The following is a 72,089-nucleotide window of genomic DNA, read 5'->3' as shown; positions in this document are numbered from 1 at the left end:
AATAGTATTCATTGGTGAGTTATGAAAATTATTATTGTGGGAGTTACATTGCATTTTGAATGGAGTTATAATTGTGAGTTACTTTTTTGAATAAGAGTTACAAAAGAATTATTTGGTCAAATGTATTATTGTGGGAGTTACAAAATAATTATTTGAATAAGTCTGTATAACCCATTCAAATGTGAATTAATTCTTTAGGTTACAAATCCTACCAATTAACTACCTTTTAATATGAAAAACCGTTACACATTGGTTTTTCTTTTACTTAAGATTTTGTAGCCTATAAATAGTGGACTTCTCAAAAGGATTTGACACACTTCTTCTCACAACAAAAAACCACTCTAAAATACTATCCTCCTCACATTCATTTCTTTCTCCTTCATTCTGTTTTCTTTGGGCAAAGAAAGATATTGGGAAGCTTCTGCTTATCTTGGTTGTGCAGATCAAAGAGAAGTAACAACTATAGAGTTTGGCTGTTGTAACCTGGAGGCGGCGCGTTAGACCTTCTGTATCGGTTTGAAAAGTGCCGTAGGGGCGCGTATCGTCTTAAAGAGACCGTTCTACGCGCCTCAGCGCTACCGAACTTCTTAGTAGCTGTCAATTCCAAGGTGGTTATTTTTGAAGATCGGAGATTGTTCGTGTACTCTCCTCCAACAGCACCACAAATCATAAGTTGTTTCCCAAGTTTTTGTTAAGCGAAACTGCAATCAGGAGTCTTATTCTTAAAAAATAAGAGGGTTGGCAGGGATGGTTTTATGGCTATGAAATTAGATATGTCAAAGGCTTATGATAGAGTAGAATGGAAATTCCTGGCTAAAATGATGATGAAGATGGGTTTCTGTCCAAAATGGATTCATGGGTGCTGGAGTGTGTTTCTAGTGTTACCTACTCTATAAATTTTAATGGGGAGAAAAGAGGGTACATTAAGCCAATAAGAGGGTTGAGACAGGGAGATCCTCTATCTCCCTACTTGTTTTTGATCTGTGCTGAGGGGTTTTCCTCTTTGCTAAACCAAGCAAAGGTTCGTGGAAGGTTGACTGGCTTGAGGATTGCTCAGGGGGCTCCTAGCCTATCTCATTTGTTTTTTGCAGACGATTCCCTGATCTTCTGTAAAGCAAATGTTGATGAAGCTAGTCAGATTTTGAGGATTCTAGAAGTGTATAAGCAAGCTTCTGGTCAGTTGGTGAATATAGAGAAATCTTCATTGTTTTTTAGCAGGAATGTAGGCAGTAGAATGAAGGAGGGGGTCTTGAGGAACTTGAGGAAGTTGCAGGGAATGAGACTTGCTCAGCACAGCAAATATTTGGGGTTACCTCTACCCATTGGACGATCCAAAAGGAAGGCATTTGAGTTCATTAGGAGCAGAGCTATGGAGAGGCTGCATGGATGGAAGGAGCAGTTGTTGAGTCAGGCTGGGAAGGAGGTTCTGCTTAAATCTGTTATCATGGCCCTGCCTACATATGTAATGTCCTGTTGTTTGCTGCCAAAGGATCTGTGTAAGAAAATTTGCTCAGAGATGGCTAAGTTTTGGTGGGGTCAAAAACGTGATGAGCAGAAGATTCATTGGCTCAGTTGGGGGAAACTGTTTGAAGTGAAAGCTAAAGGTGGGCTTGGTTTCAGGGATCTTCATGAGTATAATCTGGCCTTGTTGGCAAAGCAGCTATGGAGGATTTTAAGTAGGCCAAACCTGTTAATGAGTAAGGTTATTAAAGCTAGGTATTTCAAGGGGGTCTCTCTATGGACAATGGAAAGGAATGGTACTGACTCTTGGTGCTGGAAAAGCCTACTGAGGGCAAGGGGGATTTTAGAAGCAGGGCTCAGGAAGAGGGTGGGTGATGGACAATCTATCAGTATATGGGATGATAGGCGGCTTCCGGGTTCAGAAGATGGGAGAGTTAAAACTAAAAGAAGGGAGGAGGTGGGTGTTGTCAGAGTTAGTGATCTTATACAAGAAGGGAAATGGAATAAGGAGTTGATTGGCCAAGTGTTTGAGAAGCAAGAAGGAAAGGAAATTCTAAGAATTCCTGTGAGTGTGCTTGAGAGGAAGGACACTGTATACTGGAGTAAGTCTAGCACTAGGGAGTTCACAGTAAAATCAGGATATAGGTTAGCTAAAAGTCTTCAAGGGAAGGGGGATCATGGGAGGAGGGGAGCGGAATCAAGCTGTAGAGGGAAGGGTACGCCTCAAGGCTGGAGTTTTCTTTGGGGACTAAAGGTAAAGCATAAGCTGAAGCACTTCATCTGGAAGTGCTTGCAGGGAGTGTTGCCTGTAAACGTTGCTATCAAAGAAAGATGCTCAAAAGGGGATCCTGTTTGCAAATGCTGTGGGGAGTTTCCGGAAATTATTGAACTTCTGCTCTTTTTCTGTGATAATGCTAAGGTTGTGGGAGGAGCTGAGGGTTGTTAGGGTGTTGGGAAGTGGTCAGGAAAGAATTGAGTTGACTGTGAATGTTCTATGGCAGATATGGAAATCAAGGAATAGGAGGCAGTTTGAGGATAAAAGGATGGATCCAATAGCAGTAGTGCAGAAGGCAACTAGGGAGTGGAGAGAGTTCCAGGAAGTTCAAAATGTGGAAGGGGGGTCGGGTAGTGTTAGAACTAAGGGAATGGAGGGATTGGGGGGCTGGAAGGAACCTGAGGGGGGATGGGTTAAGGTTAACTCTGATGAAATTGTGCAACAGAAGACAGATAGAGCTGGATGGGGGATTATTGCCAGGGACTGTCTTGGAAGTGCCTTGGGTGCCTGGGCTGTGCCAAACACAAGTTGCTCTAGTACTAAACAGGAGGAAGCTTTGGCCCTAAGATCTACTATACCGATCGCAAAACAGCAGGGCTGGAGAAGAGTGGTGTTTGAATCAGATTGCAAGCAACTCATTGATAGCATAAATGGGGGGATGGGGATTCTGTTATAGCAACTATTTTGTTAGATATTGCTAGCTTGAAATCCAATTTTTACGAATGTTGTTTTTCCTTCACAAGGAGGATGAACAACTCTATTAGTCACTCTTTGGCAAAATTAACTTTAAGCTTGGATGGTCCTGCTGAATGGAAGTTTGTCTTCCCGGCTTGGTTGCTTGAATTACTTCAAGCAGAATGTAGGGGCAGTTGCTCCAATAGTTTGTAACCTGTTCTGGTATATATCAAAGTGTTGCCGTTTTGGAAAAAAAAAAAAAAGAAACTGCAAATCCTTTATTGATATAAGCAAAAAGGTTTCTATAAAGAAAACGAAATCTCAATTATATGCCAAAGAGTATGATATACTTGAAAATGAAGACGGCAAAAGACAATCCCCACTGTAAGCTAGCAATTGGTTTTCATGATTTCTAGACATAATTATTGAACTCGGCCAGACAAGGAATCCAGTGCTGAGTGGTTGAACATATGTGTTATTAATAAAATATTTCTTAAAGTTAAACATAGTATTCATTACTTTTAATACAAGATACATGGTACATATATAAATATAGTATTCATTACTTTTAATACAAGATATATGGTACATATATTTAATAAAGTTCATTAGAAAATTAATTACATTATGAATTAGAAAATATAAATTTAAAATCACTAAACCAATCAATTTTCATGTGTAAAATTTCATTTTTAATTACTTTGATCTTTCAAGTGTAAAATTTTATTGAAAATAACTTTTGTCATAAGAACAAGTTCTAGTAATATGTCATTTTACTAATTCATTTCTTTATAAAGAATATAGAGTATAAGGAGTAATAAATTTCAGCTAAAGCATTTAATCAAAAGGATTTCAGCACAAATACAGTTTTATTGAAAGAATTTAAGTTTTGTTGTTGTTTAGTATTTGAAGAGAGTGCTTATAAAATGCATTTTAGGGGCAGAAATAAGAAACATTTAGAAATTCGAGGAAGTCATCAAAATAATTAAAAGCCATTAAATAGTGCTAAGAAGTCATCTAGCGGTGGGAACTTGGGAAAATATGCAAGAGATCATGTGTTCTTTTTTTTTTTTCCAGCTACAATAACATTCATATTATCTTTTTTATTCTACATGAAAGGGAAGTCTAAAGAGACTGTATAAGGGATTAGAATGTATACAAATCCGATTAAAACAAAGAGGTGCAAGAGATCAAGTATTTGATTGTGGTCAAGAGCGCATTTGCTCTATTAAGGGATGAAATTTTTAAGTTTTCCATTGTACATACTCGTATGATTCCATACATTCTTATGTTTCATTGTTAGTGTAAATGGCATTTATGTGGATGAGGAGAAGGTGAGGAAAAGGTGAAAAGGTGAAGGCAATATATGAGTGGCCTACTCCACACACTGTCGCTGATGTTAAGTGTTCCCATGGTTTCGCTACCTTCTATCGGCATTTTATTCACAATTTCAGTGTTATTGTTGCTCTATTGGCATATTGGTTGAAGAAGGGAAAGTTTCAATAGGTACTGAGCAAAAGTAGGAACTTTGCTTTAAATAAGGAGAAGTTAAATACTGGTTCTTTATAGTGTTGACAAACTCTTTGTCATGGAGCGTGCTGCTTATGGGATGGGCATTGGACAGTGGCGGGGCCACATAGAAGTGAAAGTGGGCAATTTCCTTCCCTCCCATCAAATTTGATAAAATTATATAATGGCCTTAAGATATTTTTAAAATTTTTAAGTTTAAACCGCCGCCTTGTTTAGAAGTCAAGTTTTTTGCCAAGTTTGTTTGCTACAAATTTTTTAAAAATTTTAACTGCAGTAACATCAAAAAACCTTTTAAAGTTTTTAAACTATACACTTCAAAATATTAAAAAAAAAACACACTTCAAAATTTTTTTAAAAATTTCTACAGTAAAGTTTTAGACAAACACCCAAAAAACTCACCTTCCAAACGGGCTTTATTTGCACCCCTTGAATTTTATAAAATTCTCTTATTTAGTTGCATTGCCCCCTTTAGATTTAAGAAAATTCCTTTCTATACATAGATTATCCTCTTATCTATACATTTCCTCCTCATTCTATGTTGAGCACCTTTATTGATTACCTCCTTTAACAAAAATTTTGAACTTATTTCAAATTAAATATTGACGACACATTAATGAAAAAAGGAATTTGACCTTTTCAATCGAAGTACGTAGTATATTTCTTTTATATATTTATACTGAACTTGACCGTTGCATTTCCTCACCATAAGGTCCTAGCTCTGCCACAAGCATTGGGGCTTTCTTATCTCTAGAAGATAAACTGGCGGCTTTCTTCGGCAAGAAGTTGAGTGAAGCTTGTCAGTAACATTCACGAGGAAGAGGTTTGCATTGTGGTTCTTGCCACAAGGTATTGGGACCGTTATTTTATTCAAAATTAGTTTTCAATCTATACTGATCACCGGTACTTCTAGTACATCAACAATCAAAAGCACATGGGCAATAGGTATGCACGTTGAAGTGCTTATCTTCAGCACTTGCTTTCTATCTTGAAGCAAAAATCTGGGTAGTAGAATAAAGAAGCGGATAACTCGAGTCAATGTGTGACTTTACTGGTGACTTTGAGCCATGATGTTATCGGATTTGAGTTGTTGCCAGATTTGGACGTTGATAATAATGGTCTCAAGGGGAAACGTGGCTTGACACAGGATAATTTCCACTTCCTTTGGTTACCTTTTCAATGGTAGTCATCTTTACATCTGTGTTTCGTTACATGAAAATCTAATTGGTCATTTACATAGGAAAGGTCTTAGTGGTTACTTGGGAATCGATAAGATTACTAACGAGGTTTTACTTCGTTTCAAATATTGAAAACCTAAATATTCCATTTTCTACAAGTATACAAATTGTTTATTAAGAATAGGAGATATTGTGTGTCGATCCAACAGAAAAAATTGTCAATTATCAGTATGATTCGAACTCCTCTATTATTTAAATTACCACAAATTAAGCAAGTAAATCTATACTACTATTATGCAACAAAAGTAATAAAAATGATAAGAAAAATATTTCTAGGGTTATGGAATTTCTAAATACTCTTGTGAGTGAGAATTATCGGTTCAATGAGTTTATTTACCTTAGCTAACTATGCCTACTTTCTTAAAATACGTAATACCCATTTTTTACCAATGTACCAACCATATCTATAACTATCCCTCACTTATGTTTCATGATGACGAAACTAGCTATAAACATATTAAAATCTATGAAATTACTTGGTTAAAATTACAAAGGTATTTCCCTACTTTCATGAGAATGCTCATTGGATTTAATAGGTGAATTGGAATGGAAAGAATATTTTCCAGCTTGGCTTAACATTTTAGCCATAAAGGATGTAGGGATAGTTGCTCTAGATGTATAGACCGTTTATGAGTTTTCAATAAAATTCTGTTATCACTTGAGAAAAATAAAAAGATTAAGGGATTTAATGTACAACAGATCTTCTGTTCCACTTCCTGTACCACTCTGTTCCACTTTTTAATATATTACAATTTCTCTTTCATAAACATTATATTTTAATTCTATTTGTTTCCTTAAAATTCAACAATTATTAATTGAGTAATACACAAAATTTAACAAACTCAAAAAATCAAAATACACAAAGAAATGAGATTTTTTATGAACATTTTGCTATATTTTTTAATTTTCTATTATATATTGCTTATTGAAACTGTTGTATTTATTTTTTTATTCAATTAAAAGTTGTTGGATTTTAAGAAAACAAAAAGGAATTAAAAGACAATGTTTATGAAAGAGAAATAGCAATATAATAAAAAATAAAATAGAATGTGGCACAAAAAATGGGACAGAAGATTCGTTGCAGATTTAACGCCATTTTTAAAATAAAATGGGGTCAAACTATGTGGTCAATTAAGTTTTCTTCCCCTAAGAAGAAAAAATTTACGAAAAAATAAATCTTCTTCATCCTTCTCCCCTTCCTTCTCCACCACCACCACCCCATCCATCACCATTCGTACCATCCTCCCCCTTCTCCCCACTTCTTTCTCCTCCTCCTTCTTCCTCCCCAATACCAAACCTCTCCCTCGTCTTCCGTTTTTTCTTCTCTCCGTCTCCCCCTTTCTCGCCTCCCTCTTCCCCTAACCTTCCCCCTCCTTTCACCAATGACTAAATCTAGTAACGAGGGATCAAATTTGCTCATGACCTAATCGCGAGATAGTACTAGTATTCTTTTTCATGCTTGATTAGATTGCGTGCTTTATCTAACTGAAATTCTACGACAAATTTTGGAAGCTATCCTTGCCATTAGGGGTGCAGACCATCTAGTAGCCAACCCCTTTGGCCCTTTTAGCAAAAAATCTTGAATCGGTCATATGAATCGACGATGTTTGACCCATTGTTGGTGATTGCCAGAGAAATTGAGCTGCTAAGAGATAGGCTAGAGAACTAGCAACAAGGTTGAAGAAAGCACGAAAAAAATTGAATATGTGGAGTTTGAAGGAGATTATCATGCCTTTTTCAATACTGACCCATACTCTGAATTGGAAAAACTCTAATCCAAATTTCAGGTTGAATAATAGAGTTTTACAGGAGATAAATAATGCTAGATGTCCAAATTTCAGGTTGAATAATTTGTTGCATATTGCTTTTTCTTCATTGTTTTCTCACATTATTTATGGTTTGTTACCAGATATAGTTGCTTTTCTTATTGCAGAAATTTGCGATAAAATGCTATCCAAGTAGTAATTCTCAAATGAGTTGTTCTCAATTTGAAAGTCCAAGTTGATTTTGAAAACATGGTTGTGTTTCAATTTGAGTTTCCATATGGTCGTTTCTATTTTTTCCATAAGACCGGGTACTTCAAGGAAGATATTAGTTCCCATTTACCTAAACTTTTGAATGGTTTTAGTTAACTTAGGAGTTGAGTTAAGTTCAAGTCATCAGCAGAAAGAGGGGGACAGTTGAGGAAAGAGGAAGACAAAAAATAGTGGGATGTAGAAAGGGGGAAGGGGGATGGTTGGAGTTGGGGAGGAAGGAAAAGGAAAAGAAAGAAGAAGGGCAAGGGGAAGGGTGGTGTGAGTGGTGTTGGTGGTTAGGGTGGAGAGGATAATGGTGTGAGGTGGTAGTGGGGAAAGGAGGGGAGGAAGAAAAAAGAAAAGAGAAAAATGAACAAAAAATGAAATTTTCTTAAATAAAAAAGGAAAAAAGGAAAGAAAATATAAAGTATAAAATAAATTATAATATTGCTAATAAAAAGGAATGTGACCTGCTACCGATGCGGTAACAAGTCAAAAATCACCTTTCTATTTTAATTAAAAAACATAAGGTGGTTGTGTGGTGCTTTTAAATAATAGGGGTGTTTTGTGTCTTTGAACAATAGTACAAGGGAGTTTTGTGAATTTTACCCAAATATTTATATTTTTCTCATAATTTCCCTCCCTTCTCCCCCTTCCACTTCCCCCTAAATTTTGAAAAATCTTTAACATTGCCCTCCTTTATTATGAGAAATTCTCATTTTCCTCACATTACCTCCTTAAACAATCAATTTCTTTTAAATATCTTTCCTATGATACAAATATTTTAAAGTTGTTAGGTAACAAAACTTTGTTTTACCTAGTAAGGGAAAAATGGAATTTAAGAAGCGGGGAGGGCGAAGGGGGATTAGAATTTAGGATCTCTAATTCCTAGGTGCCTAAATCTTAACCATTAGACCAAAACCTCATTAGCTATTAAATCACAAAATTAATTACTACTTGAATAAGAACTAATTTCAATACAATTACAATACAAAATCTCATACTAAAGAAATAATCTTTACTCATAACTCTCGTTGCATAATAATGACACCATTCTAGTTGTACAATACTGTCCCTACTAGTTATAGGTCCCAATCTTGCCCCCCTTTCCCTCTTCCCACCCTAATCCCCTCTCTTTGTCTCTTCTTATCCTCCACTCTCATTTCCTATTTTTTCCAGACACCATCTCCCACGCGCTCTCCGCTCGATTTGGGGAAAGAAGAGTGGGAAGGGTAATAGGAGAGAAAAGAGAGTAGGAAAAAAATGTACTGGGGAGGTTGAGTAGGGAAAGTTGGTGGTATAAGATGGGAAAGAAGGAGAGGGATGGGGAAGAGGCCTTCGAGAGAGAGAGAGAGCAAAGAAGATGGTGGAGAGGAGAGGAAGAAGAAGAATGGAGGGTGTAAGGATAGAGAGCAGGTGGCGATAGTCGTGGAAGGAAAGAGGAGCAGCGGTGTTTGAAGGAGGAGTGGTAATGTGTAGAGCTGACAAAAAAGCCCAAAACTCAACAACTCGCCCAATCCACCCATTAATTTTAAAGGATGGGTTGGGTCAATTAGGTTATGGATTTTATTGGGTTGCGTAAGAACAACCCAACTTATTCATTGGGCGGGTTGGGATTTTTATTTGAGTACCCAATACCTATTGACCTTGGTCCCTAACTTTTGATGTTTACAAAACAATGAATGATACTAATATCTCTTCAAAAAATCCTTTCAACCTTGAAGCAATTTGATTCAAAGACAAGAGCATTTGAAAGAAGAAAACGGAAGATAAAAGCTATCAGACGCAAGCATCAGACGTCCGACTGAATCTTTCAAAATCTTTGTCTGCTATCAGATGGAAGTACCAGACGTCCGATAGGATCCTTCAAAATCGACAAAAGCTGTCAGATGCTCACAAAGACAATACCGGACATCCGATAGAATTGAGATAATGCTTCAAACTCTCTGTCTACTATCGGACGCAAGTATCGGACGTCTGATAGAATCCTTCAAACTCTTTGTCTGCTATCGGACGGAAGTACCGGACGTCTGATAGGATCTTTCAAATTCTCTATTTGCTATCGGACGCAAACAACGGTAGTACCGAACATCCGATACTCCCAACGGCTAGTTGACTGTTCAGCTACTTTTTATCCATTGGAAACATTAATGAAGCACTTTTTTTATCATGTATAAATAGTGTATGGTCAGAAACTTCAAGTAGCTTTTGCACACTGAAGATACAAAAGATATAGAGTAGTTTTAGTGAGAAAACACTCTCCAAGGAAGATTTGTAGTCTTGGTTGTGTGAAATTCTTTATAAGTTTTTCATTTGTGAGTGAATACTTCAATAGTGTAACTCTGTGAGGGTTGTTCTGAGGGATAGTAAAACTTCCTGACTTGACCGAGTGTAGCTTGGAGTAAGGAGGAAGTAAGCCTTCCTTTGTACACAAGATTTGTTATATTTCATCAACTTGAAGAAACTTGTTCTATAAATTGATCTACAAGTTCAAGAGGAATTTGGTAGTCAATTGATTTACAATTCTTCCTTATATATCTTCTACTTCTCTCAAGTGATTTTGTTTATTGATTCATTGTGTGATCACTTAGGAAAGAGGGTAAATTTCATATTAGCCAAAAAAGTGCCCATAACTTGATTAACTTTATAATCAACCTAATTCACCCCCCTCTTAGGTTGTTTTCGATCCTTACAATTGGTATCAGAATTTGGTCTCCTAGAGATTAAGCTCAAGCAGTTTAGGAGCAAAGATGACAACAAAAAATGTCATGTTTTTTGAAGAACAATCTATGATTAGACCTTCTATGTTTAATGGGTCAAATTATGTGAGTTGGAAAGAAAGAATGGTTTTCTTTTTGCAATCAATTAATATTGAGTTGTGGTTTATTGTTAGTGAAGGTCCATATGATACCTCTGTTATAGATAAAAATACTCATAAACTTAGACCAAAAACAAGAAATGAATTGACTGCTGAGAATAGAACTCATCTCACCTTAAATGCAAAAATCATGAACGTGCTATATAGTGCTTTAGACTCAAATGAATCTATTAGAGTCAAGGGTTGTAAGTCAGTTAAAGAAATTTGGGACAAATTGAGAGAAATTCATGAAAGCAATGAGAATGTTAGAGAACAGAAAAAATCTATCTTGATTAGTAAATATGAGTCATTTAAGATGGAATCTCATGAAAATATTGATAAAATGTATTATAGATTCAATAATCTTATTAAAAATTTAGAGGTTTTGGAAAGGGAATACTCCTCAGAAGAGAAAAATAGAAAAATCTTAAATACTTTGTCTAAAGATTGGGAGAGTAAAGTGACTGCTATTGAAGAGGCAAAAGATTTAAATTCAATGCCTATTGAATCTCTTATAAACTCTCTAATATCTTATGAGTTGAAACTAAAGACCAAGATACAAGAAGAAGAAGATGCAAAAGCAAAAAGGTGCATCGCTCGAAAAGCATCTCAAGATGATGATGACTCTGTTTCACTGGATGATGAAGATATGGATGAGAATGAACTAGCTCTCATCACAAAAAATTTCAAGAGAATTCTCAACAAAAGGAGATTCAAAAAGAGAAGATTGGCAATTCGAATTTTAATCAATTCAATAATACAAGAAAGCAAGAAGCTAACAAAAAATAAGGTGACAAATGTTATGAATACGGCCAACTTTGACACTACATTAGTGAGTGTCCAATGAAAAAGAAGAAAGTAGGGAGAGCTGAAAGAAAACCAAGATTCAACAACTTTCAATTCATATGGAATGAGTGCAACTCCGATGGTGAAATTGAAGAGGAAGAAAAATCTGCTCAATTGGCTTTTATGGCCATTGGAGATGATAAGGTAACAACATGTAGCTCTCAACTTGATAGTGATGATGAAATTGATGATGATCTTAAATCTTTCATTGAAAAATTGTATGATAGTTTGAAAGAATCCTATGCTAAAAACAAGGAATTAAAACATAAGATTAATTTTTTTCTTCAGGACAATGCACGTATTTTTCAAAAAAATAAAATGTTGAAAACTGAAAATGATTACTTGAAAGAAAGTGAGATTGATCTACAAAATGAATTTGCTAGAAAAACAAGACTTTGTGAAATGTTCAAAAAGAAACAAAATGATTTGAAAAGAAGAATGGATAATTTAAATGAGTTACTCCAACATAAAAAACAAGATTGTTTTCAAGAGAATGAATTAAATATTTATCTTGACACTCATGAGAAGAAGTTAAATTCTGGAGCAAATGATTTTGTTGTCTATAAGAGAAGACAAGTAAAATTTATTAAACCTATTTATGCAAATAACTCTTTGGTTATGTGTAATTTTTGTTGTCAAAAAGCTCATATGAAAAGTGATTATTATGTGAGAAAGAATATGAGAAGAAGCATAAAATACATGTGGATAGTTACAAATGATGCTAACTCTCAAAGACCCAAATCTCTTGATTGAGAATGGTTTTAAAAAGTGAATAATTTTTTGGTTGAAAATGTTTTTAAAAGGGGCATTGTGGATACCACTCTTTTTACTAAACAAAGTTCAAATGATATTCTTTTTGTACAAAATATATGCGGATGATATTATCTTTGGTGCTTCTAATAAGTGTTTGTGCAATGATTTTTCCACTATTTTACAAAATGAGTATGATGGGAGAGTTGAATTTCTTTTTGGATAAACCGAAGAAGGTACGAAAATTGATGAGAAGAAATATAGAGGTATGATTGTTATAAGTATTTTGTAATGTTTTTGATATTTTTGATGTTTTGAACTAAATTTCCTTTGATGATTTTTGAATGACTAATGAATGTTGGTTGATATGAATGTTAGTCTCGTTGATGTTCATTGTTATTTTGGGCATCTTTTGATGTTATTCTTGTGTTATTGGTTAATGATAGTTGCGACTACTGTTATTTTTTTATGGCAATTACTCTCTACTTTTATGATGACAAAAGGGGGAGAAATTAAAAAATGGATGCTGGTTTGGGTTGTTATGAGTAAGGGGGAGTTCATTTGATGATATTATATGATGGTACTTAATGGTTTTGGATGCTATGAGTAAGGGGGAGTTTCTACTCATTTTCCTTCCTTTCACCCATTGTTTTGTCGGATGGTATAAGTGAGGAGGAGTTTATGCTCATTTGCTCTATCTTTTTCTTTTTTCCATCCATTGTTTTGTCATCATAAAAAAAAGGGAGAATGTTGACCTTGATCCCTGGTTTTTGATGTTTACAAAACAATGAATGATACTAATATCTCTTCAAGAAATCCTTTCAGCCTTAAAGCAATTTGATTCAAAGACAAGAGCATTTGAAAGAAGAAAAAGGAAGACGAAAGCTGTCGGACGCAAGCATCGGACGTCCGATAGAATCTTTCAAAATCTTTATCTGCTATTGGACGGAAGTACCGGACGTCCGATATGATCCTTCAAAATCGACGAAAGCTGTCAGACGCTCACAAAGACAATATCGAACGTCTGGTAGAATTGAGATAATCCTTCAAACTCTATGTCGGCTATCGGACACAAGCATCGAACGTCCGATAGAATCCTTCAGACTCTTTGTTTGCTATCGGACGAAAGTACCGGATATCCAATAGGATCCTTCAAACTCTCTATCTGCTATCGGACGCAAACAACGGTAATACCGGACGTTCGATACTCCCAACGGTTAGTTGATTGTTCAGCTATTTTCTATCCATTGGAAGTATTAATGAAGTACTTTCTTGGTCTTGTATAAATAGTGCATGTCAGAAACTTCATGTAATTTTTGCACACTGAAGATACAAAAGATATATAATAGTTTTAATGAGAAAACACTCTCTAAGGAAGATTTGTAGTCTTGGTGGTGTGAAGTTCTTTATAAGTTTTTCATTTATAAGTGAATACTTCAATAGTGTAGCTCTGTGAGGGTTGCAAGGAACTGGTTCTCAATCTATTTCAAAAAATAAATTTGATCCCTAATCTATTCAATTTTACGTAAAAGTAAACAATTGATAGATTCCTTCCAGTTGAATAACAAAATGTGGCGTGTATTGTTTTCAATGTTTGTAAATCAAGAAACTATTTAAAAAGTCAACATCTATCCACTTTTTTCTCTTCTTTTCATTTTTTCACATCTCTGTTCTTTTCTATCCTTGGACAAAATGTGAACGATTTTTCAGTAAGCCTTGAAATGGGGTCGGTAATTTGGCTGGTTTGAAGCTAATCTAAAGAACTGAAGACAGGCTGAGGGGTTGAGTTTCAGTTTTTGGAGGACAGCGTCGACGAGTTCGTGGGAGAATTGGAAAGAAAGGTTCTTGAGGTTTGAATGGCATTCGAGAACTAAAAGGTAGCAAACCCAACTGGTGAGTTCGGGCGTTGTCAAGTTGGAGGGTTCTACCCTGGAAGCCCATTTTAGGAGGGTCACAGAAGAGTGAAAAGAGCGACGGCAACAGTGGGGAAGATGAGAAAATAATCTGCAAGAAATTTGAGCGGTGGCCTGAGTGAGCACCATTGGAATAAACCATCAGAATTTTTAGCAGAAACTGAGAGAAAGAAATACTTGGAGTTGGTCTGAGTGGGCAGCTTAGCTGGCAGCACCGATTAAAAAAACAGAGACCACCCAGTGTATTGTTTACCTTTTGATTCTTAAATCCTATAAGCAGCGAGATAAATGAATTTAGTAGGAGAAAGTAGCTGCCAATTATTAGCTAAGTGCAAGCAGTGAGTGAATGGACCAATAGAAACTGATATATTAATTGGGCGGTGGCCGAGTGAAGAAGCACGCTTCAACTCTTTTCTTACCAACTAAACACTACGAGCAAAACTGAGAGAGAGACTCAGCCACACCCCTTCATCTCAAAACACAACCGAGTGAGAGGAAAAGAGAACATTCTGGTTTCTCCTTGATTCCAGCCCGCAACCGAGAGAGTGAGGAAGAGAAAGATAGACATTTCCTTGCTTCATTGCTCCAGCTTGTAACCTCAAAACCGTGAGCCAAAAGTGATATGAAGGAGAGGCTGGTGCAGTTTGGGAACCGAAGCAGGAAACTAAAAGTGCAGTCTGCAATTTTCCAAACTCTAAGAGGAAAGAAAGAGGTAAAATGACTGCAATAATTTTTTTTTTATCAGCTGAAGCCCTTGAGTACGTATATAGTATGCTAGATTCTAGTCAAGGAAAGTAACTTTGGTTGCGAGAAATCCTGCTCAGAACTAGTAGCTTGCTAAAAGAAAATTCTGCTCTTTAGCTAAGAAACAGGTACGAATTGTGCAGATGCTATCAAAGGAGAATGGAAACAGGTAGCTAGGAATGTATGAATATGTTCACATTAAGTAGTAAAAGCAGGTTACCGTAGTAACTTGCAAGAATCTGGACGTGCGCATGAAAGAAATCCGGTGCAGGTTGCTTTGCATCAGATTTTGCAGCCTTGCACCGGCATGGGATTTGATTAAGTTTCCTCTTGGAATCTGGTCATAAACTTCCGTGTTTAGCTTAGGATAAGCTGTAGTTGAATAGGTATCCTTTGCAGGATCAGCTAGGACATAAAACAGAAACGGAACTAATGAGAAAATATCAAACGAAAGGCTGCTGCTACTATTGGAAATTAATGTTGCAGCCAAGAGAAAGAATTAGGAACCATTGCAGGTTCTTCAAGAAACCTGATTCCAAACATTTGTATTGAAGTGTAACTCAGGGTATAACATGTTAGTTCCCTGCATGTATGTTACATTAGAAGGGAGAATTGAAACCACTTGCACATTCTGGTACAATGAATGGACACGCCACATTCCGTTACTCAACTGGAAGGAATCTATCAATTGTCCACTTTTACGCAAAATTGGATAGATTAGGGACTAAATTTAATTTTTGAAATAGATTGAGAACCAGTTGCGTGCATGGGTAATACATTGGGGACTAAAACTACAATTCTCCCTTTCTAAAACTCCAAAACTTGAACGATGAAAGTTAGGAAAAAGCGCAGAAGATATGAACATGCATGTATCAAAACCAAATTTGTTGACTTAAAAAGAAATAATGAAATCATAGTAATAATTTCTTTGAAAAAAAAGTCTATGGTCGAAGAGAAAACGGTCTTGGTTTGACAGGTACCAAGCCTATACAATAATAATAAAAACCTAACTACCACCAAAAGCAGCCAATAATCAATTCCAGGTACTGGAGCAGGGACTTTAGATGTACAATGGGTTACTTGATTCACGCTGGCTCCGAAGAGTGTGCTTAATCCGATATACCAGAATTGACTAATTGACAAAATTACTAACTAGCAAACAGTGGCAAGTAGGGTCGTCTCCTCAGGGACTGCGGAAAAGTTTGTTTCTTTTTAAGCCAAGACAAACAGGGGATTTGAGAATCAAATGCTACTAAATTGCTAACTAAATAAATTAACTGCGAAAAATAATTAATTGAGAGAAATAATTGGAAAAAACTCTAGCTAAGGATACACTTCAGAAATAGCTCATACAACTGATCATCGATTCAAATATAATTCTGATATTTATTAATAGATTGGTTATAGCTGTCATACACGCGATAAACAACCAGTCTTTCCTTACTTTTTCGATAGTTAAGGTACGACGGTTAACTATTTCTCTAACTAAAAAATAACCCTAAGTACGACCATAAGATTTAATTTTCTGGATTGCATTAAGAATTAGAAAAGCCTAATCCTAATTAACAAGCATGCTACAAGGGTTTGTTTAAATTAGATCGTATGTTTTCCTGACATAAACTCAATTATAACAGTTGCTGTGAGGACTCATATTTTATTTTATTTTATTTATTTATTTTATCAATTTATTCACTTATTTATTGGTTTACTCCAAAATAGTTATTTTCATGATTAATTACCCAAGTATTAGTTAGTTATACTATCGTTAAAAGAATTTCTTAGAAATTGCACTTTATTGCACATAAGTCGGATTTTTCTTAGAAATTTCTTAGAAACGCGCGCATACGCATACTATTGAGAGTTGACTTTTGTGCCAAAAATTTGAACTACAACTACCAAGCTTCTTCAAGAAGCTTCACCATCAAATTTTTCCACTCTCTCTCTCACCCCTTGCTGGCCGAAACTCCAAAGGAAGAAGAAGAGCAAAACCCTTCATCATCTCACTTCATTTCTTGCACCTTTTCACTCCAAATTCATCACACAAACTCACAACAACTTGGAGACTCACTTGGACTAGAAAGAGAGCATCTTTCTCACGGTTTCTTGGAACTCTTAGTGACCCAAAATTTCTGATTTTTCATTATCCAAGAGGTGGTAATCATCTAACCTTTTAAACTTGATTCTAGGGAGTTAAATTTGACTTGGAAGCTTGTAGCTTCATGTGGGTATCCTTATTTAGTTGAAAATCATTTGAGTGGACTCTATAAAATCCCACAATGGATATGTTGGACTGATATGATGATTATGGGTGTTATGTATATTGATTAAGTGTTAAACAAGTGGATATAAATTGAAAGAGTGGAAGGAAAATCAAAGGAAAGTTGAAGCAAAGAAGGGCCGAATTCTACCTTGTTCTTGCCGAGCCCTTGGTTCGATTTTTTTGTGATCAAATGACCTTGAATTTGTTGTAGATATGTTTTATAGGATGTGTGGAAAGTTTCCACCAAAAATCACTCGATTTGGTTGGGCAAAAGTTGGATTTTTGAAATATCTTCAAATCTGGAAAACGGGTAACAGGGGTTCTCTGGCAGTGAACTTTAAACGATCATAACTCTTTGCTCCGACATCGAAATCAAGTGCCATTTGTGGAATTTGAAACTAGACACTTCTAGTTTTTTAACGATATAAAATACATCCCCTGATTCAAATTGAGTGAGCCATACTAGTTCTTCAAAGTTACCTGTTCTGTTTTATTACTGTGCTAGAGAGTCAGTGGTGTGCTGGGATTTGTTACTTGAATTTGAGCTAGCTATGAACTGAATTTCAAAACAATTCATTCTGATGAAATGAGCTTTATGAATATAGTTTCCAACGTCATCAACCATGCCCAATTCCAAGTTGAATTGACTGAGTTATGGCCAAGTTACAGAATTGCACCAGTGATAGAAAACCCTAATTTTGGCTAGCCGAATGGCTTGGCTTGAATTGGAACTTGTTATTTTGAAACTTTTGGTGTCAATCTCCTACCAAATGTATGTTGGATGTTTCTTAGACCTTTTCTTCATAAATGAACCATGTTTGAGATGATTTCTTTGGCCAAAGGTTCAAAAAGAAAAAAAAAATGAAAGCATGAAGGCAGCTTTGTCTTTGGATTTTCTTAAACTTTGGTAGTTTAGTTAACAACCTTCCCTTGTGAAAATTTAAGTGAAATTTGGTAGAGGAGTAGTCCTCATATGGAAGTTGAATTGTACCAATTTTGGTGTCATTCTAAGACTGTTTTGATGTACAAATCAGTTACCAAATTTATTCTTCCAAATCTGGAAAATTGCCCAACAGTCCTCATTTTGAACCAAATTTGAGCTGCTATATCTTGGCGCTCAAAACTCTGATTCTTGTTCTATTTATTGTGTTTTAAACTTTGATTGTAACTCTAATTGAGTTTCAAATTTTAGAGGGTAGTTCACATTTTGTGAATTTTACCGAATTTCCAAAGTTTACCAAAAAAACCAACCCCGAATCTGTCTTGGAGGTGCAAGTCAGTAGCTTTAAGCCGAAATTTGAGTGTCTTCCATTTAGAATCATGGTAAAATATCTCCTAGGAACTTTTAGCACTTTGGAAGTAGTTTCCAATGGTACCAAGTTTTCCAATTTTCGACTTATATAGAGTGAGATATGATTTTTCAAAGAATGCACCTCAAATCTGAAATTTCTGAACTTAAAGGAAATTGAGTTTTTAGAACTCTCCATTTCCCTTCGATATTGCTTGACCGTTTTATACTTGATTTCAAAGAGGAAAATCAGATTTTCCTTGTATTATTAAACTCCATTTTAGAGCCTCGATTTACGAGTAATTAAGGCTCATTTTCATGATATTCTCTTAGATTGTAGAAGAGTACAATCTTCCTTTATAATTGAGGGTTTTAAGCGATAGTGTGTGATAGATAATTATTGTTTGCTCAGGCATTCAAGGGGACCTTCAAGAGGACCTCACAACGGACGCTTAAACACTTGAATTGTGCACCACTCTCTCATTTTGACTAGGTGGGTGTCAAGTGTATGTGAACTTGTTACATGCTTAATCGTTATTAGTGATTGAATATTTTAAAAATCCTGAGTCGAGTGTGTACTTTACCGCACTCGTTCTCATTTAAATGAAGTGTACTTGAATTACTTAACATGAAATACTTGAAGTGAATATTTACGTGAAGTGTACTTGAATTACTTGAAATGAATTGCTTGAAGTGACTTGTTAAGTGAATTAAGTGAAGTGTTTCAATGATTAATTATGTTATGGCTGCATAAGTCGATTGGAGTGAATCTCCTCGACTCCTAGTGATACTAGTGGGGGACGTCCAGATCTCATCGGTCGACCTTACGACTCCAACCGGCATAGACTCGGTCGAGAACCTTGGTGAGTCATGAGAAACGTGTATAAGCTTGATCTAATGGGGAGATCTTACTTAGCATACTCGAACAGTATCGCCTATAACAAAAGAACGTGCGGACCCAGAGCAGGGGGAGTAACGGTGAACAGGGAACGAGTAAGTGAAATTCTACGGATTACAACCTACCCGATTAATGGAGTGTCAACTCGTGGAGGTTCTTGATCATGCAAGTGGAAATTAGCTCCTGAGAGCTCTTATATCTTTGAATTGTTTCTGTTTACTTTTCTCGCCCGAATTGTTATTTACTTAAATATTACTGTTGTACTTGTTAAATGGGATTATTACTTGGACAACGTGCTTGCATGTGTATTTCTTGGCCTCACAAGCAATTGCTCACCCCGTAGATTTGTTTTCCTTAATAAGAACGGATATGGAGTGAAACTCGGAGAAACTATTGGGATGAACTTTTGTATTAGGGTTTCGATTGTAATCGATTAGATAGCTTTTGGCAGTTGTATATTTTGGAAAATTGATGTATTTTGAATGGTGGTGTAAGATTGGATATTTATATATGTATGGAAGCGACTTTACCTTCTTATTTTGTCTTGGCGTATTAATTATCACTATATTAAATTTGAACGAGAATTGTACCGAGTTCTGGTGAGAGTTGGGCAAGCGTCCTGCCGATACCCTTTGGTTCACCTTAGGGAGAAGTGGAGGTTTCAAAGTTGATATCAGAGCGCTAGATTAGAGATTTATTTGGGAGATATATTAGAAACCTTACCCTTAAGATTTGAGGTAAGATGACTTAGTCATACTTTAAATGTTATCTGAGCGAGTTAGTGACTAAGTTCTAATCCAAAATAAATTGTGGTTGTTTGCAGGGATGAAGAATGGAAACGGGAACCCTGCTGCTAATGAGAATGGTCATGCCAATGGCCATGTAGAGTCTCCTAGGCCTATTTACTATCGAGCTCTTGGTAGAGGAGCTCGCGTGCGCTACTCGCCCGCTATTAGGTATCCTCGATATCCGTGTAGGTTGACGTATGCATACCTGAACCACCTTGTACTAGCCCTTGACGACAAGCGTCGTTAGTTGGTGAACACCAACCGAGATCTACTCCAGGAGTAGAGGAGCTGAGCCAGATGGTGAGTACTCAGAATGAAAGGATTGCCGAGCTTAAAGAGATATTGGTAGGCGAGGTGGCCACGGCTGAGGTCACTCGCGTGAGCTTCAGAGGACTAGGGTTCGACTTATTAGATTAGGTAAGGAGGTCCGAGATCGGATTTCTGGGATCCTAGCAGATACTAGTATGTTGGTTGATGAGGTGATAGACATTATACAGAGTCCGGCTTAGGAGGAGGATCTGGAGGAGGACCTAGAGGAGGATCCTGAGAAGGAGATTCCACCTGATAGCTCTACTGTGGACTAGATCCAGAGTGATAGACCCTTTTGACTGATATAGTTAGAATTAGTTGGGGTGATGCTAGTGCCAAGGCCATTATATTTTTGTATGACTGTGTGGCCTACTTTTGAGACACTTAACTTTACTTTAGTTGTATGTGACCAAAAGTACTTTTGTGGCATCTGTGTGCTATATTTTTATACTCCCCCATGACTTACTAATTGTATGGATCTTAACGTATTAATGTGTGTAAATTATTGTTATTTTCAATATTTTCATGATCGGTCCATGTTTTAAGTATTTTTCCTGCGTAATTGATTTATTTCTTGCACTAGGCACAACTAGAATAATGGAAGGACGAAAGAGTGGTCGAGATCGTGGACGAGGGACTAGACAAGTCCAACCTCACGAGGATGACCAGGGATCGGCAACTGGACCGACCCAGAGACAAGAAAAGGTAGAGGGTAACCAAGTGGCTACTGCCATTAATAGGATGACTGATATTCTTGAACGGTTAGCTGAGGGACAGGGTCCAAGACCACTTAACCAACCTGGAGAACAGGATAGAGGGGAAGATAGAGCCTTGGAGAGATTCCTGAAATTTAACCCGCCTAAATTCACTGGTAAACCTGATCCTGAGGTGGCGGAGAATTGGTTGGAGAGGATGACCAACATATTCGCCGCCTTAGACTATACTGAAGATAGGCGAGTGAATTTTGTTACTTTCTAATTTGAGAGAGTAGCACGTACTTGGTGGAACGTGATAAAGGGAAAGTGAGAGAGAGTCCAAACCTCTTGGACTTGGGAGAATTTCATGAGGGAATTTAATGAAAAGTTTCTTCTGCCTTTAATCCAAGAGAGAAAGGAGGATGAGTTCATCAAGTTGAAACAAGGAACTCTTAGTGTAGCTAAGTATGAAGGGAAGTTTACTAAACTTTCTAAATACGCTCCCGAATTGGTGACCAACGAGCGGAAAAGGATAAAACGATTTGTACAAGAGTTTAATGTAAAAATCCAGAAGGGCTTGGCTGCGGACCAAATCTCTATATTTACTGAGACTCTAGAGAAAGTACAAAGGGTCGAAAGTGTAAGAATGCAAGTTAAGGATTTCCATAATAAGAAAATGAACTTTTCTAGTCACACTTTTAGATAGGCTAGTAAGAGTACAGAACCTTCCAAGATGGGAAGAGGAATGGAAGGAATGAGGTCCGTTGGAGCTGCAAGGGGAGCTTTATCAAGAGGAGGTCGTAGTGGGCCAGTTCAAGCGAGAGGAGTGCCTTCTAGTGGTTCGGTAGTGACACCACAAGTTACTTGTGGTTACTGTGATAAACCCAACCACTCAGAGAATGATTGTTGGAGAAAATCTGGAAAATATTTGTTCTGTGGTAGCGCTGAACATCAACTCACGAGTTGTCCGAAAGTGCCAAAAATAGGAGGTAGCACTCAAAGGCCAGAAAGGTCAACCTCTAAGCAGACTAGTGCTGGAGGGAGCCGACCAAAGGTATCTGCTAGGATTTATGCACTGGATCATCAACAGATTCCCGATGCGACTGAGGTGGTTAAAGATACGATCCCTATTTTTCACTGTTTAACAAAGATTTTAATTGATCCGGGTGTAGCACATTCTTTTGTAAACCCTAACTTCATGGGCGGAATAGACTTGAAACTAATTAATTTACCTTATGATTTGGAGGTTATGACGCCTACTAGGGATCAAAGTTTAATCGCTAATTTGGTATATAAGAATTGTGAGATCTGGGTTGGAGAACAAAAATTATTGGCCAATCTGATAAGCTTAACGATAAAATGGTATGATGTGATCTTAGGAATGGACCGGTTAGCCCGTTACAATACCCAACTGAACTGTAACACGAAAATAGTAGATTTGTACATTTCGGGAGAGACAACCCTGAAATTAGATGTAAGGGGTAGGTTAGCCTCATCTGCATTTATCTCAGGGCTCCGAACTAGAAAAATGTTAAGTAAGGGAGATCAGGGATACTTGGTTTTTCTTATCAACACTCCTAGTGATAAAGTGAGACTGGAGGACATGCCTGTAGTGAAAGAGTACCCAGATGTCTTTCCCGAAAAGTTAGAGTGTTTACCTCCGGAAAGGGAAATAACTTTTAAGATTGATGTGACTCCGGGAGTAGCACCTATTTCTAAGACGCCATATAGAATGGCTCCAGCTGAATTAAAAGAATTGAAGTTACAATTGCAGGATCTACTAGAGCGGGGTTTTATAAAAGAAAATGATTCACCGTGGGGAGACGAGGTCCTATTTGTCAAGAAGAAGGACGGGACCTTAAGGTTGTGCATAGATTAATGAGACTTGAATGATATCACTATTAAGAATAAGTACATGTTGCCCCACATTGATGAATTGTTTAATCAATTGCAAGGGGCGGTAGTATTCTCGAAGTTGAATTTGAGACAGAGTTACTACCAATTGAGGATTTTGGAAAAAAAATATACCCAAGACTGCTTTTAACTCGAGGTATGGGCACTTTGAATTTGCAGTAATGCCATTTGGATTGACCAATGCACCTGCTGCTTTTATGGATTTAATACACAGGGTCCTTAAGTCTTATCTGGACCAATTTGTAGTGGTATTTATTGATGATATGTTGGTGTACTCTAAGACTGTGGAAGATCACGAGAAACATTTGAGAATTATTTTACAAACCTTGAGAAAACATCAATTGTATGCTAAGTTTAGCAAGTACGAATTTTGGTTGAAAGAAGTGACATTCTTAGGTCACATAATTTCTAAGAACCGGATTAAAGTAGATCCAGCCAAAATTGAAGCTGTTTCGAAATGGAAACAACCAAAAAATCCTACTAAGGTTCGAAGTTTTATAGGGTTAGTAGGGTACTACCGGAGATTTATCAAGAATTTTTCTAGAATTGCTGGACCCATGACTGAGTTAACCAAGAAAAGTGGGAAGTTTGTATGGAGTCCTAAGTGTGAAGAGAGTTTCCAAGAGTTAAAGAGACGTTTGACACGAGCACCCGTATTAGCTCTACCGAATGGAAAAGATAGTTTTGTGGTTTACACAAATACTTTCAAGGAAGGGTTGGGATGTGTATTAATGCAAAATGAGAAAGTAATAGCGTATGCCTCTAAAAAGTTAAAACCGCACGAAGGGAATTACCCGACTCATGATTTGGAGTTGGCGGCTATAATGTTTGCATTAAAGAAATGGAGACATTACCTTTATGGAGTAACATTTGAGGTTTTCACCGACCACAAGAGTTTTAAGTATTTGTTTTCTCAAAAGAAGATAAATTTGAGGCAACGTAGGTGGATGGAATTATTGAAAAATTAAGATTGCACCATAAAGTACCATCCAGGGAAAATCAATGTAGTGGCCGATACTTTGAGTCGCCAAGTGCAAGTGGCAGGATTGATGATTAAGGAATTACACTTGTTAGAAGAAGTTAGTTATTGGAATTTTCGACTGGAACCGAGGAAAGTAATTCTTAAAAATATTGTAGTGAATTCCATTTTGGTGGAACGTATCAAAAAAACTCAGGAAAAGAACACTGAAGTGCAAAAATGGTTGGAAAAAGTCAAAAAGAGAGAAAATTCGGATTTTAACTTGGGAATGAATGGTATATTGAGATTTTGGAATCGGCTAGTAGTACCAAAGGATGAAGGACTTAAGAATGAGATTTTGGAAGAGGCACACCGATCGAAGTTTACGGTACATCCTGAAGGAAATAAAATGTACCAAGATTTAAAGAGTTTGTATTGGTGGGAAAGCATGAAAAAGGAGATCGCTCAATTTGTCCAAACCTGTTTGATTTGTCAACAGGTTAAAGCCGAACATCAGAAACCAGTAGGACTTTTGCAACCTTTGGAGATACCCGAGTGAAAATGGGAAAACATTACCATAAATTTTGTATCAGGGTTACCTAGGACACAAAGAGGTCATGATGTCATTTGGGTAATAGTGGATAGATTGACCAAGTCGGCTCATTTTCTGCCGGTTAGTATGAAGTACCCGTTGGAGAAGTTAGCTAAGTTATACTTGGATGAAATTATCAGGTTACACGAGATACCTGTAAGCATTGTGTCCGATAGAGATCCTAAGTTTGTTTCAAGATTTTGGAAAAAAAATGCAAGAAGTGTTGGGAACTAAAGTAAATTTTAGCACTACTTACCATTCCCAGACCGATGGACAGTCTGAGAGGACGATTCAAACTCTTGAAGACATGTTGAGAACTTGTGTTTTGGATTTTGGGAAAAACTGGAGTAAGTTTTTGACATTGGTGGAATTCGCCTATAACAATGGCTTTCATTCTTCAATTCAAATGGCCCCGTATGAAGCACTTTATGGTCGGAAATGTAGGTCTCCGATTTGTTGGAACGAAATAGGTGAAAAGAAAGTTTTAGTCTCAACTACAGTGCCTTGGATTGAGGAGGCGCAAGAGAAAGTGAAATTGATACGCCAGGAGATTCAGACCGCACAAAGTCATCAGAAGAGTTACGCAGACAACCGAAGGAAGGACTTAGAATTTGCAGTATTTCTTAAGATTACTCCTCTGAAAACAAGTTTAATGTCCGGAAGAGATAAGAAATTACAACCGAGATTTATGGAATCGTACAAGATTATCCAACATGTAGGGACTGTGGCCTATAAGTTGGAATTGCCACTAAATCTATCTCAGATTCACAATATTTTTCATGTATCTATGCTCAAGAAATATCACCCAGACCCTTCTTATATCCTGCAACCGGAAAATATTGAAATTGATGAGACGCTGACCTATGAGAAGAAACCGATAAAGCTTCTAGATCGTAAGGTGAAAGAATTGAGGAACAAGCGGATTCCATTGGTGAAAATTCTCTGGAGAAACCATGGACTAGAGGAAACAACCTGGGAAGTTGAAGAAGAAATTCGAGAAAAGTATCCAGACCTGTTCTCAAATTAAGGTATAATTTCGAGAACGAAATTCTTTTAAGGGGGAGAGGATGTGATGACTCGTATTTTATTTTATTTTATCGATTTATTCACTTATTTATTAGTTTACTTCAAAATAGTTATTTTCATGATTAATTATCCAAGTATTAGTTAGTTATACTATCGTTACAAGAATTTGTTAGAAATTGCACTTTATCGCGCATAAGTTGGAAGTTCACGTTTTCGTGCGCTCGCTACTAATTGAAGGACTTTAGAAAATTATTGTTAGACTATTAAGAGTGAATAATTATAGTATTAAAGGAAGTGCATTAGAGATTTAGTGCACAAGTGAAACAAACCCGAGAGAGAACGGGCACGAAACGCGCGCGCATACGCGCACTATTGAGAGTTGACTTTTGTGCCAAAAATTTAAACTACAACTACCAAGCTTCTTCAAGAAGCTTCACCATCAGATTTTTCCACTTTCTCTCTCACCCCTTGCTGGCCGAAACTCCAAATGAAGAAGAAGAGCAAAACCCTTCATCATCTCACTTCATTTCTTGCACCTTTTCACTCCAAATTCAACACACAAACTCACAACAACTTGGAGATTCAATTGGACTAGGAACAGAGCATCTTTCTCACGATTTCTTGGAGCTCTTAGTGACCTAAAATTTTTGATTTTTCATCATCCAAGAGGTGGTAATCATTTAACCTTTTAAACTTGGTTCTAGTGAGTTAAATTTGACTTGGAAGCATTTCGCTTCATGTGGGTATCCTTATTTGGTTGAAAATTTTTTGAATGGACTCTATGAGATCCCACAATGGACATGTTGGACTGATATGATGATTATGGGTGTTATTTATGTTGATTAAGTGTTAAACAAGTGGATATAAGTTGAAAGAGTGGAAGGAAAATCAAAGGAAAGTTGAAGCTAAGAAGGGCCGAATTCTGCCCTGTTCTTGCCGAGCCCTTGGTTCAATTTTTTTGTGATCAAATGACCTTGAATTTATTGTAAATATGTTGTATAGGATGTGTGAAAAATTTCCCCCAAAAATCACTTGATTTGGTTGGGCAAAAGTTGGATTTTCGAAATATCTTCAAATCTGGAAAACGGGTAACAGGGGTTCTCTAGCAGTGAATTTTGAACGATTATAACTCTTTGCTCCAACATCGAAATCAAGTGCCGTTTATGGTATTTGAAACTCGATAGTTCCAGTTATCTAACGGTATAAAATTCATCCCCCGACTTGAATTGAGTGAGCCATACTAGTTCTTCAAAGTTACCTATTCTGTTTTACTACTGCCCTAGAGAGTCGGTGGTGTGCTGGGAATTGTTTCTTGAATTTGAGCTAGCTATGAACTAAATTTCAAAACGATTCCTTCTGATGAAATGCAGATTTATGAATTTAGTTTCCAACGCCATCAACCATGCACAATTCCAAGTTGGATTGACTGAGTTATTGCCAAATTACAAAACTGCACCAATGATAGAAAACCCTAATTTTGGCTAGCCTAATGGCTTGGCTAGAATTGGGACTTGTTATTTTGAAACTTTTGGTGTCAATCTCCTACCAAATGTATGTTGAATGTTTCTTAGATATTTTCTTCATAAATGAACCATGTTTGAGGTGATTTCTTTGGCCAAAGGTTCAAAAAGAAAAAAAAAAAAAAAGGGAAGCATGAAGGCAGCTTTGTCTTCAGATTTCCTTTAACTTTGGTAGTTTAGTTAACTACCTTCCCTTGTGAAAATTTAAACAAAATTTGGTAGAGGAGTAGTGCTCATATGGAAGTTGAATTGTGCCAATTTTGGTGTCATTCTAAGACTGTTTTGATGTACAAATAAGTTACCAGAGTTATTCTTCCAAATCTGAAAATTTGCCCAACAGTCCTCATTTTGAACCAACTTTGAGCTGCTATATCTTGGCGCTCAAAACTCTGATTCTTGTTCTGTTTGTTACGTTTTAAACTTTGATTGTAACTCTAATTGAGTTTCAAATTTTAGAGACTAGTTCAAATTCTGTGAATTTTATCGAATTTCCAAAATTTGCCAAAAAAAAACCAATCCCAAATCTATCTTGGAAGTGTAAGTCAGTAGGTTTAAGCCAAAGTTTGAGTGTCTTCCATTTAGAATCATGGAAAACTGTTTTCTAGGAACTTTTAGTACTTTAGAAATAGTTTCCAACAGTGCTAAGTTTTCCAATTTTGAACTTACATAGAGTGAGATATGATTTTTCAAAGAATGCACCTCAAATCTGAAATTTCTGAACTTAAAGGAAATTGAGTTTTTAGAACTCTCCATTTCCCTTCGATATTGCTTGACCGTTTTATACTTGATTTCAAAGAGAAAAATTCAAATTTTTCTTGTATTATTAAACCCCACTTTAAAATCTCGATATACGAGTAATTAAGGTTCATTTTCATGATATTCTCTTAGATTGTACAAGAGTACAATCTTCCTTGATAATTGGGGATTTTAAGCGATAGTGTATGATAGATAATTATTTTTGCTCAGGCATTCAAGGGGACCTTCAAAAGGACATCACAACGGATGATTAAACACTTGAATTGTGCACCACTCTCTCATTTTGACTAGGTGAGTGTCAAGTGTATGTGAACTTGTTACGTGCTTAATCATTATTAGTGATTGAATATTTTGAAAATCCTGAGTTGAGTGTGTGCTTTACCGCACTCGTTCTCGTTTAAGTGAAATGTACTTGAATTACTTGACATGAAATATTTGAAGTGAATATTTACGTGAAGTGTACTTGAATTACTTGAAGTGACTTGTTAAGTGAATTAAGTGAAGTATTTCAATGATAATTATGCTATGGTTGTACAAGTCAATTGGAGTGAATCTCCTCGACTCCTAGTGATACTAGTGAGGGACGCCCAATTCTCATCGGCCAACCTTGCGAGTTCAGCCGGCATGGGCTCGGTCGAGAACCTTGGTGAGTCATGAGAAACGTGTATAAGCTTGATCTAATGGGGAGATCTTGCTTGGTATACTCGAGCAGTATCGCCTATAACAAAAGAACGTGCGGGCCCAGAGCGGGGGGAGTAACGGTGAATGGGAAACGAGTAAGTGAAGTTCTATGGATTATAACCTACCCGATTGACGGAGTGTCAACTCGTGGGGATTCTTAATCGTGCAAGTGGAAATTAGCTCCTGAGAACTCTTATATCCTTGAATTGCTTCTGTTTACTTTTCTCGCACGATTGTTATTTACTTAAATATTACTGTTGTACTTGTTAAATGGGATTGTTACTTGGACAACGTGCTTACATGTGTGTTTTTTGGCCTCACGAGCAATCGCTCACCCCGTAGATTTATTTTCCTTAACAGGAACAGATATGGAGTGAAATTCGGAGAAACCATTAGGATGAACTTTTGTATTAGGGTTTCGATTGTAATCGATTAGACAACATTTGGCAGTTGTATATTTTGAAAAATTGATGTATTTTGAATGGTGGTGTAAGACTGGATATTTATATATGTATGGAAGCGACTTTACCTTCTTATTTTGTCTTGGCGTATTAATTATCATTGTATTAAATTTGAACGAGAATTGTACCGAATCCTGGCGAGAGTTGGGCAGGCGTCCCGCCGATACCCTTTGGTTCGCCTTAGGGAGAAGTGGGGGCGTCATAATTGCTATCGGGATGGAAGTAATCGAACAATTACTGATTCAACTACCCCAAATATACTATGTGAATAATTGAATATTGGGCACTATTCAATCATACACAATAGCTATAATAATTAAAAGTAGAAAACATACAAATACCAATAAATGAAGGAAACAGTTAAAACAATTTAGATCTCACAATTATTGTTGAACCAAATCTTCTGTTGTTCCCTTGGCTAAAAATAAGAAGTTAGTTCTCCATTAGTGGAGAACAAACCATGCGAAACAATTGAGAAAAGCCGTCACTTTTTGTCTCCCCAAAATCGGTCAACAGAGAAAGAAAGAGTAAGGAATATCGTTGCTTTCTATTGTTTCTAGCAAAAGCATAAAGAGTGTCTAATGTCTCTCCAATTCGGTCAAAAAGAAGAAAAAGAACAAGTCAACAATTGTGGCTTTTTGTTGGTTTCCTCCAAGTTTTGCCAAGAAGCATCCAAAGTCAAAGACAAGAATAATGTACAGAAATACTCCTCTGCATTTTTAGCCTCCAAAGAAACGGTGTCTAAAATCTCTCTCTTTTCCTACTTTTCCTCCTAATTAGTTGGTATCCAAATACCAATTACTTTCTAAATAACAATCCTATTACAATTTAACTTCTTCAGATTTTGCTTTCCTTTGGAGTGACCCCACTGATTTTCCAATTTGTAGCCAGCTACTTCACTCATTTTAGGAAACTTCCCTCGTGCAAATGATCCTGAGAATTCAGGACTTGAAGGTTGGAGTTAGGCGTGGGCATGCCTAACTGTCAAGAAGTCTTCTAGAAGGTTGATTTTCAGCACCTTTTCTTCACCACTTCCTGCAATTAACACCAAATACAAAACATGAGTAGAATCCCCAAATACTGCAATATTTAGTTTAAAAAATTATGTAATATTAGCAAAATATCTCATTAAATTACACCCTATCAATCTCCCCTACACCTAAATTATGCTTGCCCTCAAGTGTAATTAACTCGGAAGTGTAATTAAGATACCAAGCAATTCACAGCAATTCATACCAATAACAGTATTCCAAATTCCTCAATAACCTCATCAAAATTAGGATATACCAAACTGACAATTCTCACATTTAATATGCACTCATTCATTCCAAAGTGTATAGGATATAGGATGGCTCTCAAATCAACATAATGAAATGGCATTACCATAAGTTTGCTCATATATCATATCTTTACCACTTAATTATGAATTAAATGCACCAATCAAATGGACTTCACAAAGTTGTAATGAGGCTCGGGTGAAGGGGTAGGATAAAAAGGATTTTAAGGGTGTAAAAATGTCAAAGAAAATGCCCAAAAATTCACTGCACAGGTTCTTGCAAATTTGCACCTCCAAGGCGACCCAACAAGTGAAGGTAGTAGTCGACACTTGTCACAAATACTTTGATTTCAACATCCTTTTTTTTCTATTGTTTTTCTTTCTACTTTTTTTTTCTTTTGTTGCTTCTCTATTGATTTTTTTTTCTTTTTTTTTTGTTCTTGAATACCGACACCATAGAAGTCAACTTCACTTGTCATACTTGCATTTTTTATTCACTACCTTTCAAATAATATCCCAAACTCCCATGCAATAAAATCAAAGCATTATTTTAACTTAAGGTACAAAGAGAAAGTTTAAAAAGAAGATTTTTCGGCTAACAATTAGGATATCAAATGAAAAAAAGGGTTAAAAGCTCAATGTGGTTCACTAAAGGTAGATGAGATAAAGGTAGGTTTTTGAACAAGTTAAAAATGGTTCAATCTTAGGTGCCCCATCATGTTAATGCATCAAATTCAATTAAATGTGGTCTTGACATGTATAACCGAGCAATTTCTAGAATGACAAACCATATGCAATAACCACTCAACAAATGAAAAAAATAAGCCCAAAAATCTCACAAGTGATCAAAATTATGTCAAATTCAGCATATTTATCAATTAATTCATCATCAAAAAAAAAGTAGAAAACCCCACGGCATGAACTTACTAATCATACTCGTATCTCAATTGCATTCATCATTGTTTAGAACAAAGAACAACTAAGGAAAAGAAAATACAAATCAAACAACTAAAAGCATAGCTAACCCTCCCCCACACCTAAACCTTACATTGCCCCCAATGTAAGTAAATAAGACCAAAAATAAAGGTAATGGGGCAACGTCACTTCCCTGAACACGGAGGAGGGTAGAAAAGGACTAAAACTCGGGATGAAAGGGTGGACGAAAGCCCACATTGGTGAAGTACTGAGCCAAGTTCTGCTCCATTCCTAACACCTGACGCTCGATCCGCTCCAATTTAGAATCCATGTGATGCAACTGGAAGCGGAGGTCAGAAGACGGCGAGGGTGCAGAAGAGGAAGGTCCCGGAGCATCAGTGGAGGGACCTCCAGCCTCCGAGGTAGCAGATTTGGAAGCTTTGCGCTTCGGTGGAAGCTGGATTGGCCTCGGAGGAACGAACTGGAAGACACCATTGATCTGTTGCACTAGATCCATCTTTTCCAAACAAACAAATCAAGAGATTCCATGGTACAAGCCAAATGCAGATTATAATTAGTCAAATCCAAAACCCTAAGATTTATAGCCAATTGAGTGATAAACGAACCCAAAATTAATGACTTATTTTTCTTGCTTAACACAGTGCGGAGATGAGACGGAAACCAACAGCCGAAGTTAACCTTAACCTCAGCAAGGATACACTAAATAAAAAAGAAATTGGATTTGGTCAAAGTATCCGAACTGTCTTTCCTACTTGAGAAACTATAAGCCATGAAACGGTGCCAATAGCGAAAAATGGGGTTCTTGAGAAAAGAGGCTTTAGACTGGCTAGGGTCATAAGATTGAATGTCAACCGACAGTTCTCTTCAATAGCTAGTGTTATGGGAGAAAAAAGGCTCAGTGTATTCGCAGGCACTTGCCATATATTTCTCAGTTTTGAAATAGGGAATGTCAATAAAATCAAAAGCTAAACTGAATTCAGTGATTGACTGTTTGAACTCCCTACCCATCAATCTAAACCGAACCACCTCAGGAGTTGTAACGGAGAATTCATCAGGTACATTAAACTCAAAAGTGGTATAGAATTCCTACATTAGCTCAGCGAAAGTAGGTAAAACAATAGAAGCATAATTTGTCCAATCTATGGCGGTTAATCTCTTAGTGACCTCATCTCTAATATTTAAAAGAATGAGTGTGGGGCCGTGGATGAATTTACAAGAACTAATTTTCCTTGAACAAGCAGCGGCATACCGTTCCTTATCGGCAGCTCGGGTGAAGGTTAAATGTCCTCTGAAATGGGCCAGAGAGGAGAGGTGAACCTCCCTATTCCTCCCAAGGCGGGTTCGGGGGCCTCCCGAAATAGTTGCTTGGGAAGGCCCACTCAAAGGGACAGTGGGTTGTGGGGTGGAAGTGGATGGTCTATTCCTACTTTTATCTTTTGTTTTAGCCATTTGACACCAGTAAACAGGACAAGAATAAGGTACAGACACTCAAAATAAGTCAACTGCCAGCCAATTAAACAAAGGGGTCCCCAATCACAGCTCCAAACACCGACAATTAAAGAAATAGACAAACTGGCAAACACAGCACTTAACGATAACTACCCACACACAATAAACACAAAAACTAATTCAATAGACAAACACAGAAAAACTCTCCCAAATACCATGATTTTACTGCAAAATTAAGCAGACAGTCAAAAGTAGCCAAAGACAAATTCACAGCATCCCAAGTACACACAAATTATCTATCATCAGCTAAAAATTAAATTTCTGTCCTCAGCTAAAAATTAAATGTCTGTCCTCAGGTAAAAGTAACAGAAAATTAAAGAAAAAAAGGACCTGAGGTGATAACCAAGCAGTGAGGGTTACGACGGAGCGGCGGCGGCACCGACAGTAGAGTGTGTGTGGAGGCCATGCCTGTGCAGGATGCTGGTCGCGCGCGGAGGAAGCCCATAGGAGCACTACTGTGCGCGTTGGGCGCACTTGCGCAAGTGCGCTGGGGTGAAACGGATAGGCGCACTAGCGCCTAGGTTGGGCTCGCGCTGGGCGCGTTGGTGCAGCGCTAGGCATATGCCGCTCGCTGGTTGCGTGCTGTGCGCAGTTGTTGTGCGCTGCGGTGGCCTGTGAGAGGGCTTGCGGCGACGGATGGTGAGCGACGGGTTAGGAACGGCGGCAGACAGTGAGAAGGGCGAAGGCGGCAGCGGCGGGAAAGAAGAAGAAAAGAAAGAAAAGAAAGAAAAAGAAAGAAGAAGAAGGAAAAGAAAAAAAGAAAAAAAGAAAAAAGAAAAAGAAAAAGAAGAAAGAAAGTAGGGCACAGGTGGGGCTTAGGTTTTTTTTCTTTTTTTTTAATCATAAGAGAGGGCAATTTCATCCTTTCACCCTTTTTTTTTTAACACCGGTGTTAGGCTTGGGCACGTCTAATTGCCTACGAGTCTTCTGACCAACCGCCCGCAATTAATATCCTTAAGTTTGACCACCTGGCGTGGGCGCACATAACTACCATAGAGTTTTCTCACCAATTTTTAGAAATTGAGTTCCTTAAGCGTGACTACCTAGCGTGGGCACACCTAACTACTATAGAGTCTTCTAATCGCATACGAGAATTGTATTTCTTAAATGTGACCATTTGGCATGGGCACGCTTAACTACTGGAGAGTTTTCTATCCATCAATTTCAAACTTCCTTCCGTAGATGTGACCACTTAATGAGGCCACACCTAACTGCCAGTTTCATGCCACAAAAACAACAACTCACTAAATGCAACTAACAATTAACAAAAACTTCAGAAACATAAGGAAACTAAATCAAAAAACCTGGGTTGCCTCCCAAATAGTGCCTTTCTTTAACATCTTTGGCTAGATTTGGTTGGAACTCTCAAGCAGGATAAATTGATTCTTGAGTTGTATGAACTCGACTTCCTCAACGGAGAATCCTTCATAATAAGGTTTGAGACGATGGCCATTCACCATGAACTTCTTCTCCGTCTTCAAATTTTGGATCTCCACTGCACCATAATAAAAGACATTAGAAACAACAAATGGACCAATCCAACGAGTACGCAACTTACCGGAAAAAAGTTTAAGTCTCGAGTAATACAAGAGGACTTTTTGCCCCACTACAAATGATTTTCTTGAGACTTGTTGATCGTGAAAATTATTCCTCTTCTTCTTGTAAATCATTGCATTCTCGTATGCCTTATTTCTAATATCTTCCAGCTCTTGTAGTTGCAATTTCCAATGGACCCTGTGCGCTTGGCACTCTTGAGCGAGCACGCTGGGGTGCAACGGACATGCACGCTAGCTCCTGGGTTGGGCGCACGCTCACTGGTGCAGCACTGGGCATGCGCGGCTCGGTGGTCACGCGCTGCGCCCGTCTGGTCGCGCAAGCAAGCAGTGACTATACGTTGCGGTGGCCGGCGAGAGGGCTTGCTACGGCGAACGGTGAGTGACGGGTGAAGAGTGATGGTGGACAATGAGGAGGGCTAAGGTGGCGGCGGCAGCAGGAGAAAAGAAGTAAAGAAAGAAAAGGAAGAAAAAGAAAGAAGAAGAAGGAAAAGAAAAAAAAAAGAGAGAAGAAAGAAAGTAGGGCACCGATGGGGCTTAGGTTTTTTTTTCTTTTTTTTTTCAATCATAAGAGAGGGCAATTTCATCCTTTCACTCCTCTTTTTTTTGAACACCGGTGTTAGGCGTGAGCACGTCTAACTACCTACGAGTCTTCTGACCAACCGTCCGAAATTAAGATCGTTAAGCGTGACCACCTGACGTGGGCGCGTATAACTACCATAGAGTCTTCTCGTCAATCTTTAGAAATTGAGTTCCTTAAACGTGACCACCTGACGTGGACACGCCTAACTACTATAGAGTTTTCTGATCGCAGAAGAGAATTGCCTTCCTTAAGCGTGACCATTTGGCGTAGGCACGCCTAACTACTGGAGAGTTTTCTGTTTGTCAATTTCAAACTTCCTTCCTTAGATGTGACCACTTAATGTGGGCACGCCTAACTGCTAGCTTCCTGCCACAAAAACAATAACTCACTAAATGCAACTAACAATTAATAAAAACTCCAGAAACGAAAAGAAACTAAACCAAAAAATCTTGGGTTGCCTCCCAAGTAGTATCTTTTTTTAACGTCTTTGACTAGATTTGGTTGGAACTCTCAAGCACGATAAATTAGATCCTACAGTTGTATGAACTCGACTTTGTCAACGGAGAATCCTTCATAGCAAGGTTTGAGACAATGGCCATTCACCACGAACTTTTTCTCCGTCTTCAAAATTTGGATCTCCACTGCACCATAATGAAAGACATTAGAAATAACAAATGGACAAATCCAACGAGAACACAACTTATCGGGAAAAAGTTTAAGTCTCGAGTGATACAATAGGACTTTTTGCCCCACTATAAATAATTTTCTTGAAACTTGTTGATCGTGAAAAATTTTGCTCTTCTCCTTATAAATCAATTACATTCTCGTATGCCTCATTCCTAATCTCTTCCAGCTCTTGTAGCTGCAATTTCCTATGGACCCCTGCTTCCTCAAGATTCATATTGCATTGTTTCACTGCCCAAAATGCCTTATGCTCGAACTCCACTGGAAGATGGCAAGCCTTATCGAAAACTAGTCTATACGGGGACATCCCAATCAGCGTCTTATAAGCGGTGCGATAACCCCATAGTGCATCTTATAATTTCAAGCTCTAATCCTTTCTATCAGGGCGCACCATCTTCTCCAAGATTGACTTGATCTCCCTGTTTGACTCTTCAACTTGACCATTTGTCTGTGGATGATATGGCGTGGATACTTTGTGGAGAACGCCATATTTGCGGAATAAGGCAGTAATAATCTTATTACAAGAATGTGTCCCCCTATCACTCACTACAACTCTCAGCACCCCAAAATGAACAAAGATGTTAAACTTTAAAAACTCTGCAATCACTCTAGAATCATTGGTTCGAGTGGCTTTTACTTCCACCCACTTGGAAACATAATCAACAGCAAACAAGATATATAAGAATCCAAAAGACGAGGAAAAAGGACCCATGAAATCTATACCCCACACATCAAAAATTTCAACAAACAACATGGGGGTTTGAAACATTTGGTCCCTACGAAAAATATTCCCCACCCTTTGACACCTATCACAAGATTTACAGAATAAATACACATTTTTAAAAAAGGTAGACCAATAAAAACCGCTCTCCAATACCTTACGAGCTGTTCGCTTTGGCCCAAAGTGCCCTTCACATGCAAACGAAAGGCAAAAAATTAAAATAAAGTGAAATTCACCTACACTTACACACCTTTTTAGTACTTGATCAGAACATTACCTCCAAAGGTAGCGGTCGTCCCAAATATAGTATTTGACATCACTTTTCAATTTATCTCTCTTAGCCTTTGGCCAATCTGCAGGTAATTGATTAGTTACTAAGAAATTCACAATATCAGCATACCAAGGTGCAGACGAATCAACGGCGAGTAATTGCTCCTTTGGAAATGCCTCTCTCAATTGCTGATCCTCCTTATTTGTAAGCAAGTGGTTCAAGTGATCAGCAACCAAGTTCTTTGCCCCACTTTTATCTTTAATCTTCAAGTCGAACTCTTGCAAGAGCAGAATCCATCTGATGAGCCTTGGTTTTGCCTCTTTCTTCGTCAACAAGTACTTTAAGACTGCATGATCAGAGAAAACTATTACTTTGCATCCAACAAATATGATCTAAATTTCTCTAGTGCAAAAACAACAGCTGATAATTCTTTCACCGTCGTGAAATAGTTAAGTTGAGCTCCATTCAACGTTTTCGATACATAGTAAATTGCATGAGCCGCCCTGCCAATCCTTTGCCCCAACACTACTCCCACTGCGTAATCACTAGCGTCGCACATTATTTCAAATGAGAGGCTCCAGTCTGGGGATTGAATGACGGGTGGGACGTCAAAGACTCCTTCAGTTTATCAAATGCTATCTTGCATTCATTAGTAAAGTCAAATGCTACATTCTTTTGCAACAACTTGAACAAGGGTGCTCTAATTTTTGAAAAATCCTTGATAAACCTCCTATAGAACCCTGAATGATCTAAAAAGGAACGTACTTCCCGTACACTTACGGGTAAGGTAAAGTAAAAAATAAGGTCAACTTTTACTTTATCTATCTCTATTTCTCTAGTCGACACTACATGTCCTAATACGATACCATGCCCCACCATAAAATGGCATTTTTTCTAATTAAGAATCAAGTTTGTCTCTATGCACCTTTTTAAAATTAGAGTTAGATTGTCAAGACATTCATCAAAACTGTCCCTAGGCATGGCCATGGTTCCATTTGAAACCGAAAATCGGACCGGAACCGGATCATTTGGAACCGGACCAAAACTGGAACCAAAATCATGGAACCAGAACTGTGGTAGAACCTTAGATAAAAGTTCCGATTATGGTTCTCTAAAAAATAGAACCAGAACCAGAACCGTCGGTTCCAGAACCGTTAAAAATAATTAAAAGCAATTAATATAAGTAGTGAGCTAATTCAAAAAAAATTATTGTGTTTAATAGGTTTTAAAAAAGTTTAAATTTTATGGACTTTCTAAATATTTTATTAATTATTTAATTCTTTCTATTCATCTAATATCTATCATTATAATTTGTAAGTATTAAATTATTACTTACAATTTTTTTTTTTGCTTATTTGCTATCAAATGACAAGTTTTGATGGTAATAGCTCATCTTCAAAATCAAGCAAGCAAAAAACTATTTTTTGCAATATTTCTTCAAATGGAATCTTCAACATTGATGATTGTCCAACTGAAGAATATCAACACATGATAACCATTTGATAGTGTAATGTATTTTTTAATTTTACAATGTAATGTACTTTTCATAAAATTGATATTATCTATTTATTACTTCTTACTTTGTAGAGTAATAATAAAATTAAAATATGATCTTTATTTTGTATTTATGTTTTTACATATCATTTGAAATTTTAAATATATTGTTATATTCGTATTAAAATTGGTAAGGATAAGAAATTAAATAAAATTGTATACAACCATACGGAACCGTAAACCAGAACCAGAACCATAAGGAATCAAAATCAGAACTATGTGATTTTGGATCTATCTCTTTGAAGAACCAAAACCGACAGTTCTGGAACCGTGGCCATGTCTAATTGTCCCTATATATACTACAGTCATCCATGAATATCTCAATAATCTATTCTATATACTCGGAGAAGATACTTATCATGTACCTTTGGAAAGTCGTTAGAGTATTGTAGAAGTCGAAAGGCATCCTACAGTAGGCGAAAGTACCAAATGGGCAGGTGAATGTGGTTTTCTCCTGGTCCTCCAGTACTATCGCGATTTGGAAGTACCTTGAAAAATCATCCAAGAAACAGTAATAAACACGACCAGCCAACCTCTCTATCATTTGGTCAATAAAAGGAAGAGGGAAGTGGTCCTTTTTTGTCACGGCATTTAATCTCTAGTAGTCGATGCACTAGCACCGTCCTGTGGGTTTCCTGACCGGGACCATCTTACCATCCTGGTTCTCTTCTACAGTTACTCCCGCCTTTTTCGGGACTACTTGAACTGGGCTTACCCACGGGTTATCTGAGATGGCGAAGATAATTCACATCTCCAGAAATTTAAGTATTCCTTTTTAACTACTTCCATCATCAGCAGGTTCAATTTTCGTTGCGCCTGTCTTACCGGTATCGCATCATCTTCAAGCCATATTCGGTGCATGCATAAGGATGGAATGATTCCCTTGATGGTTGCTATACTCCACCCAATCGCCTCCTTATGATCTCGAAGAAGTCGAACCAGGTTGTCTTCTTGACTCGACGATAGGTGTGCATAAATGATCACCGGCAATGTTTCCTTGTCTCCGAGAAATGCATACTTCAAATGTTTCGGATGAGGCGTGAGCTCTAACTCTAGTGCCTGCACAACGGACGACAACAACTTTTTCTGAATTTCTGGTACAAAGAGAGAAGTAAACTCATACCTTGAAGAAATGGATGGAAGTGGGTACAGTGCTTCAACCGCACGATACAACTCATCACTTATTTCCACACTAAGAGTTACTCCCAACTCAAGGTGTTTCGCCAAAATCACTCCTAGTGCATCCTCTCCATTCAATTCGAAAGTTTCCTGTACAAGGGGTTCAATAACACTCAAAGCAAAAACTGAGTTAAATTCCTCCAGGTATTTCATCGCATCAAAAATATTAAAATTTATAATTTCTCTATCAAATTCCATTGACAAAGTACCCTCATTCACATCTATTTTTGTCCTAGTAGTGCTTAAAAATGGTCTACCTAACAAAATAGGTGACAGATTTAATAACTTTTCATCTCCTATGTCTAGGACATAAAAATCTGTTGGGAATGCTAACTCATTTACTTGCACCAAAACATCTTCAATTAACCCCTCTGGATAAGCATTGGTACGATCTGCTAGTTGGATTATGATGAATGTTCCTTTTAATGGCCCAAGATTTAACGAAACATAAATGGTTTTAGGCATCACGTTAATCGACGCCCCTAAATCCAACATTACTTTTCTAATTAGACTATCTCCTATTTTACATAGAATCGTGAACATACCTGGCTCTCCACACTTTGGTGGAAGTTTTCTTTGAAGTATAGCTGGCACATTTTCTCTCACCTCCACTCTTTCATCACCTCTTAATTTCCTTTTGTGGGTGCACAAATCTTTCAAAAATTTTATGTATTTTGGTATCTGTTTAATTGCATCCAACAAGTGGACGTTGATCTCCACTTTCCGGAATACGTCCAGAATCTCTTTTTCCTTCTCTGCCTTCTTTGTCTTTTTCAACCTACAAAGAAAATGAGGTAAGTTAGATTTAATAGGAGTTGAAGGAATAAATGTTACCTTAGGGTCTTCGCAAATGCGTCTTTCTTCTTCAATCTCCTTTTCTATCTCTTTCTCGCTTTTGCTTTTTGGATTTGTTAACTTAGACCGCTCCACTTCCTTGCCACTTCTCAGTGTCATGACACTTACATTCTTGGGATTTGCCTCGGGTTGCGATGGCAATTTTTAAAAAACATGAGACTCCAGGCCATTAATTGCAATTGTAATGTGACTTATTTGAGTCTCCAAATTTTTCATGCCCGATCTAGCTTCCGACGGGCCCGCTCTAGTTTCCTTTTGAAATTTAGCAGTACTTGTGGCCAGATTCTTGACAATGTCTGTCAAAGAGTCTCCTGAATCTGCAGACGAAAGCTGAGGTTTTGCTTGCCATAGTTGTTGAAATCCTGGAGGACGATTCACAAATGAATTTTGCGGCCTGTTCCCATAACTGAAGTTGAAATGGTCTCTCTAACCAGGATTGTACGTGTTGGAGTATGGCTCATACTGCCTACGGAACGTGGGCACGCCTCCAGCCATATTTACTTGTTCAACTCCATTTTCTTGCAAAATAGGACATGCATCTGTGGGATGATCCATACTTGTACAAATTCCACAAACCTTCGCTCGTTGCGCATTTCCAAAGAATTTCCTGAATCTGCAGACGAAGGCTAGGACTTTGCTTGCCATGGTTGTTGAATCCTGGAGGACGATTCACAAATGAATTCTGCGACTTGTTCTCATAGCTAAAGTTGGAATGGTCTTTCTAACCAGGATTATACGTGTTGGAGTACGGGTCATACTGTTACGGGGCATGGGTACGCCTCCAGCCATATTTACTTGTTCAATTCCATTTTCTTGCAAAATGGAACATGCATCCATGGGATGGTCCATACTTGTACAAACTCCACAGACCTTCGCTTGCTACGCATTTTCCATGACTAATTGTCAAACAAAAGACATCAACTCCAACAGTTGCTGCTGAATGGATGACGTCTCTACCTCGTTGACCCTGCGGGTAGGTAGTGGTAGAGGATTACTCTCACGGAAGCCAAATTGTTGATAATTTTCTGCCATTGCTTCAATAAACTCCCATGCTTCTCTCAGTGTCTTATTTGCCCGTGTTCCTCCACTCGCAGTGTCAATAATACTTCTGTCAAATGTTTGCAGAAGTATTGGATCAATAGCTGTTCATTAATTTGATACTGAGGGCATTTAGTGCACAATTTATTGAACCTTTTCCAATAGTCATACAAAGATTCCTCGGGGTACTGCTTGATGCATATTTCTTTCCTCAGACTTGCAGCCCGGGATGCAAGGAAGAATTTTTCTAAAAATTTCTTTTTCAACTGGGCCCATGTTATGATACTACCTGCGGGTAGGTAGTATAACCAATCTTTCGCTGCATCCTTGAGAGTGAAAGGGAAGACTCTAAGTTTAATTTGCTCTTCAGTAATTCCAGGAGGTTTCATGCTAGAATATACCACTTCAAACTCCTAGATGTGTTTATGGAGTTATTCACCAGAGAGACCATGGAATGAGGATAAGAGGTGAATTAACCCTGATTTTAGCTCGAAAAAAGTGTTTTCCGCAAGAGTTGGGAATGTAATGCACAAAGGCTGGTAGGTCAACTCCGGAGCAGCCAACTCCCTTAGTGTTTGGTTATTGGTCATGCTAACTTCAGCTTCTTCGGAAGTGTATACAGTAGAGGGCTGTCCCTCTTTGCGTTTCTTGGTCTCTTGTCTTCGCCTACGCGCTGCTTTCTCAACCTCAGGATCGTATATCAATTCACCTGTGCGAGAAGAACGAGGCATAAACTAGCAAAAATACCAAGAATAAAATGAACTAAAAAAAAACAAATAATTCAAGCACCAGTTCCCGGCAACGGCTCCAAAAATTGATAGGTGCCGAGCCTGTGCAATAATAATAATAACCTAACTACCACCAAAAGCAGCCAATAATCAATTTCAGGTACTGGAGTAGGGACTCTAGATGTGTAATGGGTCACTTGATTCACCCTGGCTCCGAAAAGTGTGCTTAATCCAATATATCAGAATTGACTAATTGACAAAATTACTAACTAGCAGACAGTGGCAAGTAGGGTCGTCTCCTCAGGGACTGGGGAAGAGTTTGTTTCTTTTTAAGCCAAGACAAACCAGAGGCGTGAGAATCAAATGTTACTAAATTGCTAACTAAATAAATTAACTACGAAGAATAATTAATTGAGAGAAATAATTGGAAAAAACTCTAGCCAAGGATACACTTCAGAAATGGTTCATACAACTGATCATCGATTCAAATATAATTCCAACATTTATTAATAGATTGGTTATAGTTGTCATACACGCGATAAACAACCAACCTTTCCTTACTTTTTCGATAGTTAAGGTACGACCGTTAACTATTTCTCTAACGAAGAAATAACCCTAGATACGACCATAGGATTTAATTTCTGGATTGCATTAAGAATTAGAAAAACCCAATCCTAACTAATAAACACACTACGAGGGTTTGTTTAAATTAGATCGTATGTTTTCCTGACATAAATCCAATTATACCAGTTGTTACCGGGACGGAAGTAATCGAACAATTACTGATTTAACTACCCCCAAATAGCAAATAAACTATGTGAATAATTAAATATTGCGGCTTTTCAATCATACACAATAGTTATAACAATTAAAAGCAGAAAACATACAAATACCAATAAATAAAGGAAACAGTTAAAATAATTTAAATCTCACTGTTATTGTTGAACCAAATCTTCAGTTGTTCCCTTGATTAGAAATAAGAAGTTAGTTCTTCATTAGTGGAGAACAAACCATGTGAAACAATTGAAAAAAGCCGTCAGTTTTTGTCTCCCCAAAATCGGTCAACAGAGAAAGAAAGAGCAAGGAGTATCGTTGCCTTCTATTGTTTCTAGCAAAAGCATAAAGAGAGTCTGATGTCTCTCCAATTCGGTCAAAAAGAAGAAAAAGAACAAGTCAACAATTGTGGCTTTTTGTTGGTTTTCTCCAAATTTTGCCAAGAAGCATCCAAAGTCAAAGACAAGAATAACGTACAGAAATACTCCTCTGCGTTTTTAGCCTCCAAAAGAAACGGTGTCTAAAATCTCTCTCTTTTACTACTTTTTCTCCTAATTAGTTGGTATCCAAATACCAATTACTTTCTAAATAACAATCCTATTACAATTCAACTTCTTCAACTTTTGCTTTCTTTTGGAGTGACCCCACTGATTTCCCAATTTGTAGCCAGCTACTTCACTCATTTTAGGAAACTTCCCTCGTGCAAATAATCCCGAGAATTCCGGACTTGAAGGTTGGAGTTAGGCGTGGGCACGCCTAACTGTCAAGAAGTCTTCTGAAATGTTTATTTTCAGCACCTTTTCTTCACCATTTCCTGCAATTATCACCAAACAAAAAACATGAGTAGAATCCCCCAAATAGTGCAATATTTAGTCAAAACAATTATGCAATATTAGCAAAATATCTTACTAAAATGCACCTTATCATGGTTCATTTTTGTTCAAACGAAAGTTGAAGGAAGAGTGGAAAATAAGTATTTTTCTTGTTAGGTGCAAGCGGTCCCACCGGCAAAACTACTAAACATCCCTAGCTACATTTTGGAGGGTAATTCGTCCTCAATTATTAATATTATCCAAAGCTCTGAAGACATTCTCTCAAATAGTGGTTTAATAATTGAGAATGTTAGACTAGCCTCTTGTGGCTGTAATTAAGATGAAATTGTTAAAATTTTTTTGTTAGATTTAACGGTTGGACTTGAATAGTCAAAAATTTTAAATATAATTATTATGAAATTACAAAATCCCTTGTATCTAAGGTTAATGTAATGCTTTAAATAAAATTTGAGGACAAACTTTTTTTTTTAGAAAAATTGAGGTAAAAATGAAAATCTTAAAAAAAAAGTTTATGTCTATTTCATATTCAATGTTTATCTGTCACATTGCTACCACCATGATAAAAAAGAACTTATATTTGATCTTTTTTATTTGTTCTTGCCATTGTAATTTGTTCTTGCCCACTTTTATGAGATGGAACAAATAAGATTTGTTTTAATCATTGTGATAGCAGTTCAACATAAAATTGAAAACAATGCAAATATAAGCTTTGTTCTAAATTTCATTTTTACCTCAATATTTTCTAAATGATCAATTTTTCCTCAAATTTTATTTAGAACAGTATGTGAACCTTAGATTGAAGGGTAATTTGGCAATTTCAAAATAATTTTATTTGAAAATTTTAACTATTGAAGTTCAAATGTAAAATTCAATGGAAATCTAACGGTTTTACCTTAGTTATAACCACGAGGTGCTCAATTGTATGTTTTTAAACCACAGAAGCAAAAGTGCACATATGCTAAACCACAGGGGGTCTTTTTGTATTTTACCCTTTTGTAGAGAAGACCATTAAAAGGAAACTTCGTAGAAAAGGCACCCCAATATTTCATTTATTAAATAAAAAGGGTGGTTTCAAACAAAAAAATAAAGAGCGCAATCTTTTCAACTATTAAAAAAGGACAAGTATGCTAATTTCTGCCTAAATGCTATAAATACGAACCTAACTCATCTTCTTAAAGCATTCCTCCTCAATTTGTCCACCATATTTTTGGCATAAGAGCATCAAGAAAGAGAAAGAGAAGCCTAATCAAGTAGCTTTCTCACCTCCATTAATCTCTGGAAAATCACAAAAGTTAAAGGGATGGAAAATTGTAGTGAAATTTCTGATGTAATAGTGGTTTGAGCAAGCATTATGGGCAGTTCTACAGCTTCGCAACTTGCTAAAAGCGGTAAGAAGACGCTCCTTCTTGAGCAATTCGATTTCTTGCCCCACCGTGGTTGCTCCCACGGCGAATCAAGGACCACTCGTGCAATCTAGCCTGAAGAATACTACCCCAAAATGGTTTTGGAGTCAGAGAAACTGTGGGAAGAAGTTGAAGCAGAAGCTGGTTACAAGGTATACTTCAAGGCTTCCCAAATTGACTTGGGTTCATCAGACAACAAGTTCCTCCAGGCCTCTATATCCAGCTGCCAGAAAAACAAGATTCTATTCTAAGTTCTCGACCATAATCAAGAGTTTCAGTTAACTGAGGATTGGATTGGTGGGATGACTAAGCATGGTGGCGTTATTAAGCCCACCAAGGCAGTTTCCATGTTTCAAACACTTGCAATCAAGAATGGTGCAAGCCTTAGAGACAACATGGAAGTGGTAGATATGAAGAAAGATGATTCAAAAGATGCCATTTTGGTCTGCACCAGAAATGATCAAAGATTTTGGGGGAAAATAGGTGAAGTCACAGCTGGGGCCTGGATGAAAAGATTGGTTAAGAAAGTTACAAGTCTAACTCTGCCTATACAACCCCTGGAAACAACTGTATACTACTGGAAAATCAAAGAAGGGCATGAAGCTGAGTTCATGATTGATAGCAGTTTTCCGACGTTTGCAAGCTATGATGAGCCTTGCATCTATGGCACTCCATCTCTGGAGTTCCCAGGGCTGATCAAAATAGCAGTGCACGGTGGCCACCCCTGCAAGCCAGAAAGAGAACATGGGCTGCATCGCCTGCTGCACTAAATGCGTTGAAAGAATGGATCCAAAGCAAATTTGGAGATTTCATTGACTCGAGTGGGCCTGTGTTGAGACAATCTTGCATGTATTCCATGACACCAGATGAGGATTTTGTAATTGATTTCTTGGTTGGAGAATTTGGGAAGGATGTAGTGGTTGGTGGAGGATTTTCAGGACATGGTTTTAAGATGGCACCAGTTATTGGGAGGATACTGGCTGACCTTGCCGTAGATATGCACACAAAAGATGTGGAGCTGAAACACTTGAGTATAAAGAGGTTTGAGGGAAACTCTGAAGGAAATCCTGAGGATTTTGGCCATTAAATCAATTCGATTGATTTGAGGAATTATTGAAGCGAATATCATTTTTGTGTCCCTGTCAGAAATTTGGGCTTGTTAATTAAGATGATTGACTTGCTACGACTTTGGCACATCTGTTGTGCATGCACTCAACTAGTAATCTACTGATTTCATTCCCTATATTAGTTCCAACATGCTAATTTAAGTAATTTTTCTCTTGTGGTTTCCCCAGTTTTACTGTCCTTTATGTGCTACACTCTAATTGTTGTCTGTCTTCGGAAGATAGGAATGCTACAGACTACTGCTAATCACCACTTTTCGCAATGTTGAAAGTTTCAGACTATTGTTTATCTCCACTTTTCCTAATTTTATCTCTATTCTGTCTCTTTATCCTAATACTTTAGATATCATCGCCATTATTTCCTTTGACATTTTCACAAATATGCAAAATCTCAAACAACACAAAGTAACAATTGGGGAAATTTCATATATGTTTATAACTTTTAAAGTTAAAAATGCATGTGATTCTGGTACTAGTCTTCTTCTTCTTCTGTTCCTCTTCTGCTTTTCCCATTTGGCTTCTTAGCTGCAACTGGGAGAAAATGCATGATATTTTGTGATCTCCATAACACTAAGAAAATATGGTTGTCAGTAGTTTTGAGATCAACCATTTGCGTGGAGCTTTTGATGCGGTTACTTGGTAAAAAGAGCATTTGACCACTAGTGTTTTAGTTACACCATTTGAAATGTGAATCCTCCAAGTAGTACACTAAAGCAAGAACGAGACTTGTTACTGTTTGAATAGTTCGTGAAATGAAATAGGAATGTGGCATGTTAGAACAAAGAAACTTGAAAATTTTGGACGAAGCTAGACACGAGATCCGCGAGCAAATCCTGGCGGGTCCGTCAGTCGCTGGATTTAGCTTGGTGAGTTGGATTCTTGCTACGGATTGAGTTCAGAGAGCTAGCTGCTCAGTGATCAGAATCCGCAAAGAGTATCCATTTCTAAGTAAGAACAAATTCGTTTAATTTGCGGATTGTGCGAGGATCAGTAAGCATAGTAAATCAGTGATTGGATCCACGACCGTAGAAGTGGATCCACCCTGGATCCTTTCTGGGAGCCAAAAATTTTCTAAAATGGTTTGGCTTCTTTAATCTATTAAAAGAGTTAAAATGGTGCCTCTTGATGTCAAAGGCATAAGAGCAAGTCGCTGAAAAATTTTGTGACCATTGAGTTGTATCTTTTACTAAAAAATAACAACTTCAAATAAATCAATTTGACGGGAACTTTGATCTTTTCTTAGTTAAGAGAAACTTGGCATTTGTTACCAACTTTCTTTCCTCTTATTGTATCCAAGAAGTAAATTGCCTAATCCCTTTAGCAAATCTCAAATCTTTCTTCTTTTTCGTGATTTTCAAATCTTTCAATGTAGTGGGTGGTAAATAGAACCTTAAGGATATCTCAAATCTTTCTTCTTTTTTTTTTTATTTTCTTGCAAGATATTTTACCGCACTTCAAGTGTGCATCTGTACTAGCCAAGTTAACAATTACTCGAGTATAGATTGCAAATTAAATATTTCCGATTAGCCAATTTGGGGAAGAAACATCTGATTGACCTTGGACAAGCTTATCTACTGGGATTTACCTGCATTCATCCCAAATTGAATGCATGTGCTTTTTAATACATGAAACCTTGAAGCTGAAGCTGAAGCTGAACCAGCAAAGATAATTTTTGCCACAAAATGAGGGCGACAATAAACTTTACGAGATTTCAACACTAGAACTTCAAGTATTTTCATTACGAGGTCCCTTATTTTAGATTTGAATAGATGCCAGGAAGATTGTTACACAAGAATTTACAGTGAAACTTGTCCTAGGTGGAGATGAAAGCAAGTGAAGGTTGGGGGTTGGGAAAAAGGTAAAAAGAGTATTTATCCGAATTGATTTTGAGTTTGCTAGAGGGACTTGAGAGGGAAACTAGTCCTTGCATTTTGGGATTAACTGCAAGTTGTCTTCTTATAATGTTGGTTAAGTCGCATACTGCGCCATGTGACTAGAAAACATACATATTGTCCCTCGTAGCAAATGGTCAAATATGTGGGTATGATTTTCTTGGGAATAGCAACCGGGTGGGGGTTTCCCAAACATGAACCCGCCCCTACCCCATCCCCCATCGCCCGCTCCCGCCAGGCCGCCCCAGGCCTTCTTCGCTTCCCCGTGGATGCCCGTGGCTAAAAAGGCTTATAATTAGTATAAATATATATAATTAATAAAAATTTGAAATTAGTAATTTAGTATAAAAGTATAATTAGTAAAAAGTGTAATTATTAATTTAATATCAATGTATTAGTATAACTAATCAATAATTTGTATTAATATAAATATATAATTATTAGTATAACTAAAAATATTAAATATGTTACGGCGGGTGACGGGGCAGGAGATGGAGCGAGGGTATATATTAGGCCTATCAATCGGGCCTAATGAACTGGGCCGGCATATGCTCAAGGTCAGTTCATTTAATTTGTAATATTTTCGGGATTCAGGTTACGAGTTTCAAGTTAATAAATGTGAAACTCATACTCAACTCACATAATATTTGGGTTGTAAGCCTTATTCGAGTTTAACCCAAGCTCATATATTACTCCTTAATTTTCTTAATATAATTACTATAACTATTAAGTTGTAAAACTAATTTAACATTTACAAGACTATAATATTAAAACTAAACATGAATAAATAATAGTTCTTAAAATTATATAAACCAAAAATTTTTCAACAATATTTATATTTAATTCATTCAAAATGCATGAAAAATAGTAATAAAACATGCGATCATAAGCCAATACATCTTAAAAGTTGAAACCTTTTTTATAACCTGTGATTTGAATTCAAACATGCTTGATGATTTGTGGTTCTAGACCAAAAATAAATCAACCAATATTATGCCAACACAAAAATTTACTCAACCAATAAGAAAAGTTAGAGATTTAGTTATGCATTATTAATATTGGCTCTCAAAAAAACTCATTGAAGAGTTTCTGATGTATTTTTGTATTTTGTAATTTATATATTTAGTATTTAGTAATAATATATTTGGATATATAATTATACATAATATCAAACTATAAATATTATATATACATATATAATTAAAGGGACGTGCCTATATCGAGTTTGAATCTAATGAGACCCAAGCTCGACTCATATTTATTTCGAGCCTAATTTTTAGGCTCAACCTCAGACCGGCTCACTAAAAGATCGGCTCATCGAGCTTTCTGTCGGGCTAAACGAGTCGAGCTCGGGTTGGCCCAACCCCATTTACAGCCCTAGCATATATACTCAACCTTGATTTTTAGCCGAGCGGCGGGGCGGGGGAGGGGCGAAAACACAGTCATGCCCTCAACACATGCGGCTTTCATAGTTTAATTTTTAGGCTGTTATTATGCTTTTTTTCTACTAAGGAACATTATAGTGTCTAAAATAGAAATATAGATACAAATGCAAGTTATTATGAAAGTTACATAAATTGTCTTTACTAAATAAAATGTTTTAGTTACTTGTGATAATTTAGATATTAGTTTATGGTATTTAAATACTTTAAATAAGAAAATAGCAATTTATGTTTAAACATCATAGAAAACATTAATAGGACAAAGAGAAAAATGAAAGTGAAATTATTTTTACAAATATGTAATTTCTAGTTTCTGTGATAAGGAATTATTAATAAAAATGGAACACTGTTTTATAGAAAAAAATAAAAGTATATACGTAATTGTTGAACAATACTAGTGTTACATGCATTTCACTTTCAATCTTTCTTTCTCTAAAGGTGAAATATATATTGTTATCTTTTTGTAAAAAATTAGTAATAATTCCTTATTACAAAAATGAAAATTAAACTTTCATAAAATATATTTAATTTCATTTTCCTTTCTTTGTCCTTATTAATATTTCCTTAGGATGGTTCAGTATATACTAGTATTTTCTAATGAAAAGTATTTAAGCGTCATAATTATCATACGTAGCTAAAATATGTGTAGTAAAAATAATTTATGTAATTTCTAAAAGTATTTACATCTGCAATTATATCACCATTTTCTAGACACTGCAATGTTCTTTAATAAATAAATTATAGTAACACCATTTTTAAGGATAAACCTATCAATGTATTTATATTCACAGGTATGACTATCTTTGACACCTCTCTTATACCCCTACCCCCTCCCCCACCCAATATATATATATATATATATGTATATTGTCAATCGTCACTTTTTATTTATAGTATTCTATACTATTCTAATCTAAAGGGGAGACCCAACTAGATCTAGGGAAATCGGTGAGGACTGCATTACCATCGAATCAAACGGATGCACTATGCACCCGTTTGAATTTTTTAAAAAGCCATTTAATGTGATAAACGGTGGAAAGCAAGGTGTAGACACCAAAATTTTGTTAAAATTTTAATGTTTTTCTTGAATACTTTTTATTGAATTATTTATTTTCTTACATTTTTATATATATGTATTTCCAGGTTCGTTTCTTTAAAAAAAAAAAAGAAAAAAAAGATAAGAGGAAGTGGCGTTGGCCATCATGATGTTTAGATATCATGATGGCCACCAAATTTTGCCTTGACCAAGCTTTGGCGGACACAATTCCAGTAACGAATGGAAGAAGGAATGAAAAAGGCAAAAAGAAAAAAAAAAGCAAAAGAAGAAGGAAAAGGAGCTTTTGGCTTCTATTATTGGCACTTTCTCTTGGACAAGATAAAAGGGACAAGAAGCAAGAGAGGAAAGGGAGAAGGGGCAAAAGAAAAGAAAAGCAACGGATCTAATAAAAAAGGAACACGAGGGAGGAAAAGAAAAAAAACGCAGAAATTTCCTCTGCAAAACCCACAACAAGGTTGACGTTTCAGCCTACTTTCCTCCAGAATCGTTGCTGCCACACACCTGGTTCAACTGGCAATCTCGCTCAAAGCTGCTTCCATCTGGTTTTTGCTCACACAAATCCAGTCCAGAAGCATTTCCAGGTAAGCCAAAACTTTTCTTTGCTCAATCTGACATTTGCAGAAGGATTTGGATGCTGTGGGTTTTATTTTGTACAAGTTTCATGATTTAGTAAAGCTTATGTGTATGAAAATTTATTACTCAAATTTTTTGGAGGATTTTTAGATGAGATTCTGTTTGTTTTGATTAAAAATTTTTAGGTTTCAGTTTTTTTTTTTTTTTAGATGAAAGCTGAAGTCACTTGTTTGTCTTCTTTGCATTTCGTTTTGCCTTCTGTTGCTTTGGATCCCTTGAATGGAATGTTTGTTATGAAGTTTTGTTGAAAAAATGGATTAAGGTCTTTGTATTAGTTTAGTTGACGAATTGTTAGCTTTTGTTTCAGTTTTCTTGGCATAAATGCATCTGGGTTGAGGAAAGAAAGTTGCAGAGGATTTTCTGAATTGTTGTGGAAGAAGAAAGCTTTCGAAAGTTGCATGAATAAGCTGAAAAAATTTCAGATTTATCCCCCAACTTTTACTTAATTCTAATATGGCCCAAAAACTTTTGCAATTGAACCATTTATGCCCTATTGAGTTCTGATCCTATTTCCCATGTTTAAATGCGATTTTAAGTAGATTAATTCTGGGATTTAATGCATAATCAAAGTTTAGTAATTTTTTTAGTTGAGTTTTTATCTTGTTGGGTTTTCATAAATAAGATGAGATTTGATTTGGAATTGTTGGTTGGGTTTGACAAATGAATTGATGACTTATTTTCTGGGTTGTTGACATGGGTTTTGGGAATAAAGCCCATATATATTTTTAGCTGGGTTTCGCTTGGACCAAAGACAGGCTGGCCTGCTCGTTTCCTTTGGGTTTCGGCTGGGCTTAGGCAGTATTCGGCCCAAATAAATAAAATGATGGCCTGGTGGCCCATTTCTTAAGAATATCAGAAAGCGATTTTTGCACTTTAGCCCCTGATCTTTGGAGTAATTTCACTGCAACCCAGACCATTTTAAATTTCTTGCATGTAGGTCCTTAAATTAGTTGCACTTTGGTCCCTGAATTTTATCTTTCATTTAATTTTGACCCCTGAACTGTGGAAAATATAATTTTTATCCCCAAAAGTTTTTCAATCTTTGCAATTCAGTCCTTGTCAAATTTTGGTTCTCTTTATTATGATTGTTTCTTTTCTTTAATAACTAATTATGTTACTTTTGAACATATTCAACTTGTAATTTTTAGATGTTTTAAATTTCTTTATGTTTGACATATTAGTGTGGATTTAGTACTTTTATTATTATTATTTTTTCAATTAAATTGGTGCCATGATTCTTTTGTTCATTATGAGTATAAATAGGACAATTTGACTCCATTTAGTCACCACTTCAAACCGGAGGTACCCCTATTTTTATTATTTCAATGTCAATTACGTGCTCTTATGTGCTCTTATGTGTTCCTATGTGTTTATATATTTTTATAAGCTTTATTTATTGGATTTAAATGTTCATTTAAATTTTCTTATATTATATTTATTTAGTTAATTTTTATAATTATTCGAGAGGCATTTAAATGTCTCAAAAATGTAATAGATAGGATAAGTTTATTTTAGCATACTTTCCCCCATTTAGATTGTAGTTAAGCTTCCCGCTGTAATAGGTAGATTGTGTGTTTATTTGACTTATGTGTTATATGTTTTATCTATTTTTCTTAAGATTTTGGCATCTAGATATTATGTTTACGTGTTATGTGCTACGTGCTCTTATGTGTTTACTTGTTTTAATCTATGCTTTATTTGTTTCACTATGAATTGTTAATGCATGACGTTACCACACTGGTCCAACGCTAGTTTGTGGCTTCTCCTTCCGCTTACTTGCTAGTCCAACGCTAGTAAGGATTTTTAGAAATGGGTTAGTCCAACGCTAGACCCTTAGATTGTTTATGCATTAGATTCATCTTTTGTATGATATCTGTGAGAATCCCGAAAAAAATATATATAAATACCATTCTGTAGATCATTTGCATTTCTTTTAACTCTTTAATAAATTTTAGCATTAATTTCCCTTGTCTGCTTATAAGACCGTAAAAATAATTTTGTGTGAGAAATAATATAATTTTCACAAGTTATGAATTTTCTTGATTTTGCTAGACTAAATTAATACATCCGGAGTTAGAATAATTTATCGCCTTAAAATAAAATGCTATAATACTTAGTTTTCTTTATGTTAAAAATTAATGCTACCTGAGTAGATTAATTATATAAAATTTCTTGAATTCCAATAATTAATCTTAATTAGTGAATAACGTTAAATACTAGTAAGAATTTTCACGTTAAGACCAAAACCAATAAATTCTATGTGCAAAATAAGATAATTGCGCTAAGCTATTAAATTTCTAGTTTTGCTTCCTTAAATTCATATTTCAAAGGTAAATTATTTCATTGATTTAACGATTAGACCTCTTTGAATTTCGATAGCTAATCTTAAGTGTTAATAACGATTAAGCTAATAAATGTTGATATAAACGGATAAATGAATATCGAGAATGTCGAATTTTATCCTAAGGTCAAACTTGATTTTAATAGTTTAAAATAATTAGGTAATAATGTTAAACGTTAATAGGAACTCTCGCGTTAAGATGAAAACCAATGAATTTTAGATATATATGATTCTAATATATTAAACATGCTTGCGGCGTGAAAATTCGATAAATATATTCTTACCTTTCTTTATTTTTATAATAAGTGCGTAAAAATAATTTTATGGGCAAATTGTCGCACTTGTATGAAATTATTATTTCACTTGACCTTACATTACTAAATCGATAAATTTTGTGTGGGATAACTTTAATTCTTGAGAATAAATAATTGGAGATGCGGATAATTAAGCTAATCGCTAAATAATGTTAGGAACCTTAATAGTTAAGTTTAATCGATATTTATTCGATAAAAACGGTTCAAGTATACTAGTGTATAATTAGGCCTTAAAATCACACTTGGGGATAATTGTTGGAATTAAGTTAGAATTGAGATTTTAGTTGAGGTTAGGGAGCAAAGTGAAAGGACCAAAATGCCCTTCACAATCCACAAATTTCCACTACCCCACAACCTCACCATGCACGGCCAAACACTCCCTCTTACAGCCTTCCACTGCCGCCCCAATTGACCAATCACAACCTCACCAATTCTATACGTAAACCAACTTCACATCTCAAACCACAATTCCATTTCTTTCTCTGCACCAAAACCGTAAACCATTCTCTCCACTTCATATCACAAACCGCGGCACCATATTTCTGTTTCATTCTCATATCACTCACCGCAACTCCATTCCCTTTCCTCTGTAACAATTCACCTCAGACCACACTCCACCTTCACCTCGTTAACATCGACTGAGATTGAGAGAGAGAGACTGAGCCACACTCTGCAATCCGAGAGGGAAGAAAAGAATCCGCGAGCTGCAAATTTTTCCTGCTCTGTCCGTGTGATGGAGAGAAGAAAGGGGAGCAGCACCGCGTGAGCTCCACCCCTTGTCGCACTCTTCACCTTCCACCAACCACAACCATCTTCACCGCAACACCATACTAGCTGCAATCAGTTTCCAGCAGCAACTACTGCAACCAGAATCAAACCCGTACGTGAGAACCGAGAGGAGAGAAAATTTCAGTTTCTCTGCCGTGTGAGTGAGCTTCGGTCTGAGGTAATTTTCTGGGCTGGGATGTGTTAATCAGAGGTAGATTAAATTGTTTATGGCCATGCATGTGAAGGTTAAGTGTTCGGATGATGAATGGAATAAGAGGAAAATCTGATTTTGGAAGAAAATGTTCCTGCCGAGAGTTGATTAGAAATTGCAGCTTTATTTTTGTTTCCCTGTGACAATCTGAGCTTAATTATGTGTTTAACCAATCATAAACAAAAAGATTAAACCAATTAGGGGCATGCAAGTATTGTTTTTGCAGTCGGTTGATGAAATCAAGACTTTAGAAAAATCTGTTTTGGAGACAAATGATGTTGCCGAGCACTTGTCCTGATTAATGCAGCTTTGGTTGGTCTAACCTTGTTGTTCTGAGTTTATAACCTTGACTACCTCGCTAATAACATGATTAATGAGCTTTGCATGTAGTTAATGAATTGATTTAGTACAGAGAATTAAAAAAACAAAATGCAACCGAGGCTGCTGGAATTCTTCTTGTTTGTGCGCAGTCTGCCGAAGTAACCGAATTAAAATTTCAGCTTTAAGTTTTCCTTTTCCTGAAGTAATCTGAGCCCATATATACGGTTAAGTACCACTAAACATGATGTTCAAGGTCTTGCATGTTAATTTAAGTGCCCGGATGATGAACTTAGGATATTAGAAAAATTTTCTGGTTCGGCTAGATGCTCCTGCCGAGTGGTTGTTTTGGAATGCAGCATTAGTGCGTCTCTTGAAATGATTTGAGCTGGTGAAGGTGATTTACTAATTGAACCTTGATTGATTATTATGATTAGTGTCATGCATGAAATCAATTAGCCTAGATTAATCTGGAAAATAAGAAGATGAAAACAGAATTCTTTCTTTCAGAAATTTTAGTGTCATGTTAATGCTGCCGAGCTGAATTTTTCTGGACTGATTCGATGGCTAATAAGTTCTGAATTCGTGCATAAGTAATCTAGGGGCAAATAAAAAGATTTCAACTGAAGATAATATCTGATGTTAAGCAAGGGAGTTTAGAGAATTCTGTTTTGGCCAAGCATGATTTTGCCGAGAAAATGTCTTGGAAGTGCTTCTGTAATTTCGTGTTTCTGTGATAATTTGTTCACTCAAGAGTTATAAGCTGAGTGAATCCCAGTGCTTATGATGTCTAAGACCCTGCGTATTAATTCCATGAAGTTAGTTGTTGACTTAAAGAACCAAGAAATTCTGGTTTGTGAATTGGATTCTTATGAACTGAAAATTTCTGAAGATCTTGAATCTGAAAAATAATTCCCAATCTGTCTTATGGTGGCGATTAGAGTGAATAAATGCAACTAACTAGTTAACAACATGTGAACCGAAGCTTGCTTGAAGTCTTGTATCATGGCTAACCAAGAAAATAAAAATGAAAACAGAAAATTATTTCACGAACTACCATCCGAACTTAGTAGACAAAATTCTGGATTTGTGTGATGATTTCGGTTATAGTATGAATCTGGAGTGTTTTGGGAATCTTTAATAACTAGCTACATGTTTTCAAGAGCTAATGGAGTATCAAAAATCCTGTTTTAACCAAAGAAAAATTCTGTTTTGGCATCATTGCTATGGCTGGAAATCCTTTTCGAATTACCGTTAACTTGAACCTGGAAATCTTGAAAATTATAACAGTGGTTTAACTCCAACCTCTGAACGAAAATTGTGCATTGTTTAGCTAAGTCATGGCATGAGAAAGTGAGAGTTTAATAGCCTACTTCACTCGAACAAGCAAGGTGAAAACAGAAAATCTCCTTCATTCAAGATTCACCCGTGGCTTGCTAGAAAAACTCTCGAATTGTTTTTGGGATGTTAGGAACCTGAAATGCATGATAAAATGTACACGTAGCCTGTGGAAATCGTAGGGTATCGAATCATTTGATATCTTGTGAATTCGATTTGGAATTAGTGAAGTGAAGTTATGGATATAAACTGGAAATTTTTCAGCCTTTGTCATGATTGATAAAGAACCCGTATGGTTTACTTCATATATCTTGGAGCTGTGGAAGAAAATAGTATTACTTTCGAATTTGCTTTATAATACCTTGAAGTAGTCATGCATTTGATTATCGAGGTGACAATGTGATATTGTGGATGATATTTCTTGGCTTTGGATCATATATTTGAATAGGAGGCTGCTGCAAATGTGATCTTTGGTTCTAAATAACTGTTAGTGGATTTAAATATTTGATATGTTAGCTTGATTGTCCCAGGAATTACTGGTTGAGTGCTAAGGGCTAATGATTGATGAAGCCCTTAGCCATTGAAATGATTTCTTTTATAAAGTATTACTGGATGACGGAAATTAACTGCTGGAATGTCTTGGGACTTCACTTCTATTCTATTTGCTTATATTGGGTTGCTGAAACCAAGTGCTAATGATTGATGAAGCCTTGGTTGATTTATTGAAAATTTATTGAAGGTGGGCTCTATGAATTCCCACCCTGAATGGATAACTGAATTGCTGAAATTGTTTAGACATCTGCGCTACTATTTTGTAAAACTGTGAGTGGATATAAATTGTTGAAGCACCGGGCTACGGATTAACGAGCCCTAGTGTTATTACGGTTTAAGTTCTAATTGCGCAATATTGAGAAAATGTGATTTTTGGATTGGAATCGAAAATGTGAGAAGTTGTACCAACCTTGTGACTCCAAGTAAATGATTGACTAAGTAAATGAAAAATATTTTGCTTTAAGTCTCGAACGGTACAGATTTAGCATCGTATTGCTAAACATAGTACCTACTATTTTTGCCTTAGAAACTTGGGCAACATGACTTTTACCCCTTAAGTTAGACTAGCCTTATCAATTTGGGAAAATGATCCTCCCAGACTCAAAACCTTAGTTTTGTTTCAAATTCCTTCCTTCTTTATAAACCGTCTAAGGCTAGTTGTAACTAAGGAAAAGTTTTAAAAAAAGGTGAGTCTTGATCACCTTAGCTATATGTAAAGAAACTCGCTCGGCAAGAGAGACATTATTTTCTTTTAGCAAAACAGCTTAAGCAATGTTTGTATAAGAAACCTTATCTTGAAGCCTTAGCAATAAATTTTGCAAGCACCACCACTCAAAAGAACTTTTCCTCAAGGTATACTCTTAGCCTCGATATTAAATAGCTTGCCGACTTATTTTAAGAAAATCATAATAGTATTTTTCTTTCTTTAAGGAAAAGTATTTCAGGAGACACATGTGAAATATGGTACCGATCTCACAAGCTTGACTCCAAGTAAATATTTTGAGAAAAGTAAGCTAGCTACACGCTAGATAAACTCTACATGTTCAAGCCGAAAGTTCCAATAGAAAACTTATGGCTTAAATTCTGATATGTTAGGATTTTACGAGGACGCAGTATTTGATCCCCAATCCAATATCTGGACTTCACTCTGGGTGAGTGTCCCTGCCTGTTCTTTTCCTACTTGAATTAAGTGCTTTCTTGACTTGCTATGTGCTAAACTGCAAAGAAATGAGTTTTGATCCATCGAAGTGAGCAGTGTGTACTTTATCGCACTAGCCGTTCGAGTGGTGACATGTGTGAATCATTTTCTAATGAATCCTTGAATCTAAACGTAGTTAGTCGTTGGGTGAATCCCTCGACATCTGAATCTAACTACAAAAACATTAAACCTAAACGTAGTTAGTCGCTGGGTGAATCCCTCGACATCTGAATCTAACTACAAAACCCTTGAATCTAATTGCAGTGAGTCGTTGGGTGAATCCCTCGACATCTGAATCGATCTACAATAAAGTCGTTGGGTGAATCCCTCGACAAATTCTATTACGGGTATATCTCGAGTATACTGCGTCGGTAGATGAAGTTTGGGCCCAAAGCGGAGGTATGAACGGTGACGGGTTAGGATTAAAATGAGTGGATCTACATGGATATTAGGTAGTGAAAGTTGACGGAGGGTCAACTACGACGAATGGTGATCAAGCGGGGAAAAACGGCTCCTGAGAGCCCTGTATCCTACCTTGTGCTGTTATACGCTTTCCTACTTGTTCAATTTGTTTAAATTATTACTCGCTGTTTGATTTAAGTGATTGCATGTTTTTGGGGCACCACTGAGCTTTAGCTCACCCCACGTTTATTTGTTTTCCTTAACAGGTTCTGGAAACTGAAAGCTGGACACTTATTTATGTTTTCCTTTTGGGTTGTACTTGAACCCTATGACTTATTCTGTGGGCTGTAACGTGTTATTTGGGATAATGTATTTTCCTTTTTGGATTGCCACTTGAAGCTGGAAAATGTGTAAACCCTAATTTGATTACTTGGTTTGTAAGTTTGTTTTTGGGATTTATGTATTTTATTTCCGGATTGGTACAACTTTATATCTTGGGTATGTAGCACGTGGGACGTTTAAGAGCCTCGACTGGTTATTTTTATCACTGCTATCTCTGAAGTTAATGTAGATTTAAGGTTGATCCTATTTGGGAAAGTTGTGCTGTAATAGATTAGGTTATTCTTCGGAAGGTTTCGGGTTAGTGTGCGTGCGTGAGTCCTGGCGAGAGCTGGGCAGACGGCCCGCCAACCCTCTGGTTCGCCGTAGGGGAAAGTGGGGTCGTCACAGGTGGTATCAGAGCTTTTATCAAGCTCAAACCGGGAAAAGGTTCTCGGACTGTGGGGATTGACTTGTTAAGTGTGGAACAAAAGTCTATAGTTGGGGATATTAGATATGTATGTTGGGTAGGAATCTCAAATGTAGGTAAGTTACTCTTGGGACTGGCCAGCCTGAGATGTGAATTATCCTATTGTCGGATTCTTGTACCCGAATACCAGATATTTCATTCAAGGGTGTATTTGCAAATTTGGAAGAATTTAGTATATTGCCTTATGATATGACTAGGAATTTCGATTAAATTTGGAGAAGTAGAATCGAAGAGGCTAAGGCTAGCTTTTGAAAGTTATAAGTGAAGAGGCTTTATTGGTGGCCTTACTAGCCTTTTGATAGTAAATGAACTTTATACCCTCCCTTACTTCAAAATGTGGCTTCAGACCTAGAATTTGAGTGAAGTAACGGTTTAAATAAGAACTACGTAGTTGTGAATGGTTCCAAATCCGGAGGAGAGATAAGTTTGATAAATTTGCCACCTGATTAGTATGTTATCATTTGCAAATAATTAAAGGTGAGCTCCAGATGACCCCGTGGTCTTTGAATTTTATTGAAGGACCATTCGGGGCTAATATCCAATGGGATAAAGATACCTAGTTGTTAGGTTATTAGAAAACTTGATGAATGAAACGTTTGAGTTCATTTAGAATACTCAAGAGCCACTGATGTACTTAAGTAATGATCATATTATTTGATTTGACACTAGACGTAGTAGATCTACCATTTACTAAGGAAATTTAATTAATGTTTTACGGGGGTCTAGTGGGATTGACCAGGACTAAACTAATGAAGGTTAAGTTGAATCTAAACTAAGGGTTAGGCTATTAGCTATGTGGTTATAATAATTTGTGTATTGTGGTATTGTTTCCTTGCATGCTTATAAAGATTGAAGTTTGAGTTATGTATGAAAATATTGAATGTATTCGTGAATTGTTTGGCTTTTGAAGTTGTATGAATTTGGTGTGCAACATGACTTATAATGTGAGTACATAATTTGATGATTACGTGTTTAATTTTTGTAACGATGTAATATCTATTAAGTCCCGGGAATTAAATAATTACTAACCTGAGTGAATTTTGGTAACCAAGGTGGTGTATAGAACTATGAGATTAAAAAAATATATATATATATAATAAATAATAAAAAATAATAATAATATATGGAGTAGGTGGTGATTATTAGGGCAATCCTGTCTTGGTAAATCGTTGCAGTTTATGAGTTAAAGAAATAGTTATCGTATCATGTATCCAAGTTGTTGATGCAACCATTATTAACAACCAGAAATAGGAAAGGGTAAGAACATGAATAAATTTAAAAGTTAGTAAACTCGACCTATTTATCAGCTCATACCTTTAGAAGAAAGGTTAGACCAACTGTAGACACCAAATTTTTGGTGTTTTATTATTTATTTATTTATTTACTATTCGTTTTTATTTGTTCTATTTTTATTTGTATTTACTTTTAGTTTTAGTTATTTTATCCATTTTTAGCTAGAATTTCTCAAAGGAAAAAGAAAAGTGTTCAAAAAAATATGTTTTAGTTGTTTAGGATTTAGTTTCATTATTTAAAGAAAAAAAGGAAAAATGGAAAATGAAAAGATGATGAATTGGAATTTGCACTTTGTTGTTTCTAGTTTATTTTTCATCCAATGTTAATTAAATTGTTTTTATTTTTACTATTATCAATTTTAATTACTTTAAAAAAAAAAAAAAAGGGGAATACGCGATGGCAAGCTGCGTTTTTACGCAGCTTGCAAGTAAGGGCTCGGGCAGCCCTTGGCTGCAATTTTAGAGGAGACAATGGGAGTTTTAGGGTTGGGGTGGCCCCATATAAATAGAAGATGCAGCAGCAGCCGCAACGGGAGAGAGGGCATCGAGCAAAAGAAGAGCAAAAAGAAAAAACAAAGGAGGAGTTTTGGGGGAAGGGTTTCAGGCAAAACAAAACAGAAAGAGAGTGACGTAGCATTGGACAGAAACCAGGGAGGAAATAGCCAAAGAGGGAGAGTTTTTGAGAGCTTCTTGAACGGCAAAAGAAAAACCAGAAAGGCTAGGTAGCGGCTAGGTTTTGAGCGGGGAGAAAAGGGCCGAGACTGAGGGGGAGATAAGGAGAGCTCGGTTAAGGAGAGCTCGGTTAAGGGGAGCTACGGGAGAAGGGTTTTAAGAAAAGACGAAGAGGAAGAGAAATCTGGGGCCTGGGCTAGCGGCGGAAAAAGGAAACTAAGGGAGAGGAAAGAACAGCGGAGGAGGTAAGAAATTCAGAAGGTGGTCGGCTAGGTAGACAGAAAAAGGGCGATTGAGAGAGAGTGATAGAAAGGGAGATAATTTCTGAACGGGCTGGAGGAAAAACACCAAAGGCAGAGATTGGGAAGCAAACAGGGTGGCGGCTGCAAAATCTGGAAAACGGCAAAAGAAAGAAGCAGAGGTAGAGAGGACGGCTGCCTAGCAAAAGGGAAACATAGAGCCGCCGCAACACCAGAGGATCCTACCGTCGACATTTGCTGAAGTGGAGGCGCTGTCATGTCTGCTGCCATCTCCTTCTACTGCCGTGCCTTCCATCACCATTGACATAATCCTCACCAAGGTTTCAACTTTCTCCAATCTGGTAAGTTAAAGGTTGCATCTTTGGGCTTTATTTGCGTAACCTGAAGTTGTTAGAGTCTTGGGATTTTACTTGAAATGTGCGCTGCAACAAAGTTAGAAGCTGTCGGTTTATTGCGGCAGCACGGACAGTTTTGTCTCTTTTTGGCTGCTGGATTTTGTTTTAGTTGTTTGAGGTGTTGGGATTGCTGGTTATTTGACAGAGTATTATGTGCATGCTTGCCGTAGATTCCTTCCTTTACATCTTCCCCACATTTTATAGTTTGTCGCACTTTGAATAAGTTGGAAAGGTGAAGAATAATTTCTGCTGAAACAGGCTTGTGGGTTTCGACTGGTTGCTGCAACTTCTTGGCTCTTCCTTAGTTCTTTGCAGTTGTTTCGTTTCATGTTTTCTTGGTTTTTCCATTTTAAATCAGTGGCTAAATCAGTTAAGGTGCTAAGGTTCCGTGGTTATACATTTCGATTAAGCAAAAATGGCATGAACATATGCTGCATTTTGATTAAAGATTGCTGCACCTGTTTTGTTGTTCTTTTCTCTATGACCTTTCACCAAGTTTTTGGTCATCCTTTTGATAGTTAATTTGGTGTGGAAAGGGGCAGTGATTGATTGACTTTGAGTTTGCATGTTGAGCTTAAAACATTTGCATCATGTTCCAACGCTTTGCTGGAAACTGAATGAGTTATAAGTGCCGAACCTTCTCCATAAAAATTCTCCAGCATTTGTGCGACTTTTTCTTTATGTTGGGTCTGTTCTGATGTTAAAGTTGCATGTCATGCCGCTTAGATTGAGTTTGGGATGTTTGGGCTGAAAAGTTTTGATCAAAAAACAAGAAAAAATGCGTTGAGATTGCTAACTACTTGAAATGAAAGTTGCGGCAGCTTTATCCTTCAAGTACTTGCATATTTCCAGAATTTTGCATCGAGTATGAGATCTTTCTAAGGTCTTTATCAGTTTGGATGGTGGTGGGTATGTAGTTTGCACTTAGTTTAAAGCTGGGTGTTTGGGGGTGAAATCAATTCTTTGATAGACAAGCCATGCGCATGGATTCGTTGTTTGCAGAAAGTTTTCATTGTCTGTTGCAGAGTGTTCTCACGCCGTTCTGCATGAATTTGCATGAAAAAGTTTCCACAAATTGCACTTTGGTCCCCCAAGTCTCCTATTGACTCACTATGGCCCAAGTAATTAGAATATTTAATTTGACCCCTCAAAGTTTCTATTTGTTTCCCAAAAGCCCAATTAGGTTCCATTTTCTTGCAATAAGATCCTAGGATAATTGCAATTGAACCATTCCTCCACCTTCTCTTTGCCTTTGGACCTTTGAAGTTCCTAAAAGTATTTGATTGAGCTTGAATGCTTGGTTAGTGTTCACCATTGAGTCTTTGGTAGCATCAATGTTTCAATTCAATTGCTTGTTGGCCTTCATTGGTTACCATGTTTTGCTAAGGTGATGCCTAATGCATGGATTTGTGAACCTTGCGACTAAATGAACTCGTGGTGACCCATTTTCTTTAATTTCCCTAAATAAGTTGATTAGTTGACTTTTTCATGCTCATGGACCTTTTGAGTTCTAAAATGTTTCATTTAGCTTTGAATGGTTGATTAATGCTTGCATTTGGGTCCTTGGTGGATTCCTTTATTGGAAATTATGCATAGTTTGATTTCACTTAAAGTGCAATTAGGAGAGTTTTTGGTGACTTTGTTATACTTTACTATTTGAGGTACCGTGACCTTTTTATTGTTTTGAAGCCATTTTTCTTTCATTTGGACTCCATTCCAAGGAAGGTACACTCTATCCCTTATATTTGCACTTCATTTGACACTACGTGCTCCTACGTGTTATGTGAATATGCATGTCTACTTCGCTTTCCTTACCTCCTTGCATGCATTTACTTGCTTTTACTTTTATTTAAGTTTTATGGGGTATGTGTACACCTCTTGGCTTGTAATAGATAGGGCCCGGAGAGCATCTGGTCCATTTCCCTTTCCCCTTTATGCTTTTATGGGGTATGTGTACCCCTCTTGGCTTGTAATAGATAGGGCTCGGAGAGCATCTGGTCCACTTCCCCTTCCCCTTGCTTGCTTGTTTTTGTTGCTACATGTTTAATTGCTTTATTAGGCTCTTGCATCTAGTCGAGCATGCTAAATGTTATGTGCTATGTGTTTACAAGTATTTTGGCATGTCTACTTGCTTTCATAGCCATGGATGAATGGAATGGATGAATGTACGTTTCCGCTAGTCCAACGCTAGTCGGAATTCATAGAATGGGCTAGTCCAACGCTAGACCCTTAGGGATTTCCCCTCATTAGCATATCATTTGCTTGTTCACTACATATCATGCATTTTTCCTTAGTTTTATCATCTGGCATGCTCCTCGAGCCCCTTTTCCCCTCATTTTAGGATTTTTGCATCTCATACTAGTTATAGGGTACATTTGCGTGAGAGTCCCCTTCCGATAAGGGAAACGAGCGAGTGTGGCTACTCGATAGCCTTAGCACGCTAGTTTCGCCTTCTAATCAAAGGGAAAATCAAGTCACGATTTAGGTCCCCCCGTACCCAATATGCATGAATTCCCTAGACTCATGCATTCTCAATCCACTCTATCATTACACTTTCACTTTTGTCTCATTTGCACACATGCACCTTTTTATCACTTTCACTTGCACACGAACACTTTTTTATCTCCACTTGCACACGAACACTTTTTTATCTTCACTTGCACACGAGCATTTTTATCTTCACTCGCACACGAGTACTTTCATCTACATTCGCACACCTTCACTTATATCTTATTACTTTTATCATTTTTCTCACTTCACACAAACTCACACTTTCACATGGCATGCATTCCACTCATTTTTCACGTCATTTAGGTTTAGGTGTGACCTCTCCAAAAGGGTCATTATTGGGCTTCACAATTAATGTGATTGGCACCACTCAACCTTTGAAGAGAAATTTCCCCCAATCCCCCTAGGTCTAGGTTTTTGCATTCATATAGACATATCCAATACGCGATACATACCTTGGGTAGAAAAATTAGGAAAAATTGGTTAAGTCGCGCAACTAGCCTTGGCTAGGTCAAAGGGGTGCCTTGGATTCTATCCTTGCCTTCCCCTTTGTCAAACGTGACCCCCGAACCTTTTTCTTTGGCTTACGTGGACTAGGAGTCGTTTTAAAAAGGGTTTTGCTACTTTGTCTTTAAAAACACTTTTTGGGTGACTTGGTACACCCCAAATCTATACCAAGTGGCGACTCCGTTTTCATATTTAAAAAACCCTTTTTAAAATTTCATTTGGCCAAATCGTCGCTTTCCAAAGTCCCATGGCCTTTTACTTTTCATTTTGCACACGTTCACACTACACTTCACACACACACCACATCACACATTTCATTCATTCGAAAAGTGGGGCGCGACAGTTGGCGACTCCACTGGGGACTTCCTAAGTGGGTCCAAGCATTTGACTTAGCCATTCGTTTCCTTTTTCTACCCTTTTTATGCATTGCACTTGGATATTAGGCTTGCATTTTCCATTTTTAGGGCCTTTTGCCTCGCGCGCGTATCAAACTTTTCCCTCACTCACGTATGTGTGATTGGTTGATTGGATGTATGTTTATTTAGTTATCTCGCGCTTGCATTGCATTTGGGAGGGGGCGTGTCACCTTTAGAGCCTCACGTTGGTTCTCAACCCCTTCCCTCAAAATAGGGGAGCACTTCATACGTGCACGTTTACTTGCTTTTATCCCATTTTATTTTGTTTTTCGTGGGCGTTTCCCACACCGCCTTGTAGGATTAGGATCGATTGCCTTGGGTAGGCGGCTGGTGTGCTCTGCGCCCATAGCGCTACCTAAGGGATCACTCGAGCCACCGATCAAAGGCCCTGGGAGTGATGACCCTTCGCCTTTAGGTCTGAAGGCTTGGGAGCCGAGACTTATCGAGTCTAGTTGCATTAGTGAGCCCCAGCCTCATGCATCCATATTAGTTTGCCTAGGTTAGAGTCAACTTCACCCTTTTAAGCACATTAGGCACGAGGGAAGGGGTTCCACCCCTTTTACTTGTCTTTATTGTATTTCTTTTCTTAATTGCTCCCAATGTGTTATGTGTACTATCAACTGCACTAGCCATTTCATTGTTTCCTTGGTTTGCATTCATGTGCCCTAGCAATAAGAGGCCTCTTTGGCACTCTTTTAGTGACTTACCCACTAGATGATTCACATGTTTAAATTTCAGCTGTTACACCTGATTTTCAATAAGTACATTTCATTTTAGACCTTTTTCCCCCGATGCATTATTTATGTCCTTTAGGCCATATTTGTCACATATTTACATCGCTTTAATAAATGGCATCATGCATAAACCATAGAAAGGGAATGCCACATAGGGAATCCCGTGTTTAGGAATAAGCCACCTTGTGTCTCGGATACTTAATCCAGTGAGACTTGCACGTTTACATTTTTGTACCATCCAAAGGGGAAGTGCACAAGGTAAGGTAGGATCCGATCATTTTCATAGAGTGATCTTTGGAATATGAGCATCTAATAATCACTTTTTGGCCATTTTAGCAAAAATTGGTAAAAATCCCTTGCGTGAAGGACATTAATTTGAAGAAATTCACAAATGATTCCTCCTATTGAGACGATAAATAAATTGAGGCCAAAATTTGATTTTTAGAAGGTCATAGACTAATGCACCTCAATAATTTTGAAATAATCATTGGCCGGACAATTCAACCAATCCATTTTGCCAATTCATTCAATAAATCATCAATTCATTCAATAAATCATCAATTCATTTGATCAACTTACCCTTTTTAGGGTCACTTGGTCGATTTTTGAATAAATTATCAATTCATTTGATCAACTTACCCTTTTTAGGGTCACCTGGTCGATTTTGAATAAATCGTCAATTCATTTGACCGATTTACCCTTTTTAGGGTCACTCGGCCGATTTTTTAATAAATCACTAATTCAATTTCATTCATTTGGCCAATTTACCCATTTTTGGGGCAATCGAGCCGATTTCGAATAAATCAAGTTTCGTTCAGTCTAGTTGATCAATTTACCCTTTTTAGGGTGATCTGATTAATTTTGGATAAATTAAATTTCATTCAATTCATTTGACCTGTTTCCCTTTTTAGGGTAATCCGGTCGATTTTTAATAAATTGTCAATTTCATTTGACCAATTAGGGTTTCAATGTCGAATTTCAAAAAATGAAAAACCTAGTCGATTTTGAGAAAAACATCCGTTGCATCCAGCCATTTGATCAGTTGGAGTTTTGACCTGTGCTTCACTGAGAAAAGTTGTCAAAACGAATTCCAATCTCTTCGATAGGAAGTTCGTCAAGGTCAAACCCGTGCGTTTTTGCAAATTCTTGTATCGATCAAAAGTGATCAATCCCTTCGGACGAGGTCCTCATTTTGACAAACGTCTCTTCTTATTCCAATGGGCCAAATTTTTCAAAATTATTTTCACTCCATGAGTTGATCGGATCCATCAGGTATTGTATAGTGCCTATTCTAGCGGATTGCATTTTCATGCTAGGCCTACCCTTGGCATAAAAAGGGTTCCTCCCATAGGACATGCATACCGATTTTGCAGTTTTGCCTACTAACTCGGGGTATTTTTCTTTTGTTTCCCCCTCCCCTGCATTCATAAAAATGTTTCAATAAGATGAAAATATTCTTCTATATCTGATGATAATTTTAATCCAATAAAGTTTGAAGAGTACAAGTGTTATTTGATTCTTGGGCGGATCCTACGATGAAAACCCTCTGAGAGATGTTGTAATTGTTTTCCAAAGGGAAATTTTGTATATTTGAAAAGGAGACAAAAGTGTATATGTGGAGCTCTTTACAAGTTTCTCCCTTCTCACTTGTATCGTAATTGAATGAGAAAATTTGTTTCAAACTTTTTCAGCAATAAACTGTCTGGACAATCATTGTTTTGTGTATATTTATGTACATTTCATTCTTTATTCTTATTCATTGGAGATTTCATGATGAATTTTAAGAAATAAGACTAAATTGGGATTTTTTCAACCTCCGACCTGAAAATTCACAATAAGAGTGTTCAGAATTAAAAGAGGTCATTCAGAAGGCCCAATGAGATATCTTTTTTCCTTCACTGAACCCCAAAATAAAATCAGTCACATTGATTGATAAATCGCAAATTGGGGCCATCTTTGCTTGAAAATATCCATTGTGTTTAATCGATTCAATCACATCTAAGTGAAAGCAGAAATGTGCATCATCCTTATTCGTTTGGAAAATTTGGAGTGATACTTCGAGCATTCTTTTCTCTACCTATACAGATTTTTATCACTTGCTCTCCCATTTGAGCCTATGAAAGAATAATTTCGTTTCAAATAAGAGCCCTAATGATCACTACCCTATGTTGGAAAATTTTCAAATATCAAATAGGGGAATGGATTTTCAATAACCGTTTCGTTACTTTGGTTGTCATGAGGTGTAAGAATGATGCTTTGGCCGTCGTTTCTACAACCTAAACACTGATCACCCCTTGCATCCCCATTTTGAGCTAAAATTGGTGGTTCTTTTCTAATGCACTCATGGTCGTACCCCGCATTGGGGAAGGAGATTGGGAAATTTTAAAAAGAAAAAGGAAAGGGGAAAAGCAAAAATGCTCGAATAAGGAGGGAACCGCAAATTGGGGAAAATTGACTCCACTTGGGTTCCGAATTTTGAAAAAAGAGAAAAGGAAGGGATTTGTCCGCGTGGATCGCCTATGTTTCACAAATATGGATGAACAAGGGTTTTCCTCAATCAGTTAATTCAGGTACATGCTAAAAATTTCCCATTAATGAATGTTTCCTTTCAGAGTTATTGTAAGGAATGGAATAAAAGTCAGGCCCTCTTCTTTTCCAATCAAGCATTCTATCTCTAGTTATCCCTTTTGAGCCTTCAGAATAAAATACTTCGTTTGGCGAACCCTGAGAATCGCAAACCCCACACTGGGGGCGAGTCTGAGTTGAAAAGAAAATTTCAAGAAGTGAAAAGTGAAAAGCAACAAGATCAAAAACAAAGGAAGAAAAAGAGAACCTCAGTTCAAAAATAAACTGGGGCAAATTTCAAAGAATGGCAAAAAGCCGGAGAGTCAAAAACAAAAAAGAAAGAAAATGAAAGTAAAAAGCCTCAATCGAGCATAAACTGAGGCAAATTCTGATTTTACCCTAAAATAGGGTTGGCGCAACAATGCGATCTCAGATTCTTCAAACCAGTTTTGAAATCCGTTTTCAAGCCTTAACTTTTCTGAAGCACCCCACCTGACCCCATTACAAAACCGAAAGTCCTGACTTCTGTTCTTTGCAATAGCCCTGTCAAGCAAATTTCTGATGCCGGAAGTTTTTGCTGTATTCTGAATTGATTAGGTGTGAGGTTGACACTGCTCTTCATGTGAAACCCCGCGAAGGGGGAAAAAGAAAAGGAAAAATGAGCAAAATGAATGCAAAGAAAGATGCAAAAGGATTTGATGTTGAAAGACCCTGTTGGGTGATGATAAAAAGTCAAACCAAGTCCAAGAACCTGGAGTCCAGATGAGGGCGATGTTGAAAAATGCGATCTTCAGTGCAATGTCCTTTGAAAATTGCTTCTTTAGCTATCGTTTTCAAGCCAAATTACAAGCTAATAAAGTCCATCGTTGACTTATTCTTTCATGACAATCCAAAGTGACGATTATGCTCGTACGAAATCCATCAATCATTTGTGATCATAAGGGTATAACCAGATTTCACATGTTTAGCTATCATTTCTACCCAAAAATTTTGCAAGCCCATGAAGCTTATACGTTGACTAAGTTTTCTTGAAAATAAGGGTAACAAACTCTTTGCTTTCACTAAGATGTGACATTGAATGGATTACATACAACTGGGGCACAAAAATGAGACAGATTCTTATCTCCCATTTCCTTGGCCATTTCAAAAAATAAAGTCACCTGATTGGTCCTGAAAAGATGAGTCAACCAGAAGTGGTGACCCATTACCCTAAGCACCAATGCTAAAAGTAAGGAAGAAATCTTCTTCTTAAATTTGGTGTTATTTCGAGGAATTCATCATGAAATTTCTGCATGAGTTCAAACTTGACGATTAAAGTTTCTTCACATTGTTGTATGTGCATTCTTTTCTAAATTTTAGAAAGTGCGGTTTTTCTTTGTTCAAGTAAATGGGAAATCATCTAAACCAATTTTTGCAATCAAATGGGCCCAAACTGGGGCAAAATTTTTATTTGCAAAATTTCGCAAAATAAGCCCACACAGGGGCAAATATTTTTGTAGTCCAATTGAGGATTTCGTCCAAGAATCAAAATAATGCATTTTTTCAAATCAGTCACGCTCATTTGAGTGCATGTAAGCCCTGTGCAGGTATTCATAGTTGAAATCGACGAAAGAGCGTCTGGTGATATGGAAGGCCGATGCCGAAGAAAGAGAGGAGAAAGAAGGGAGAAGGGCCCTACACTGGGGCAAATTATTTGTGAAAAAGATTCTCTCGAAAAATCAGAAAAATTCAAAAAATCAAAAAAAACAAGTTCAAAATATTGTTTCTTGGAAAATCAAATTTAATTTTTTGTATTTTTGACGAATCAAATTCAATTTCTTCACCAATTGGATGGCAGGATTGGGTCTTATCCCACTGACCATTCTAAAAATCACGTTGGGCCTGGATTTTGTGCCGCCAACATTCCAAAGATCCCGTGGGTCTATCCCAATTTTAAATCATTTTCGGGTCAGTCCCAGGATCAAAAGCATTTTTTGGGTCAGTCCCACGAGCAAAAGCATTTTCGGGTCAGTCCCACGATCAAAAGCATTCGGGTCAGTCCCACGATCAAAAGCATTCGGGTCAGTCCCACGATCAAAAGCATTCGGGTCAGTCCCATGATCAAAAGCATTCGGGTCAGTCCCACGCATCAAAAGCATTTTCGGGTCAGTCCCATGATCAAAAGCATTTCGGGTCAGTCCCACGATCAAAAGCATTTTCGGGTCAGTCCCATGATCAAAAGCATTTTCGGGTCAGTCCCATGATCAAAAGCATTTCGGGTCAGTCCCACGATCAAAAGCATTTTCGGGTCAGTCCCATGATCAAAAGCTTTTTCGGGTCAGTCCCAGTCAAGAGCATTTTCGGGGGGTCCCACATTCAAGAGCATTTTCGGGTCAGTCCCATGATCAAAAGGTTATTCGGGTCAGTCCCACGATCAAAAGCATTTTCGGGTCAGTCCCATGATCAAAACTTATTCGGGTCAGTCCCGCGATTCAAAGCCTGTTCGGGTCAGTCCCGCCTGTTCGGGTCAGTCCCGCGATTAAAATCTTTTCGGGTCAGTCCCACGATCAAAAGCATTTTCGGGTCAGTCCCATGATCAAAAGCTCATTCGGGTCAGTCCCACGATCAAGAGCATTATCGGGTCAGTCCCACAATCAAGAGCATTTTTCGGGTCAGTCCCATGATCAAAAGCATTTTCGGGTCAGTCCCGTGATTAAAGCTTGTTCGGGCCAGTCCCATGATTTGAATTTCCTATCTCTAGTCAATCCCACTTTTGTCCGGGTCTATCCCGTGGGTCTATCCCAATTTTACATTTCTGTCCGGGTTTATCCCGTGGGTCTATCCCAATTTTAAATTTCTGTTCGGGTCTATCCCGTGGGTCTATCCCAACTTTACATTTCTGTCCGGGTCTATCCCGTGGGTCTATCCCATTTAAATTTCTGTCCGGGTCTATCCCGTTTACAATTCTGTTCGGGCAAGTCCCATGTCTGAAATTCCTTGTTAGGTCAGTCCTCCGAAAAGGGGCAACCAAATAACACAGGTAAGTATTTGGTGTCTACTTCTTTGTCTCAAGTTTTTTCAAAACTCAGACAAAGAGGGGCAAACTGTAGACACCAAATTTTTGGTGTTTTATTATTTATTTATTTATTTACTATTCGTTTTTATTTGTTCTATTTTTATTTGTATTTACTTTTAGTTTTAGTTATTTTATCCATTTTTAGCTAGAATTTCTCAAAGGAAAAAGAAAAGTGTTCAAAAAAATATGTTTTAGTTGTTTAGGATTTAGTTTCATTATTTAAAGAAAAAAAGGAAAAATGGAAAATGAAAAGATGATGAATTGGAATTTGCACTTTGTTGTTTCTAGTTTATTTTTCATCCAATGTTAATTAAATTGTTTTTATTTTTACTATTATCAATTTTAATTACTTTAAAAAAAAAAAAAAAGGGGAATACGCGATGGCAAGCTGCGTTTTTACGCAGCTTGCAAGTAAGGGCTCGGGCAGCCCTTGGCTGCAATTT

The 72,089-nt window shown here is 37.1% G+C and overlaps 1 protein-coding gene, 1 long non-coding RNA gene and 1 pseudogene across 2 annotated transcripts; all 3 read left to right on the top strand.

The window, feature by feature from the left end:
* Positions 1-24,909: 24,909 nt before the first annotated feature.
* Positions 24,910-25,530, top strand: LOC113780441. The gene has a single exon (XM_027326241.1). The coding sequence runs from the start codon at positions 24,910-24,912 to the stop codon at positions 25,528-25,530; it is 621 nt and encodes a 206-aa protein (XP_027182042.1).
* A 19,211-nt stretch (positions 25,531-44,741) lies between these two features.
* On the top strand, positions 44,742-45,931 carry LOC113780440 (annotated as a pseudogene).
* Positions 45,932-50,729: 4,798 nt separating this feature from the next.
* LOC113781582 lies at positions 50,730-58,833 on the top strand. The gene is made up of 3 exons (XR_003469637.1): positions 50,730-50,940; positions 57,930-57,985; positions 58,701-58,833. It is a non-coding gene; the product is annotated as an uncharacterized LOC113781582 (long non-coding RNA).
* The last annotated feature ends 13,256 nt before the right edge of the window (positions 58,834-72,089 follow it).

Source organism: Coffea eugenioides, chromosome 8, assembly GCF_003713205.1.
Source record: "Coffea eugenioides isolate CCC68of chromosome 8, Ceug_1.0, whole genome shotgun sequence".
Taxonomy (NCBI): Eukaryota; Viridiplantae; Streptophyta; class Magnoliopsida; order Gentianales; family Rubiaceae; genus Coffea; species Coffea eugenioides.
The sequence above is the reverse complement of the archived record's forward strand: the minus strand, read 5'-3'. Positions and strand labels throughout refer to the sequence as shown.

Excerpts from the sequence above, each read along its gene's own strand:
- LOC113780441 (XM_027326241.1), top strand. The coding sequence starts at position 24,910 with ATGGCCCCGTATGAAGCACTTTATGGTCGGAAATGTAGGTCTCCGATT.